Here is a 66,782-nt window from a genome sequence, read left to right as displayed (position 1 = left end):
AGTTGATTGTTACTATAGAGCAGGGAGTTCCGCATATGATCTGGACGAGATGCATCACCAAATTAGTATGGGGGACTTTAACTGTGGATATATAGACTGGAAGAAAGAAAGATCACATGGCCGAAAGAAATAGAATTTATACACCTGCTGACGGATAATTACTTAGAGCAACGTGATGGATGGGACTAGGGGTGTGAGAGTATTGGATCTGGTCATAGGATCAGAAGAGCTATCCATAACCGAGGTGACAGCATTGCCACCAATTGGTGAAAGTGATCATGCGGTCGTCTTGACTTGGGAGAATGTGAAACATGAAGAATATTCTATCAAGAAAGGGTATTTGTGAAACTACAAAGCAGGTGATTATGACATGCTTAGGAAAAAGCTTAAATCTGTATCATGGTATAAAACGCTGCAGGTTTAGGATGTTAGTAGTGCATGGGATATAGTTAAGAGTCATCTAGAGAAAGCAATATTAAATTGTATACCTAGGGTAAGAAGGGTTAATCAGACAGAAGTCAGGTGGATAATATCATTAAGCACGAGTTGCAGATGAAGAAAACGCTGTGGAGGATACATAAAGAGAAAGGTGACCAGCAAAATCATGAACAGTACTAGGCTCAGGTAAGAAAGGTGACCAGCATTTCGTTATATGGCAAGTAAGAAGATTAACCGTGATGAGGAAAGATGGTCACGAAGAGACAGAAGCGGGAAAAATAGTTGAGTTACTGAGTTACCGCTTTGCAAGCATATATCTTCCTAGTGAGATTACTGCTTTAACCTATGAGACAGACACTAATGCAGGAACAGAGGTGGATGAATTGGAAGTTCTAAGGATATAGCAGAATCTCAATTTAAATACAACTGTGAGATTAGGTGGAATTTGCGAGAATGCGCAATGTAACTGGCAATTCCTTTGACTAAGCCGTTTAATTTAAGTCAGTGCTGGTAAAGTTCCATGGGAGTGGAAAGAGGACAAAATATTTCCTTGCATAAGGGAGGATCTAAGACTGCAGTAGCAAATTATAGACCAATCAGTATTCTGAGGTGTGGTGGTAAAAGTACTGGAAAAATTGGTCAAAAACAGAATTCAAAACTGGGTAGGTAAGAATATGACATTGTATGAGAGACACCATTGCTTAGTGAATGGTCGGTCATGCTTTAGTAATTTACCAACATTTTATAATAGAGAAACAGCTGAGTTGGATAAAGGAATATGATATATCCGCGCGGTTAGCCGAGTGGCTATGCGCTTCTCAACCATATGCCTAGGAAAGGAGTATCCTGGGTTCGATTCCCATCGTCAACGTGTGGAGCTTAAGGATCTTTCTGAGACATAGCCAAGTTAGCCGATCTTGGGCGTGGACTGCAGGGTTTTTCTCCCCAGTTTATCTGGGGTTTTTCCTCTCGTAAGCAGACAAACCGGCCTCGTGAACACACGCACCTACAGACATAGGACACACCAGGAGGCATAGAGCTAGCTACCTTATCCTCGAGACAGGTACGGTTTAGAAGGCCTAAAGATAGCTCCGTAACAGGCCACTTGGCTTAATACCTGAAGGGAAGAAGAGGAAGTAGAAGAAGATATATAAGATAATTCTACTGGATTTTGCAAAGGCATTTGACAGAATACCGCATGGAAACTGTTATTCAAATTAGAACAAATTGGAATGGATATGACACTGGTTAAGTGGATAAGCGGGTGGTTGCTGGACGTATATCAAAAAGTGAGAAGCAGAATCGAGGCAAGGACAGATGACTTATGATGTGCCGGGGCCATTGCTGTTTAATTTGTACATAAATGATACAAAAAATAACCTGAAAGGAAATGTTTAGTTGTTAGCTGATGATGCGAAATACGCAGCGTAATAGTTAAATAAGACAATATAGACAGTTTGCAAGATTCAAATAGGCTGTCAATATGGGCAAAAGTTAATGGGTGTCAGTTCAAAGCAGAGAAAAGTAAAGTTATACATTTTGGGATAAATAGATTACAAGCATTGTATCACATTGACGGCACTATGCTCCAGGAAATAGGTGAAACTAGAGATTTAGGGGTTGTGGTAGACAGAGAGTTAAAGTTTAGAGGACAAGTTGCTAACGTAGCCTCTAAGATTACTTGGCTATTGAAGAACACATTAACAAGTAGAGATAAGGAAGCTCTTATTCCTCTTTATAAGGCCTTGATTGTCCATATCTGGATTACTGTGCTCAAGTCTGGTCCTCCCCTGGGTTTCTTGGGGATGAGGAAGCGGTGGAGATGATTCAGAGGCGAGCGACCAAGTTGGCAAGTGGCCTGCGGAATGTTTCTTATGAGAATAGATCGAAGGCATGTGGATTGCAGTTTGTTGTTATTAGAAAAAGAAGGGATATGATATAGACGTTTAAATTGGTTAAAGGGTTTTATAGGATAGATGCAGTGGAAATATTTCATTACTTGTCAAGAGGGACGAGAACAATGGGTAATCCCAAAAGTTGAGATGTTTTAAGTAGGGGTGTGAGAACTAGATATTTTGCTTGGAGAGTGGTGAATGAGTGAAATGGGTTGTCAGAATCAGTTGTGAGTACTTTTTCTTTTAATGGGTTCAAGGAGAGGTATGATAGATTGTGTGAACAGGTTGGGTCTCATGCGATGAGTCGGACTCCATGGAGGTGCCCGTAATAATAATAATAATAATAATAATAATAATAATAATAATAATAATAATAATAATAATAATAATAATAATAATAATAATAATAATAAAGAGTATGGTAACACGTCTTGCTCTGCAAAATAAAGCTAAATGTACTAACTGTCAGGGAGTCATCCGGCTTTCTCTTGCTTGTTAGAAGTGAAAGATGAAAAAGCAACACAAAAAATTAAAATAGAACAAAATATATCACATCAGGATGCAAAAAGGAAAATAATGACCGCTACACCTGTTTTGAGATCCTCTATTTCTGAGAAGATGACAGCTAAGAAAATGCCAACAGCATCTCAAACATGTATGTCTATTCCACTATCTGATAATTTCATGATACCTGAACTTCACTCGCGAATGCTTCTTTGTTCATCGCATCAATTTCCAGTCCATGGAAAAGAATAGAAATTTTGGTGATCATTCCATTTTTTCCCTTTTTAGTGCTAAAGGACATGAGGTTGAGATTGGTTGGAGGAAGGGCATACTTTGAGAGAGTTGGCTTGCATAAGACTGATCTGATTAACGGATTGGAGAAGTAACCTCTTCGTAGTGTATCTGGAAGCAGGAGTTAAAAAGTCATTAGGAATATTGGGAGAGGAAAAAGAGTTATCAGGAAATCTGGGAAGTAGATGTACGATTTGCGTAACGACATTGCTTATAGCATAAACTTTCACAGTCAGTCAACCTGGTCGGCAGTGTTGAATAAGATTACCTGAAGGCCACCTAGAAAAATGACCTCACTATTTGGATATCTGGATGACAGATGATTGAATTTCATGGAGAGAATAGGATAAAGAAGTAAAATTACAACAAAACCTCGCTTAACGGGATTAATTAATTCATCAATTAATGCACGCTATGCGAAATCGCGTTAAGCAAATGCAACAAACAATAGGAATAATTATAATTCATCCAGCAGTTAGTGTAAATTTGAAAAACAAATTACAGTAGAAGCTATATTAGAGGTTAAATTCATCAAAGTTAGTAAAAGTCAGTTGCTTAAATTTTTAAAAAGAAAAAAAATCATTTAATGTTTAAGCATTTGATTGAGCTACTTTTTTGAATTTGCTCGACTTTTTCATCTTGTCATGAAATTTGGAACAGCTGCCGATCGCTTTATCAAGATTTCGACGGACTTCGAAGCTTCGTTCCATATCAGGATCAGCATCAAACAAAATTTCCTTAGCATACTCAGTGTGATTGAAAACTAGCTCAAGTTCTTTTGTAGTTAGCTTCTTAGTCGTAACATTCTCTTCTTGTTCGCACTCCTTATCTTCTTCATATGCACGCTGTTCTTCTAGTTGAAGGAGATCATTCTCGCTTAAATGTTCTGAATGGGAATTGAACAAGTTTCCCACATCTTCATTATCTTGTTCATTAAATTCAAGTTCTTTTCAATTGTGCTGATTTCTTCAATAATATGAGATCTTGGATTTTGAACACGATAAACTAACATAGGCTTGAGTTTCAAGTCACCTTTTGCATTGCCTCCTAATAAAAGCGTAAGACGATCTTTAGATACTTTGTATCCTGGTTGAGATGCTTCAGTGTTAACTAGAAAAGTTTTTGTTCGCATACGCTTCCAAAAGAGATAAAATTCGTCGACGTTGAAAATTTGCTGATCATCAGATTCCAAAGTTATTCTTACGTCATGCAGTCCAGTTCGATTTTCGAACTGTCAAACTATCATATAAACTCGCATTAAAGCTTTCACATTCCTCGTGAAATTTGGTCTCGCTGTTTTTTTTTTTTTATATTATTTTTTTTTTTAATGAGGTAAAAATATTGCGAGTTTTTGCTTGAATATTCCCTGTGTTGAGAGATATTCTTTTCTTTTTTTTTTTGGTTATAATCCTCATTCCAGAGTGATATGAAGACGCTCCATCTCAATTATAAATGGTTTCTATTTCTGGTGATCTGCATGCTTAAAGCAGTAGCAACTTTTCCTCGTTATTTGTATTATTTGTTTTTATTTAATATATTTCAAACTGTAGATTCGCTGTATCCCAGGTCATGCACAATCACTGTATTACTAGCTCCATTTTCATGTCTCTTAATGACTTCCAACTTTTCCGCTCGCTGCGGATTGGCAACAAAAAAATTTCGTATAAGAATGGCGAATGAAATGAAATTTAATCAAATCCATGATTAATTTCCACTTTGAGTTTAAGTACCTTATTATTACTTTATGAAATATTTTAAAGTTCGATTTTGATGCTCTAGGTTTTCAGTTTTTCATGTGTGATTACTATGGTGAACCCATGCCATTTAGTATCTCTCCAATAATGTAATCGCAGGGTTTCTAGTACTTCCAATATCACACCTTTCTCCTTCTCAAAGTTTTGGTCAATTTTTTTAAAATTTTTATTTTATTTTATTTTTATTTATTTATTTTTTTTTTTTTTTCATTATCATCGCGTACTTCTATCACGTTGATGGTCATCTGGACATCCTGGTGAAATATCCAGGACAGTGCACAGTATTAATCCTGTACTTTGGAATGTTAAATTGTCTATATATATCCTTCTTATTTTTTTAAAATTTATTTTTGTGCTCAAGTTTGATAATCTCTGCATTTTTGACGCTTTGTTGAATCTATATATACAATCTCGCATTGAGTTATTCCGATACAGTATTCGTATAGTTTACACTTGAAGTCTCATATCTGTACGTTATGAATGGGAAAGGCTGCTGTTGAAATTTCTTCTTATTGATAAGTTTAGCATGTTATCTATAATTGCAGATATTATGCAATGTAGAAAGGCCAACCTGCGTCATCTTTCTCATCAGTTCTTTCATATCCTTTTTCATATTATTAGTCTTCTGCCATTTCTAAGTTACTGTCGTCAGTAGCGCACTCAGGAATTAATCTTGGGGGGGGGGGGAGAGTCGAGTAAACGAATTTGAGAATACACACTACGCATCTTATACAACCTAGACTGAGCATCTGCAATGATCGCTAATTCAGGACACAACATAAATTTAAAAAAATGAATTTTAATTAGGGAAAGAGTTTTGAAAAATTTTCTAGTGTTTTTTTTTCTTTTTTTTGGGGGGGGGCCCTTGGACCTCTGGGTGCTCTACTGACTTGTTCAATGAGAATGTTTTTGAATTTAAGTATGGAGTAAAAAAAAACAAAGAAAACAATCCTCTAATGCCTTTTATTTTCCAAAGGGAGTAGGCGGAGCACCTTTAGTTCTATCTTTTTGAAGACAGTTGGGTAGCCTGTCTCGTTTCTTTAACACTTTCATTGCCAAGCTGAAAATTGGAATTTCGTGTGGTGGCCAAATTTTTTAAAATTTTTTTATTTAGTTAGCGACGTCAACGCGATAACGCGTGATCGGCCGCTTGGTGAGAACTCGCATCGCGCGATATCGCGTGATTGGCAATGAACGTGTTAAACCATCAATGATTGTGAGCCGAAGTTATCAATGAATCAAATTCGGAGAGAGGGGGAAAATTCTTTTTTTTTTCTCTCTCTCCCTCTAGCGACGATTTTTTTTGCCTTGTCCATAAAAATCCCTTTCTAATTATTACTTCAGTTTCGACAAAATTCCTTATTTTGTTTTTATTGTTTTATTATTATTATTATTTTTATCTCACCTACTATTATTTTACAACCAAACGCAGTGCGAAATCACTAAAAAATGAATGAAAATATTATGACATTATTTTCAACATATGCTTTTATTACATGAAATTGAGAAAGAAGCATTCTAAAATGAAATACGTGAACATACATAAATAGAAAACATCGTGGAATTTATTATCGTAATTTGGTTTGTGCACAGTTCCATAAGTAACAATCATAATTGATAGGTGTTTTAGGAACACGCCTTCTTTCATGTACGAAGACTTTACGCAGGTATCTATTTGATATATAAATCTCTGTCTTTGGTTTTTGCACGGAACATTTTTTTAGATCAACAATTATCCAGTTGGGATGACAAATACGGAGCAAACTGATTTTGAAGCTTTAAATTTATTATTGAAAGTAAGCAAACAATTTTATCTTCTAAATAAAATATGTACTTTTAGACCCAAAGTCTATTTACTGTCCAGTTGGATTAAAAGGTAGTAATTATTCACTTGAAATGAGTAAGAAAAAAGGTCAAATCATGTGGTAAAAAAAAAACAAATTTTGCAGTGTTGACAATGATGTCGCACGTCCATTGTCAACACTGCACAATCTACCACCCACTACACACTATACACACTATTTATGTAAGTTAATTATTATTATTATTCGTGACACCTCAGGAGTCCGAAGACTTATTGCCGGAGGATACCTACTGTCAGTATTTTCTGATTGATTTTCAGTTTCTCTGGATGAAAACCCCAGTTTCTTGGAGAAAAAAACCTACTACCTGTTTATGAGATTGGCTAGCTCACCTTCAAGTTGACAGACTCTTAATACCAAAAAAATTAAATATTTATGCCAAGTGTACCTCCCTCCTTCCTTTGGTGGTTGTGATCTTTATCATACTTTTGATACATGACACTTTTTCATGCAAAAGTTTATATATATATATAAAAATCATGAAATTATTTCTATATTTTAATGTTATAGTGGATGACAGTTTGGATGAGTTAACTTAGAACTTAGAAGTGGGAAGAGGGTAAGATAGTATCATTGCATAAAGGTGGCTCCAAGGCAGAGGTAGCCAAACAAATTAATATATTGGGAGTGGTTGTTAATGTATTGGAAAAGTTGGTGAAAGGTAAAATACAACAGTGGGCAGATAGGGATGTGGTACTCAATAGTGGGCTTTGTAAAAGGTAGGTCCTGTCTTAGTAATTTATTCACATTTTATAATAAAGTGACAGCAGAATTGGATAAGAAGAAATGCATTACACAAGAAACACTGAAGTTAGTACAGGAGAAAAGAATGTTGAAGATAAGAAGGGATACATCAGAACAAATAGAAGAGCAATATAGAAGAAAGTGTAATGAGGTGAAAAAAGCAGTCAGAATGGATAAGATGAAATGGTTAGAAGCCCAATGCAACAATATAGAACAGTACTATGGAGAGCATAAAACAAGGGAGGTATACAAAATTATCAGAACCATTAATAGAAAGTGGCAACCAAAACAGACCACAATTAAAGATGAAAAGGGCAAAGTATTGATGAATAAAGAAAAAATTGTACAGCGGTGGACAAGATACTGTAGTGAGTTATATGAAGACAAACTAGATTCAGATAGCATTGGGGAAACTGACTGAAGAATTAAAGCAGATATCACCACCAGGTAATGAGCATGATATGGACATTTTAAGAGGAGAGGTAGAAAATGCAGTAGGACGGCTAAAACACAACAAGAGTCCTGGTAACGATAACATTACTGGAGAAATGATTAAATATGGTGGTGAAAGTATGGTTACAGAAATGCACCAACTATGTAATATGGTATGGAAAGAAGGGAAAATGCCAGAGGAGTGGGTGAAATCAATATTAGTAACATTATACAAGAAAGGAAATAAGCTAGAATGTAAAAATTATAGAACAATTGCCTTGATAAGTCACCTTGGTAAAGTGATGATGATCATATTGACAGAAAGATTGAGAACACAATTGGAAGCATACCTTGCAGACGAGCAAGCAGGATTTAGGAAGGACAACTACAATTCAACAGATTTTGACAATGAGGTTAATAGCAGAGAAAGCTAGGAGAAAAAACAAAAACATATATACTTGCTTTGTTGATTTTCAGAAAGCATTTGATAGTATTGACCAGAAAGTGACATTAGCAGTTCTGGAATCCTATGGAATTGATAAAAAAACTAATAGCTATATTAAAAGATGTGTATAAGAATGCAGTTGCAGCATTTAGAATAGGTGATGATTTGGGGAAATGGTTTAAAAGCAGAGTTGCTAGACAGGGAGACCCAATATCACCAATCATTTTCATTGCACATTTAGAAAGAGCAATGGACAAATTGAAGGAAGATGCCAAAGGAATATCTGTACATGGAATGAGAATTAACAATCTGAGATATGCAGATGACATTGTTATTAATGAAGAAGACGAAAGAGAACTACAAAAAACATTGAAACTGTTAAATGAGGAAGGGAAGAGATTTGGACTTGTTATGAACTTGGAAAAATCAAAGACAATAGTATTTGGTGAGAAGAACATGAAACAAAAGATACAACTGGATGGAACTGATATAGAAAATGTAGAACAATTCACATATTTGGGATGTAAACTGACATATGACTTGGACTGTAAAAAAGAAATGAAGATCAGGATTGCAAAGGGAAGAACAAATCTGAAGGCCATGGATAACATCTGGAAAAGTAAAGTGATCAGTCTGCAAACAAAACTAAGAGTATTGGAAACATGCATCTTCAGCGGTATACTGTACGGATCTGAAATGTGGGTAATAAATAAGGAATCAAGAAAAAGAATTTTGGCATTTGAAAGAACTTGTTACAGGAAGATTCTAAGAATAGGATGGGTACAGAAAATCACCAATGAAGAGCTCTATCAGAAGATACAACCAAAATAGAATCTAATGCAGAAGATTATAAAACGGAAGCTGCAATTATTTGGACACATTTGTAGAATGAGTGAGGACCGGAAGATAAAGACATTTATGTTTGGTATTTTGGATGGTTTAAACAGAAGAGGTAGACGATACAGAGAATGGATAGATGATATAAAAGACTGGTGTGGAATGGGTATACAAAAACTGCGACACTATGCACTGGACAAAGAAAGGTGGAAGAAGATAGTGAAACAGGCAGACATCAACGGGCAGTGAGCCCATGGTTCGTGATGATGAGAATTGGATAAAGGTAATGGCTACACCATGATGCTGCTCGACTTTGCCAAGGCATTTGATAGAATGTTACTTTAATTTAATTTGTTATTTAATTTGATAGTTTACCACATGGAAAACTATTACAAAAACTGGAGAGGATGGGAATGGATATGAGGCTAGTAGCATGTATAGGGAGATGGCTGAGGGACAGACACCAGAGAGTAGTATAGGGTGGAGTGAAGTCTAGGAGAATGATGGTGACTAGTGGAGCACCTCAGGGTTCAGTACTAGGGCCACTACTCTTTAATTTGTAAATCAATGACATAAGGAAAGATTTTAAGAGGCAAAATTCAGCATCAACAAACAATGCAAAACTGGGGAGAGCAATAGTAAGAGACAACGATTTGATCAACGGTTATTCTACTGGCATGAGCTCTAGTGAAATTATAATAGGAAAAAAATATAAAATTAATTCATTTTATCCTTTTTTTTATATTATATTTTCACTAGAGGTCATGCCAGTAGAATAACTGTTGATCAAATCATTATCTCATTAGCATACTATGTGAAATGCAACTCAGCTTTTTTTGTCCTTATATATTTGCATATACTCCAGATGATGACCTTAATATGAAGAGTGAAAAGTTGGGAAATTAAAATAGTTATTTATAACATGTTGTAAAGTCCATAATTTTTAAAATGAAAGTTATTATCCCTCTTTATAAGGCTATGATTCGGCCACATCTTGACTACCAATGCACAGATTTGGTCACCTGGGTTTCTTTGGGATCTGGAGGTGGGCGAAAAGATTCAGACGAATGACCAAGTTGGTGACAGGGCTGTGGAATACTCCCTACAAGGAGTTGAAGGTTTTTGGTTACAAAGTTTAGTTGATAGGCAGAAAAGAGGGGACATGATAGAAACTAATTTATAAATTAAAAATAAATTTTTAATATATAATAAATAGTCGGAGAACTAGGGGCCCATATGTAGAAGCTGTGTAAGAGTGTGGCAGTAGGGATGTGTGGACCAGATTTTTTGTGTGAAGAGTGAGTGGAATGGATTGCCAGAATTGGTTGTGTATTCCCTGATGGTGATTGGATTCAAGGAGAGGTATGATAGGATTTGTGTGTATGATGGTTGATTTGGGTCTCCCACAATGAGTCTCCGGACTCCATTGAGATGCTGTAAATAATAATAACTTCCAGTGATGTTGGTTATGTGCCTAATGTGAAGATTGCTACTTTACTGAGTAAAGTAGCAATCTTCATCTCTAAATGGCATTGATATCATAATTATTTATAATTGTCATATTAATGCATATTATAAATGCATCACCAAATAGAAAAGATGAGCACGAAAAGAGTAATCATAATGGGAGACTTTAATTATCCAAATATTGATTGGGTAGCAGAATCTCATGCGATGAATGAAAATGCATTTATTGAGCTGTCGTGGGACAACTTCCTCAAGCAGCATGTGATAGAAGGAACTCGAGGGCAAAGAGTTTTAGATTTGATTATAGTGTCAGAGGGTGTTTCAGTTAAAGATGTAACTATTCTGCCTTTGGTTGGTGATAGTGATCATGCGGTACTCACTTGGGAAGTGACTAAGTTTATGAATGTTTCATTCAGAAAAGGTTACATGCTGAACAACAAAGCAGGAAATTATGACCAACTGAGGAGTATACTGAGTTCAGTGGAATGGGATTGGTTGCTGGATGGAAAGAATATCGACAGTGCATGGGAAGCATTTAAACAATACTTAAATGATGCGATATCAGAATGTGTCCCGAGAGCTTGAAGAATAAATAGAATAAAAGTCAAATGGATGTGTAATCTTATTAAGCATGAGATTCGTGAGAAAAGGATGATGTGGAAGGAATACTGTTTACATAAGGATGACGTCCGTTATGAACATTATAAAAAGCAGGCTAGAATAGTCGCAACTTTTGTACGTAAAGCAAAGTCCGAGTATGAAAAGAAACTGGCTCTGTGTGCTAAAAACAATCCTCAAAAATTCTATCGATATGCTGCAAGTGAAAGAATGAATATGAAAGAATAATTCTTATAAATCCACGTGAAGGTTACAGATGCAGAAGAGGTTGTTCAGTTAATGAGTGCCCATTTTGTTAAAAGCTATCAACCTGGTGAACGCAACATTAAGCTCACTGTTACCTCTTCACTAGATGAGGACATGCAGGTGTGTGAGGCCGAGGTTTTAGAGCTGTTGCACAAATTGAATAAGAATTCAGCAATAGGGACTGATGGAATATCAGTATGGGTGCTAAAAGAGTTTTCAGATGAACTGGCCATTCCTTTGACCAGGCTGTTTAATAAGAGTCTCAGAACAGGGAAGATTCCGCAGGAATGTATTGTAATTCCATTGCACAAGGGTCGTGCAAAGACCGATGTATCCAACTATTGACCAATTAGTATCTCAGGAGTGGTGGTGAAGATTTTGGAAAAATTGGTTAGGGCTCGCATCCAGAAATGGGTTGACAGTGAATCTCTACTTTGCAATGAACAACATGGGTTTACTAAGGGAAGGTCATGTCTTAGCAACTTGCTCACATTCTATAACAAAGTTACCATTGAACTAGACAAGAGGAATGGATACACCATGATACTTTTGGATTTTGCTAAGGCTTTTGACAGAATACAGCATGGTAGACTGTTCCATAAATTTGAGAAAAATGGATTTGTGTTATACAATATTAGCATGGATAAGAGGATGGCTGACTGACAGATATCAAAAAGTGGTATATGGGGGATCTGAGTGTGCAAGGTTTAAGGTAACTAGTGGTCAAGGATCAGTGCTTGGCACACTGTTATTCAATCTGTACGTTAATGATATTGGGAAGGATTTGACAAGCGACATACAGCTATTTGCTGATGATGCAAAGATAGGTAGGTAATCAGGAATGCTGCTGATATGCAATACTTCCAGAATGATTTGAATAGGCTGGAATTGTGGGCATGGGAAAATGGGTGTCAGTTCAATGTGAGTAAATGTAAAGTCATTCACTTCAGCATGATTAGATATCCAATGTCGTATTATATTGGTGGGATTAGGCTAGAAGAAACCAATGATCCTAGGGATCTTGGAGTGTTAATAGGAAGTTGAAGTTTAGGGGCCATGTGGCAAAAATTGCAAATACAACTCGAAAGATAATTGCAATGCTTACGTTCATATGTAAAGATATGGATGTTATTTTGCCTCTTTACAAGGCCTTGATAAGACCTCACTTGGACTATTGTGTGCAGGTCTGGGTCTCCTGGTTTCTGTTGTGATTCTGATATATTGGAGAGGGTACAAAGGAGAGTGTTAATGATATCAAGATTGTGGAATACTGATTAAGAAGACAGATTGAGAATTTGTAGACTGCAAATGGGAGAAAGAGGGGTGATATGATTAAGACTTACAAACTTCTGAAAGGATCATACAAGATTTCAATTGATGGAATTTTTCAATTTATGGAGGGTGGGGGAAGAACGAGAGGGCATCCTTGGAAGCTGAGAAAGAAGTCTGCTAAGAAGGGTGTGAGGGCTAGATTTTTCTCTCAGAGGGTGGTGCATGATTAGAATGGATTGCTTTGGATGTTTTGGGTGCAATCAGTGTGAATGAATTCAAGAATAAGTATGATAGCTGATGTGTGTAGTATATGGCCTCCCTCGATGAGTCTCTGACTCCCTGGAGGTCTCTCTCAATAATAATAATAATATTAATTCAATAGGTTTCTTTTGATGATTGTACAGACTTGAATGAATGGATAAATGAATGACTTTGGGGAAGGCCTTCATCCAGCAGTGGACATAAAATGGCTGATGATGGTAATGATGGTACAGACTTGCTTCTAATGATTGCAGCAATCCTTTACTTTTGTAATCAGAGGATATTTGCTACAATTCATGCAAGAGGCATTAACAGAGCATTCAGAAGACTAATGAGCCATCTCATATAGAGATGGAATGGTTTTTCCCTTCCAGAAATTCTGGTTATTCATCCCATAAAATAGTCAAACTGGCTGGAGGGATATACACAATTAACAGACATAACACACTGGCCTCATAGTCTTAGTTGCTTCAGCTGTAATTCCAAACAGCCAACTAACCAATCTGCTTGAATCTTTAGCTGAGCCCCTTAGAAGTTTTTTTTTTGGCATCTGAAGAAGACCTGAGGGGAGACTAATAAGCATACTCAGGACCTGAGTTACTAATATGATTAACAGAACATAGTTCACATTATGACATTTAATTAAAACCATAATTGTGGAATAGTGACTGAGAAGATAGATTGAAGTAATCTAAAGTTAGTTTAGAAACTAGGTGAAAAAGGGGAATAGGATATAAATGGATTACTGATTTCAGTGAAAGTACAGTTTAAGGTCATTGCCTGAAAAATATATTATTCTTGCCTCTTTCTTTTACTTATTTTTTTGCGTAAATTATCTAAATCTTTAAACTTAGAAGTGAAATTTTAAATTATATGTTTATGCGTCATGAAGAAAGTAATGCAGGCCACAAGTTGTTAAAAATACACAGATGATCTATTGCTATAGTATGTTTTCATTGATTGGTAGAGTGATGATGAATCAAAAATTGTTTTACTCATGTTGTTAACATTCATGATGCATAGCTGCTTGTGCTAGAATTACATTAATTTGAACAGAGTTGTTAAGTAACTGTTTAATTATCCTTCCCTTACTTGAAAGGGATTAATTTTTGAGTAGAATCTGCACTTCCATTAAATTATTAATTGGAAACTTTTATTATTATATAGGTATCTTCATGGAGTTGGAAGCCTTATAATAGGAGATTATTCACATAGTATCTATCATACCTCATTCAGTGTCACTGATGTCATGTTGGAGGTTTAATGGAATGTATACAGCACTTGGAAAGGATTAAAACTGATTTTAATGCTTCCAATATTTAGTCATTGAGACATCTTCAGGGATTACAAATAACTTTTGCAACAACACAGTTACAATACAATACTAAGTGAAATACGTGGGCGACTCTAAAGTCCTATCTAGGTGGTGGGCATTTGTAGGTGGCCTAGGATATAAGGTGGTATTTCTGATAATTAATGTTTCCCAATTTTTGGGAAGTATTCCTGACTTGTATACTCAGGGCTGGCCATCTCGGGCGGTGCGATGGGTGCAATGCACCTGGGCCCCACGATCGAGTGGGCACAATTGGTACACATTTGTGGAAACGTATTTTTTATTTTATTTTATTTTTTTCTTCTAATTTTGCTTATAACTAAAGGGATTTCATCGACAGGATTTTAGGGCCCCCGGTAATAATAATATCGCTGTGTTTCTCTATTATATTAGGGTTTTTGCTTAACCCTTTTGATGTGTTTATACAGTGTATAAAAATTAACAAACATGATTTCGTTTCTACCCTAAAATGCCTGATTCATCATTAGTTTTTTTCTAACCTGTTACACATTTATACCATTTGGCTCGGTATCGAAACCGTTGAAAAAATATTTATTATATTCTTTATATATGGTTAGTCTAGAGCAGGGGTAGACAACCCTTAACATGCCTGCTAAACGTGGCATGCCAATGACTTTTTTTCCCGCACGCAACCCAAGGCTCATCTTAAAAAATAATTAAATAAAAAAATCCATTTCAAACATCTTCGCTGACACATATTTTAACTTAATATAATATAATGCAATTTTATTAAGTACAGCTATACCAAATAAAAATGCAATAATTAATTAAACTCTACCAACTGTTTTATAATAATAAGTAATAAGAAAATTGGAAACAAACATCCTATTTCCAAGCCATCGATATATCTCCGCGATATACTGATGTACAAGTTTTGTCCAGTTCAGTTGTTGCATTATTCGTCAGACATCCAGACATGGCGTGACTCTTTTACCATCATTTGATATATATTTTCATGTTTCGTAAAGAGCGTATCCATTTTCTAAAGTGTATTTGGATTTTATTAAATCGTAAGCCATTAAAATATGGATTGGAAGTATTTATTGTCAATTAATATGTTTAACTTATTAGATATAAAAGCAAATTTCCTTTACATTGATTTTCGGAAACTAAAGTTTTCAGTTTTTTCGTAAAATCCCGCATATATTACAATTGCTATTTCCTGCACAGAGAACAGTTTCCTTGTGTGCATCCTACCCAAATAGCACATCTGCTTTCCCATTATTTCAAGCAAAAATTAGCAGTAATTTACAAGACTTGAGATACTTAATGAACAATCCTTCACGAATGACTAATGAACAGACAGCCATTGCACTAGGCCAGTAAATATATGTGCATATGATTGGTGCGGTATTAACAAAAGATCGTGCGAGTCATAGATAAAAGTCAGTAGACAAATTTTGAATTGAAATGCTAATTCTCTTCAACCAAATTCAATACCTGAAAGTGCCATAACAATATTCATTACATATTTCCTAGCTTTAACGCGTTTACGAATTTTAACACTTTCTGTTGATTTTTATTGTTGCTCTGCATTTGAACTGGGGGGGAACAGACTCCCACACATCTAGTTTTTAGTGTTTGCCAGTGCAGCATATGATTTTGCTTGTGGCTAAATAGCATAGTTTTTGGTGGAAGGGACATGAGATTCATTAGTTAGTGCCATTTTTATCCCAGCTGTTTCTAATTGCACTATTTGTTGAGAAATATATTACACAGACTGCAAATGTTTGTACCTTATTCAGTGATACAATAAAACGACCTGCTTTTACTTGCATCTGCAGACATATTGGTTAGTATGGAGGGCGCATGGTTTGCCATGGGAAGCGAGTAACTATTGCCATGAGGTGAACGTGATTAAACTTTTTTTTCTGTGCGAGGTTACGCAAAACTTTTCAATTTCTTTTTTTTGCAAAGTAAAATCAGGGGTGAGAGTTATACGCGAGGACCAATTATATTCCAATAAATACGGTAAGTTATTTTTAAAGCTATGTGAAATGTATTATCAATATTCAGGATTATGAAGTGTTGTCTGCACGTAATTAGGTCTCAACTACATTAATTTCAACTCAGTTAATAGTGATAGATAAGGGTGAAACTGATTTACTGAAGTAAACCAATGAAAAAAATAAACACATGCCTTTAGTGTTTCTAAAATTTTGTAATATTGTAAAAACTCTGTACATATTTAACTTTTTGTTAATCATGGGATAAAAATATTTAATATTATGACCTTTTTTCTTGAATCACTAGTATTAATAAATTAAAAACTTAATTCGGTATGTTAGTCAAGTAAATAATTGTTTAATATCCGACATGTTTCACTGACTAATATCTGTCAGCATTTACTTACAAACTATCAAAATATCTAGCCAAAATGTTACAGGAACATTCACAACATGGATTCTTCTATCAAGGACTCCCAACATTTCTTAGAGAAATTAAAAAACACCCATATCTCTGAAGATAATATTATGGCTAGCCTGGATGTCACATCTCTATTCACAAATATATTCCAGTTTCAGAAATCATCGACATCTTAGAAAACTTGTTCCCACCAAACATCACCAAGTTGTTCAAGCATTGTTTAACTTCTAATTATTTTACATGGCAAAAAACCTACTACAAACAACTCACTGGATTAGCCATGGGTAGCCCTCTCTTTCTCTCTCCTTCTTGTGCTGACCTATTCTTAGAAAATTTGGAAACTCAAATTTTATCCCAAATTACCCCTGAACCAACTACATGGTTTAGGTAGGTTGACAACATCTTCATCATTTGGAATCACAAAAAAGAAGAATTAATGGATTATCTAAACAAAATTAATTGCTTCCATAACACTATCAAGTTCACATTGGAACTAGAAAAATATAATAACCTTCCATTCCTAGACGTCCTTATTAAGAAACAAACTGACAATAGCATCAACCTGTTGGTATGTAGAAAACCTATCAACACTGGACACTACCTCCATTTCGACTCGTCTCACCATATATCCCAGAAACTCAGCATTATCCATATGCTTAAAAAAAGAGCTATACAGTGTACCACAGACCCTGGCGACTTACAAGAAGAATTAATGAAAATATCCAGAGATCTATCCCTAAATGGCCCTACAAGACTCATCAACACGATTCTCTTCAATGACATACCACAAAAACAACGAGATGAAACCCAATACATCAGCTCTATAACAATTCCATTTGTTAGTACCATATCGAAAAAATTAGCTCTTCTAAAACCATATAATATCAGAGTAACCTTCAAACATATGGAGACCATTCAAAAGTTTATAAGATCCCCGAAAGATAGCCATCCTTTCTACAATTACTCTTGAGTTTTCATGTGGCATCAATTACATCGGACAGACATCTAGAAGTTTTGAAACAAGAAAGAAAGAACACATAGCCTATGTAAGGAATAACAGACAAGATATATCAGGACTTTCTTCCCACTTCGCCTCTACCACCATAATATTGAATGGGATGTGAGTTATATGCCCTACATAGAAGAGAACTACCATTCCAGAACATTCAAAGAAGCTGCTACAGTCACCCGTTCAACAGGTAACTTAAATAAGAATCAAGGCCTAATCCTACCAGATATATGGAAAACTCTAATTAGATAATTTAACTAAAAAGAAATGAACTTGCATGAAAATTACAACAAATATCTCAACAAATAAACATTGTACTTGCGACACGCGTATTGTATCACATACAGTGATAACTTTATATAATTTTTAGAAATGTCGGTTAGTTTCCTAGTTTTTGTTACTTTCCATTGCTTACCAGTGTATCCCTGAAAATGCTGACAGATAGTCAGTGAAACATGTCAGATATTAAACAATTATTTACTTGACTAACATACCGAATTAAGTCTTTAATTTATTAATATTTAATATTATTTACTTATTCGACAGGCAAAGCCTAACCCATAATGTCCATTCCAAGAAAGTATCCCTCTGGGTGTCAAAGAAAAGAAAAAAGAAGAAAAGCAAAATCTCAAAGTCACAAGTAGATTTGTTTTCATGGCTACAAAATAAATCTGCCAACAAAATTGCTATGACTTCAGCAGTTGTGATTCAAATTTCAACTGAAGAAGAAAACTCCAAACAAGCTACACAACTTTTCAACGAAAATGTAGAAACTGTGGGATTCGTCGAAAAACACGCGTGTGATTATACAAACGTTTTGGATACAGCAAATAACGATGAAAACAATAATAACGATGGTGATCAAGTGAATATAAATGATCCAGGTTTGTGGCCAAATATTATAACTAATAAATTTAGATTATTTTGTGTTAAAACCGGACCTAAACAACATCATCAAGACGCATTCATTAAGAATGTGGAAGGTCGATCATTTTCTACATCGTACTATTTAAAAAAAATGCCAAATGGTGAAACTCAGCTTCGCAGCTGGTTAGTTTACTCAAAAGCTCAAGACTCAGTATTTTGCTTTTGTTGTGTATTATTTTCCAAAAGAATAAGAGGAAAAGATCAATCAACACGATTTATATATGGTTTTAATAAATGGAGACAACTGTCATCTGTAATTCGAGATCATGAGCTTTCTATTGGTCACTTTAATTATTTTATTGCTTGGCAAGAATTATTAAAAAGGCTTAATTTATGTTTGACTGTTGACAGAACAAATCAAATTAATATAAATAAAGAAATGGAACGTCTAAAATTACTGTTCCAAAGAATTGTAGATGTAATTCTATTTTTTGCAAGTAATAATCTGTCATTTCGAGGATCCCATAAAACAATAGGAACGCCGAATAATGGAAATGTTTTAAGTTTAATAGAATTATTAAGTAAATATGATCCTGTGCTAATGGATCATGTAAACAGAATTAAAAATGCGAAAAAAAGAATTGTGCATCATTTGGCACATAGATTTCAAGAGGAAATTATTGCCGCATTAGGTAATGAAGTCCTTAATAAAATTAAAGACGATATAAAAGCAGCCATATATTACAGTATCCAAATAGATTGTACTCCTGATATTTCTCACAAGGAACAAACTTCAATAATTATTAGATATGTAAATTTTGTAGACAAAAAATTAATTATAAATGAGTCACTTATTGGATTTATTGAAGTAACTGGTGAAGGACTAGCAAATTCGCTTTTAAAAAGAATAGGTGAGCTTGATTTAGATATTATGAATTGTAGAGGGCAAGCATACGATAACGGTAGCAATATGAAGGGAACAGATAAAGGCGTACAATCTAGAATAATTAGTTTAAACCCTCATGCAATTTATGTACCTTGCTTATCAGTTCTTTTAATTTGATAATTTGTGATGTTGCTTCCAGTAGTATATATCAGAATTTTCTGCATCTACAAAAAGATGGGAAATTACACAAAAGCATTTAAATATTATGCTTAAACCATTATGTGATACTCGATCAGAAGCCAAAATAGATGCAGTCAAAGCAGTGTATACACAGTTTGAACAAACTTATAATGCAATGGAAGAATTTATTAGTGCAGTTAACGATAACACAGGCAGTATCCAAAGCTAAAAGTCTACTAGATTCATTACAAGAAATGCCATTTATTTTAAGCTTATCGGTGTGGTTTACAATATTGTCAAAAATTAATAGCATCAACAAACTATTTCAAGCAAAAACAATTGTTCTTGACTCTGCTTTTAATTTAATGAATAAAATTAAAAATGAAATCCAAAATTTAAGATCAAAATTTAACACATTTTTAGACGATGCAAAAATGATAGCACAAAACTTGAATATTTCCGAAGACTTCCCTGAAAAAAGAATTCGAAAAAGAAAAAGATTATTTTCCGAACTAGCAGAAGATGAAGTTTTACTAAACCCGGTAGAGGAATTTAGATGTCACTTTTTCAATGTTGTGATTGATACTGTTATTGTACAAATAGATGAGAGATTTAAAAATATACCCAATGTTATTTCTTATTTTAAATTAATCACTGATATAAAAACAGTAGAAAAAAATGAACTAGAAAACCGTCCAAGGGATTTTGTAAAATATTATAGTAAAGATGTAAATGAAGACAATCCAGGAAATTGATTTGTTACGGGAATTGATCTTGGACCAAAAAAATGTAAATAACGCGCAAGACATTGCAATATATATTAAATAATTATTATAATGAACTATTTCCAAATGTGCTAACTGTATTGAAAGTTTTCTTTACGTTACCAGTTACTATAGCAAGTGCAGAGTGTTCTTTTAGCAAATTAAAATTGATAAAGAATTATCTTCGGTCAATGCTTAAATGCACTTGCTCTTGCTATATTAAGCATCGAAAAGGAAATTGGCAAAAATTGTAACTTTTTGGAAATGATTAATGACATAGCAAAAAAAAAAATCACATATATAAATAAATACATATTAAGCAATATATGTGTTAGTAAAACTAAGCTCCTAAATAAACCTATTTATTTTTTTATGTGCTTAAATTAATTTTTTATTATTACTTTAAACAATAATTAATTGTAAATAGTTTTTGTGTGCTAGTTGGTAAGCCAGGTTACTTTTGTTTGTGTTAAATATTTATTTATTTTAATAATTTAGTACTTTTGTTTAGTGTTCAGTAAATGTTATGTTAACCTGTTATATTTCGAATGTGTTTTTATTTGTTTTCCTATGCCAAAATCATTTGCAGGTAAGAGGTTTTACAATATGTTTATTTCTAATTGTTTAATTTTTACCTTTGAAAACTATTTTAGGGCCCCAAAAGGTTTCTTGCACTCTGGCCCCTTTATAGAGAAGGCCGGCCCTACGTATACTATTACTCTGTCCTGCTATAGTCACTAATGCTTATATCCACCTTCCACAACCTACTTCTCACGTACCTCAGTTTTTCTCTACACTACACTTCTCTCCACCTGCCTGCGCTCTGAGTATTCTCATTTTCTTCTTCCGTCTACTGCATCCTATTTTATCCTGCCATAATCATTTGTTCATCCTTGAATCCACCTTCCACAGCTTGCTTGTCATGCTTCCCAGTTTCTGTGATTGCTATCTACACTCACTTTATCCAATTTCTGTGTATTCTGTCTCTCTCTCTTCCTCTTGCCAAACAGCAATCATTCAAATGTCCCATTTGAATGATTGCTGTCCTATTTGAATGATCATTCAAATGGGACATTTGAATGATCTCTCTCTCTGTCAAGTTTGCTCTGTAAGTTCACAAATTGCACAATTCTATCTCATCAAGTTCTGCCATCATACCATTGATCATCTCTGCTCTCATTTTCAACTTGCTGTTTTCATACCTGGCTGATACACTAACCACTTTCCAACTAAATGTAATATAGATTAACAATTAGTTGAATCATAGTGTATTCTTTAAATAATTTGTAATTTTTTGATTTTAGGCTTCTGCTAAGCAACAGGTTGTTGATCTTTGTAAAGATGCCTTTGTACACAGGAATAACTCTCCTCCTGGCCCTCTGGTTAAACAGACTGCAGAGTCTTTGGGAATAGAACAGCAGGATGCAGTCAAGGTAAGTTATACCATTCATCTTTAACAAAACTGGTAGAAATAAAATATCGCTATGATAGAGACTTTGTGGTATGTTTAAAATAAGTTTATTATAATACAGATGACTGGCTTCATCAGAATCAAAATGTTTAAAACAAAATATTTTATATGGTACAAATAAGCAGTTAACACATATATGCATACACAGTATATGAAACTTATGTAATAATGGATCATTAGAGAATATTTTATTTAATAACAAAGTTGCTTAGCATAATATGGCTGATTAGTAAAATTGTAACTTCTTTTATAACTGTTACTTCTAAGTTAAACACATGAGTGTTAAACATGTGTGTCGTATGTCTTAAAATGTTTGGAGGTGACTGTTCAAAAAATGAAATTCAAGTATGTCAAGTGATCTGATGAGATTTCCAGGCATCGTTTAAGATGATTAAGCCTTGATTTCAGTTGAGAGAGAGTCATGCGAGTGAATGACAGCAGTAATTTCTTTGATTCAACATAAAAGGAAGTTTAAGATATGATTTGTGGTAGAGGAGTGAAGTACAAGTATGACTTTTTTCTCTTTTGTATGCTGCATTGCTGAGATATTGTAAAATCTCACATATTTAAATTGTCATGTGATGTGGAAGCTGTAATATGTGTGTAATGTATTCTTGATAAAAATCTCGGAAAAACAAACATGCACATAAGCTTTAAAACTTGTAATGTAAGAGGGCATTTGCTTGTTGTCAAAAAAAGGAGGAAGAAAAGGGAGAAAAGAGTCGACATTCTGGAGGAACTGTGTTTAGTCGTCGTCCTCAAAAAAGACAGAAGTTGATATGTCGAAAGGACAGAAGTTTGTCGGCACTGTTGTTCATAAATGGAATAGTTTGTCGATAAGATGAAGAAACGGGGGAAAGGAAGGTCATCATTGAAAAGATGAAGAAACAGAAGGGAAAGGAAGGTCGTCATTGAAAAGACAAAGAAACTGAGGGAAAGGAAGTAAAGGAGTTGGCAATTTGTTACTCTATGGCATTAAGTTAAATAAACTTTCTTTAATTACCGTCTAAGAATAAGGAACTGTGTGATAAATGTATGCTGAAGTGATAAATGGCATTCATCGTGAAAGCTCAGGCAAGTAGAACTACACTTGGACCAGTGGCGCACCCAGAGGGGGGCGCCAAGGGGCCCGGGCACCCCCAAAGAAAAGGAAAAAACACTAGAAAAATTTCCAAAAATCTTTTCCTAATTAAAATTCATTTTTTTTTATTTGTTTTGTGCTACTTATGAATTAGCGATCACTGCAGATGCTCAGTTATAGGTCGCATGTGATGTGTAGTGTGTATTCGCAAAACGTCTACTCAAACCCCCCCTCCCCCCAAAGGTTAAATCCTGAGCGCTTGGCCCCCTCCAAGATTAAATCCTGAGTGCGCCAATGACTTGGACTACTCAAAGTAATATGCACCTGATTTTTTTTTTTTTTTTTCTAATATATTCTTATTGATTATGATAAAGGTTATACTTGTTGAGGTGAATGTTAACCACCTTACCGGCCATTATGGGTCAAATATGCATCCTCATGCGCTTTGTATCCATCATTTATTTCAATGTAATATCAATGGTATTGCAATTTTAATATGCACTTCGCATCCATGATAACCTTGATGTCTATAGATGTCTTGGCCAGTAGCATGGTCAAACTTTATTGGTAAGATTAATATGTATTTTTTGTTGAATAGGATATGAGAATGAACTGTTTGAATCCATTATTGTTCATTTAAAAAGGTTTCCTTGTGATTAATAATCTCTTGTACATAAATTAATGGTTAAAGTAAATATCATAAAATTTTATTTTAGCTTCATTAATTTGTGTAACAACATAGCGATATATGTTTAAAGGGGAATAACATAATAATAAAATGTATACATAAATGACACAGTCGACATGATAAGATCTGATAGGATTGGATTAGTCTGAGATAAAGTACAAAAAAAAACTGTAATAATATTTTTACAATGTTCCTTCTTTCTGATTTCAAACTGCTTGTCTGATCTATATAATATTGATAACAAGAACATGGCATTCTGTAAACCAATACCAATGTTTTGGAGATCTGAGGATGCTACAGACAGTTTGGATAGGTTTATTATTACTTTTATTATTACAATGTGACACCTCCCAGCAGTCCAAGGACTTATCACAGGAGGACACTCTACTTCACTACATATATCTTGCCATATCTCCTGCTACTTAATTATCCTATTATAACACAATAACACTACTATCATCTACACTACCTACCACCAACAACAGTATTTTTTGTCTGTAGTTCTTATGACTGATTTGCCTGTATTTGGAATGATAAACTTGAGTTTTTGGAAGAAAAATCCCTTTTACCTCCATATGAGATCGGCTAACTCACCTTCAGTTAAAAAAGCCCATATATATATACAAAGGTCCCTCTTGTCATGACAAGAATTGAACACAGGTCTTTTCCAACTGAAGGGCACAATGTTCTGCTTGCTATACTGTCTTTCCACTTACTTGTGCTACAGAGCCTCTGTAATACAATTAGAGGTTTGTAAGTTACTCTGATATTATGGCTCTCTACTAAGACTAATCTTGATAGAAAGATTTCCAGTATATGGGATGAAAATGGTCTGTATATTATTATTGTATGGGCACCTCCATGGAGTCCTAAAACTCATTGTGGGAGGCTCGAACCATCAACACATTATCTATTGTACCTCTCCTTGAAACCATTAAAGTCCAGGAAACCATTCTATTCATTCATCACTTCCAATAAAAAAATCTAGTCCTCACACTCTTGCTAACCACAATCTTACCTAACTTCCAGGAATGACCTCTTGTCCTGTCCTCTCTATCCAAGTACTGAAATTTTTTCCTTTTGTATTAATCTGTAGAATCCTTTAAGCAACTTAAATGTTTCTATCATATCCTCCCCCTACCCTTTTTGCCTATTACCCAATTTTTGCAACTCACAAACCTTCATTCTGTCCTCATATGGAGCATCCCATAGACCACACTCACAATCTTTGTTACTTGCTTCTGGATTCCCACCACTTCTTCATCCATAAGAAACCCAGGTGACCAAACTTGAGCATAGTTATCTGGATGTGGTCATATGAAGGCTTTATAAAGAGGAATGATAACTTCCTTATCTCTGCTTGTTAGAGTATTCTTCTATAACCAAGTTATCCTGTGAGCTATCCTGGCATACTTTAGCAGTATGCAGTCTAAACTTCTACTCTCTATCTACTGCTGCCATGCAGAGCTGAGGATTGGTGCAGAATGAGTTTTTGCATATGGCTGTGTAGTGCCGAGGTTCAGCACAGTGTTTTAGGTGGAGTCAAGAGATATTTAAGAGATTTATTGAGCTACATGAGAAAGTAACCTCTTTTAGGTCACTAAGGAGTTTTTGGAACCCTAAGGATATTGAACTGATGAAATTCTCAATAAAGGGCAAAACCAGTGTAAATAGTGACTCCTATAATGCACATCTGACAGAACAAGAGGTCATTGATGGAAGTTGGGTAAGAATGTGGTTAGCAAGGATGTGAGGACTAGATTTTTAACTTGGAGAGTGGTGAATGAATAGAGTGGGTTGTCTTAGTTGCGAGTTTTTTTACTGTTAATGGTTTCAAGGAGAGGTATGATAGATATTGTGTTGATAGTTTGTGCCTCCGACAATGAGTTTTAGAACTCCATGGATGTGCCCATATAATAATAATAATAAAAGACAAATATCCTTCTCTTTCTTATCCTCAAGTTTACAGACTCCCTTTCTCTTGCAGCTTATGTTATTATGGGCAGACTGGCTGATTTGCACAAATTAATCTTGAAGAACATCAAGAATATATTTCACTTAAAGAACCCAATAAATCTGATTTAGCAAACCACACTTTATCTACAAAACACAGGATTCAATGGAATAAAACCAAAGTGTTACTTATGTTTTTCATAAAAGTTTTCTTCCATAAAAAGAAAGTATAAAGCACACATTCACATTCAAAAACCTTAACAAAAAATGATTGTCTTAAACTTTCTCAAATATGGAAGTTATACTGACTAATGCTCACCATTCATGTGTTTATTTAGAAGATTTATTTAGAAGTATAACATTGTAAACATAAAGCAAAGAGCTGACATTAACATCTCCAATTTTGATATCACGTTTAATACAGCTTTCCTTCATAATATGATCCATATAGATAATGAATAACAGAGAGGATAATGTACATCCTTGTCTGACACCAGATTTAACATTAAACCATCTTCCTATACTTCCTTCAATTCTAACTGCTGACTTACAACTCAAATAAAGACTAAGTATTGCTTGATATAATGCCTCATTGACACCGTATAACTGTAGCGTATTGAATAGCTTCTCTCTCTTGGCACCTTGTCATATGCCTTTTCCAGATCGACAACACTTAAATACAGATCTTTGTTATATTCCCATGATTTCTCAACTATTTGTCGTAAAGTGAAGATCTGATCCTGACAGCCTCTGTTTGGCCTGAATCTCCAGCTTGTTCTTCACCAAGCTTTTCTTCCACAATTCTTCTCAACTGTTTCTCAAGTATACTTGCATAAATCTTGCCAGGAACACTCAGTAGGGAGGAAATACCTCTATAATTCTCACATTCAGTTTTATTTCCCTTTTTATATAGGGGTACTATGAGAGCTCTACTCCAATCATCGGGAATTCGTCCCTCTGTCCAGGCTTTCTGAATATGTAGTGCAGCCACTGTAAGACTTTTATACCACCATACTTCAGCATTTCTTGTCGAATATCATCTACTCCTACTGCCTTTCCACATTTCAAGTCTTTAATGGCTTTTTATAATTTAAGTATGGATATGTATTCCTGACTGTATACCTGTTGAGTGTTTATTACCACTGTGCTATCACTGCTTGGTTCATTTAGCAATTTTTCAAAGTAATTACTCCATACTCAAGGATATCTTTTTCTCCCGTTTTCATGTCACTTTTATCATCTCTAACTCTTTTTACAGTACTGTTTCCTCTATTTCTAAGCTTCTTCAACAACCTCCAGAATATCTTACTACCTTTTTGATATTTATTTTCTATGTTCTTGCCAAAGTCCTCCCATGACTTTTGTTTAGCTAGTTTTACACAGTGTTTAGCTATCTTACATTTGTCTCTGTATTCTCTAAGAGCACAAGCTGACTTATTTGCCAAGAACTTTTGATATGCTTTCTTCTTTAACTTCCTGTGTCCACCATGGAGTTCTGATTTTTCTATCCTTGCAGACAACCTCACCACATGCCTCTCTGGCTGAATCAATCAGTGTTTTCTTCAAGGCTTGCCACTGAATTGCCAAGGTTTGGTTGCTGTTCTCAAACTCTTTCATTTTTTCTTCAATATTCTTTGTGTATTTTAGTCTACACTTCACATCTGAGGGCTGCTCAACTTTTATTCACTTTAAAACTTTCTTACATGTTATTCTTTTCAATATGAAATTCAATTTTATCCTGCTCAAGACTAAATAGCGATCACTTCCAATTTCAAATCCTCAGTACACTCTGGTGTCCTGCACCAAGAAGAAAACATCACTATCAACAATAACATAGTCAATGAGACTTTTCTTATTCCTAGCCTCTTCTCTGCATGTGAATTTGTGCACATTTTTATGTTGGTACATGGTGTTAGTAATAACCAGTCCATGTCCTGAGCAGAAATAAAACAGATATTTGCCATTATTATTAGCTTTGCTCTTTTCTCCAAATTTTCCCAAAATATTTTTGTATGTCTCACAATCATTTCCTACTCTGTTATTTAGATCCCCAACAAGGACCAACTTTTCCTTTTTCATTGTGTCAGTTGATTTTTCTAAAGGCTCAAAAAATTCCTTCGTAGAAGCTTCTGTGGGACCATAGGCACAAATAAGTCTCATTTTCCAGTTCCCCATTCTCGTATTTGCCCACATCACTCTACTTGAGACTGCCTGCCATTCAAGAAGATTAGCCTCGTATTTAGTTGAATACTATGGCTGCTCCTTCTTTTCCTTGATTTCATTGCCTGAATATAACATTTTGTATTTATTGCTCAGAGAGATCTCACCAGTTTTTGTCTTTTTTTTTCTTTCAGTCATCCCTATTATGTCGATCTGGTACTTATCTAATTCCTCAGGTAGCTCCATTTCTTTGCCATTCAGGCTTCTTATGTTGATAGTACTGATCTTTAATTCTGGTGAAGTTGAGTTGGGGTGTGTTTTCAGATTTGTTCCAGTAGCTGACTTTTCTCTGTTCACCCAGGTTCCCTGGCGAAAACAACTGGGGGCCTCGTCTAACCACGATGCCCCACTCAGCATGAAATTTTGTCATGTTGTACCATCATTTTATATTTTGGTTTAAGCCAATAAGAATTACAATTTGGTCGGCTAAATCCCAAATTGCCAGCCCATCCTCGTTCGTTCAGTATCCAGGTAGATACCCAACAGGGTGCACCATGAGAAGGTGAGGATTGGACATTAGGTCAGAAGCCCTGGTCAGTTCTCTGCATTCCTTTAAAGGCTATGTGGAGGTCTCCTCTCAGTTATATAGCTTTGACCCTTAAGCACCCCCTTTCTATTTTCCTATAATCATATTGAAAAATGGCTGAAAATTCTACAAAATAAAGATATTTAAATGAATGTGATTCCATTATTAATTATAATAAATTCTTCCACTTGTGTATTGATTTTGAAATCACTCTAGTATGTGATCTTTGATGATATATCTCAGCTGAAAAATGAATTTCATTGCCTCTATGGAATGAAATTCATTTTTCACTTAGACATTCTCAAATAACTTATGTGATAATTTTTATTTATTATAAAATTTTTGCTCTAGTAATAAAAATTCTTGTTATGAATTTTAAATTAAACAGGCAGAAGAGACAACTGGAGAACTTTACAATGAAAATGTCTGAGCCACGCTCCAGATGACATAGTGGCACAGTCTAAAATATAATTAAGGTCCTAACTGCATAATTTTAAAATAAATATTATATCTTTAGAAAAACTGTTGAACATGGTTGAACATATGAACTATTTCCTGTAAGAAGGATAACTTCTTTTCAGATTTTGTCAGTGGAGAAAGGCTTGACAACTTTCTTTGTATAAATATTCTAAGCAGTACCGGCCCGAGCAAATTTTTGAGTGTGTGCAAGATTTTTTTTTCCACCGTTCGGTCGAAAAGAGATTTTTTTCTGCCTTTCGGTTTCATATTTATATTATTTATTAATATATCAAATTTTTATATTAAAATATTAAATTACTAAATAAAAATTTCCGATTCATTTTGTTTCTTAAATAAAAATATTATATTTAGAAGAGAATAAAATTTTCTCAATGAAATTGAGAAAATTTTATTCTCAATTTCATTGAGAATAAATGTTTCTGTCCCAGGGATTATCAAAATAAAAATAATTATTTGGAGCTTTTTATAATTAGAATAAAATATAATTATCTTTATAAATATGTATATATAAATTTAATATTTTTGAAATATATGATATGTCCAATTTAATTTTTTTTTTTTAAATTTTTTTTTTGCCTCCAGTATAATTGTAAGATAAACTCTTCGTAAGTTTTCCACCCTTTTACTTTTCTACCTGCGGCATTCACCCATTTCACCCCTGCCTCGAGCCAGGCCTGATTCTAAAAAAGAACTCCTTTTGTGAAGAGCCTTTAGTATTTTTTCCAAAGACTCGATGTTTGGTGGAGATGGAAAGTCCAGACTGTTCTTTCTCATCATAAGATAACTGCAATGTGTATCACAATAAATGGACATCTCAGTTATGGTAGATCTGCAGCATCTACCATTTTTGCCAAAGTATAAAAACCCACAATGGCAGGGAACTTGATAAACACTAGGGTAGGCCAAAGGTTGTATCCTTTGTAATTTATGATAAAAATTATCACATAAGTTATTCTGTTATTACTTAGTTATGCTGTCTTACGTTCCTATTCATCATATTATCTCAGCAGTAGGTTAGTGTATATGATAGCATCTTATAAAGGATGCATTATAAAAAATTTTCAAATACTATAATATAACCCTTCTTATATATCTTTTTTATATTTCAGCTAGTTACATCATTAAGTTCTCTTATTAAGTCAGTTCTTTTCCATGGCTGTTCTACTCACGAGATGGTTATTGCACTTTTTCCAGAAAGTTTTCACAAAAATCTCAAAGAACTCCTGGCAAAAATTTTAGTGGAGTGTTTTCCAGAATGGAGGACAGACACAATAAACAATTCAGGTATTGATTATTATTATTGTTGTTATTTATTTATTTAATTTTTTTTTTTTTTGTGACTCCCATCCTTGAAACGTGAACCCTATAGTACATTAGTGCCATGGGTAGGCTAAGGATTTTTTACTCTTTTTATTAATTATATATACATGCTTGCATTATTGTTTATCTAAAACATAATCTAGAAACTCTATTCTAGAAACCAAGCATGGACCTCTTTCAAGCTACTTCTAGTCTCAAAATAAGCAGCACAGGGTCTGATACAGAGCAATGAAATTTATCTCCCACTTAGACATTCACAAACATCTATGCAGAGGGTGGAATTCAAACCTACATTGTATCTGCTTTCCACTTGGCCAACTATCCTGCCTATAAATACATTTAGAGTTGGTTTAGTAACTGTTGTTATAGGATTGTATATCATTTGATGCAGTTCTTTTTTTTTTTTTAATGAATTGTTGTGCAGTGTTATGCTGTATAGTTCAATGTATTATTGTTTTAATACTAGATTTTGAGAAATAAAACAGTAAAATCGAGGTACCATACATTATAATGGACTTTTGATTGTGAAACATGTTTTAATTCAGCAATTTTTAAACAAGCATTTTATTTTTATATGTTATTTATTTTTGTGCATACCCCACTCACAAAAGTTGCAAATCTGTACAATGGATGATTGCTATAGCAAACAAAGGAAACCATGGGAAACAGAACAAAGAAAATTGGGAGAAATAAAAGAAATCACAGGATATAATATTGTAACTATAACAATGTAAGAATGAAAATTGCAAAAAAAAAAAAAAAGAAAAAGAAAAAAAGAGAGAAAACAGAACAAACAAAGTTGCCACGAATAACACAAAAGAAATCACCAGAAATAGAAGAAAAAAATTTGTGAGAATAAATTACAAGAGACAGAACAAATGAAATGCTAGAAAATTATGCATTGACAACAGAATACAAGAGATTGGCAGAAACATAAAATATACGAAATGACAACATAAAAAAGTACATAAACAATAATGGGCAATGAAAGAAAGAATTAGAAGAGTATGAAATTATAAATTATGAAAATCCAGAATTAATGTTTAAATTTTGAAATGTAGCATTAGCTTAAACTAAAGTTACTTAAGTTCGTAATAAACTAAATACGTGGGTGGTCTGAAAAGTTCTCATCTTTGAACATAAATGGCAACATATCAGCAAGATTTTTCTAAGTTTGTACATCTGTCATAAGCTTCCATGCGAAATTGCAAGTCATTCTATCAAGTAGTTTTTTTTATACAGCTGTTGGAAGCCAAACTGTTGTCTGTATCCCTTGAAATGGATAAAATTGAGTATCTGCAGTTATAAAATTCTTTGTAAAAGAAGGTTAGTGCCAACAGAAGTTCATTTGAAGTTCATAGAAGTTTATGGGCGCTCTTCTTCTTTGTTTTCGACAATTAAGAAATGGGCTGCCGAGTTTGAACGTGCCCATACCAGTCTTGAAGATGATCCACGTGAAGGAGGTCCAAAAAGCGTAACAACACAGAAATCATTGATCAAGTGCATGATATGGTATTGGATGACCGGCGAGTCAGAGTGCGTGAAATTGCTGAGACTATAGGCATTTCAAAAGAATGTGTAGGATATATTTTGCATGAAAAATTGCAAATGAAAAAAATTTGTGCAAGATGGGTGCTGCTTGCTCACAGCAAATCAAAAACACTGCATGAAAATCTCTGAACAGTGCTTGGAGCATTTTAACAAGAATAAAACTAATTTTGTGATTTGGCTCCCTCTGATTTCTATCTCTTCCCAAAACTAAAACTCTTCCTTGCTGGTCAGCGTTTTTCTTCGAATCAAGAGGTGATTGCAGCTGTAGAGGAGTATTTTGCAGATATTACTGAGAACTACTACAGGGATGGGATAATGGTGCTGGAGCATCACTGGAATAAATGTATTAGTCTTAAAGGAGATTATGTTGAAAAATAAAAATAATTTTTGAAATTATAAATTCGTTTTTTCATTGTTAGGCCAAGAACTTTTCAGACCGTGCCATTAAAATTCAAAATAACCTGAAAACTTCAGTGGGCTGTTAACATGGCCACCTCCAATTACAAAGAGGAAGGGAATGGAAGTGATGAACATTAGTCAGCCTGAAGGGAAAAGAAATTTGATAGAAACAGCTAGCAACAATGTCAGCTTCCTGATTGGACAGAAATCCAATGATGTACAGCTGACAAAAAAATTTGATACTATTCTGTTAGAAACTGTAAATTAAAGAAATATTGCACAATATGCAGAGAGTGCTATGGTGAAAGTTGGCTATGTTTGCTGGCTGTCGATAATAACCTAACACAAACAGACTATATACCCACTAGAATACCAAATAATCCTTACTATCCAGCTTGACCACCATTACCGTCATTCAGCTTTCCTTTCAGATATGCTGTAGATGACATTTGCTGTTGGGTAACTTAGACCATAACCTCATCCAAACATATCCTATAATATGGAATACTCTTCATCTAGACTTTATTGAAAGCTATTCTTTCTTTCTCATCACACAAGTTTCCAAAATTTCAAGTCAGACTGTGAATGAATTAAATTTTTATATTCTGTATAATATTAACTGCACAAATTTTAAATTCTCACTGCACAATTTTTATCTCGCAGCACAATTTGTGTCCAACTACACTAATTCAAATAATGGCTGACTTCACTTCCAGCTATTTTCACTTGTATTTTGGTATTACAATGGCATCAAATTGACATCCCATGTGACCTCTACTCCTTTTTTCACAGTTTCACAGATAAATGGTAAGCTACTATGGTATAGTTAGCTACTATAGTAGCTTACCATTATCTTGCCACTTCAGGAGGGCAATTTGCTATTTTGATAATTGAAGGGTTCAGATAACTGAAGTACAATTATATGGTGCTGTATCAGAAGTTAATAGATGTGCAGAGGGTTGGTTCATGGAAGGATTGTTATTTTGAAGGTCTGTTTCCATTTTTCTGATCTAAACACCTGCTCTGACCAAATAATACAAATAATTCATGCTGGAACAAAAACATTCATCCCCATTTCAACCAAAATTCGTAATAGCCACCATGCTTTGGTTTTTTAAGTGTACCAAGGCAGACCCCCCCCCCCCCCCCAAATCAGCATATCGCAATCAGAAACTAAAACTCCAGCTTCCCAATTCTACAACATAGCTCACAAGCTGGATGTGAGCTTTTCAACCTTTACAAGGGCTTTTCAATTGAAGTTGTGTTACTTAGCTGTTCTGGTACAGAGGTTGGCAGATTTTTTTTCCTCCTAGAAACATGGATTTCTTTATTTTACAAAACAGATAAATCAGTCAGAAGAACATATGCAATTAACAGACAATACACTGACTGAGCTTATCATTATCTCTGTTGCTCTGGTTGTAATTTCAACTAGCCAACGAATCATAACTGGTTAATTGATTGTGCAAAGGAAATTTTGTCTTAGACATTAAGGTTTATATTTTTTGTGCCTTCCTATAAATTTTTTTTGCATGCATGAAAAAAAATCTTCATTCCTTTTTGATTGGATTAATAAGGGATCCCTGATATTTTATATACATCGCAGGCAGTTTTCTGCCATTGTTTTTTTGCAAAGCATGAAGTGATCGATTTGATGTTGCCTGTGTGACATTTGAAAGTTTAACTAAAATCAGGTAGCCAGCATATTTGTGAAGCTTTTACAAAGATAATATTCTGGCAGAAATTTATGGAAGTTATTGTTTATAGTGTTTATCTCATTGCACTTCAAAAGCATAAGTGATTCAAAGTCATATGATATATTGCAAGTGTGAAGTGTAATTTAGTAAAATACAGGGTGTCCCAAAATTCACGCGAGATTTAAATTTAGTGCCATTTGTGCGGTAAAGTGTTGCCAATGAGAAAAAAAAGACAGCGTGACAGCTGACAGTTCAGGGTTATTAAAAATGGAGCGCTACACGAAAGAACAATGCATTTTCATTGTTGAGCAATATTTTAAAAATAATGAAGGTTTGGCAGCTACAGTTTGCAATTTTTTTACAAAATATGGCCGGAATAGTGATATAACTTCATCAACTGTGAAAAGATTAATTAAAAAATTCAAGGAAACTGGATCAGTTAGTGATCTTATACACTGGCCATCCTTCAACAAGTCGTTCAACAGAAAAGATCGAAGCAGTTTGTGAGAGTGTTGCTGAGAGTCCAGGAACATCAATTTGGCACTGTGGTCTTGAATTGGGCATTTCGAGAAGTTCTCTACAGCGTATTCTCATGAAAGATTTGCATCTTTATGCTTACAAAGTTCAATTGACTCAAGAACTGAAGCCTATTGACCACACACACAGCGAAGAGAATTCGTTGAATGGATTATGGAACAACAACAAGTGGATGCTTATTTTTCGAACAAAATCATCTTCAGCGATGAGGCTCATTTTCATCTTGATGGCTTCGTTAATCGACAAAATTGTCGCATTTGGGGTTCAGAAAATCCACGAGTGATTGTTGAGAAACAAATGCATCCACAACGTGTCACTGTCTAGTGCGGATTTTGGGCTGGAGGCATCATCGGTCCATTCTTTTTCGAAAATGCGGCTGGTAAGGCAATAACAGTTAATGGTGCTCGCTATTGCAACATGATAATCCAGTTTTTTGTGCCTAAATTGCAAGATATGGATGTGGACGACATGTGTTTTCAACAAGACGGTGCCACATGCCATACAGCCCGAGAAACAATTCGATTACTGCATGAGTCATTTCCTGGTTGTGTAATTTCCCGTTTTGGTGATCAGAATTGGCCGCCCAGATCATGTGATTTAACAGCGTCGGACTTTTTCTTTGGGGTTTTTTGAAGTCTAAGGTTTATGCCAACAAGCCCACGACCACCCACGCCTTGAAGGAGGAAATCGAGTGCTGTATCAATGAAATTCAGCCACATTTATGCAAAACGGTCATGGAAAATTTCGACAAAAGAGTGCGTATGTGCCAGCAAAGCCGTGGAGGCCATTTACCTGATATGCTATTTCATGCATAACCCTATACTGTATACTTTATGAATCAATAAGAAATTACAATTTTTAATTAAAAACCTGTGTTTTCTATCAAAATTACTTCTTGCGTGAATTTTGGGACACCCTGTATAAAAAAAGTGATGATAAAATGCATGTTCCAGTTGGTTATTTGAGCATGAAAATATAAACCAAACACACTACATACTGCAATGTATCATGTGGTGCAAGTAATAAGCTCTGCAGCCATTGTTGGGGATTTCTGTCCCATCCCATATATTCCCCAAGTATCTTGCCATATAATTATTACTTTTATTTTAAATGCTGGACAATTATGTGTGCAACTAATACTTTCACAATTGAAAGGTATTGAAAATATAGTTGAAAAATTTTTGTGTGCTTCTAAAAATCAGGAGTTTTACAGTAGTGGTATTCATATCTTGTTTCATATATTTTTTTCTTTTTTATATATTCTTTCATATATTTATTTATAAACTTTTGTTAATTGCTACAATTCTGTCATACATTTGAAGCAAAAACTTTTTCAAGGAGTCTTAAATACAGTCAGTCTTTAACTTACAAGAAGCTGATGACAAGTTAGTGCTACTGGCTAAAGAACTGAAATTGGAGATTGATAATGAACATGTAGAGCATTAGTGGATGCTATTGGAAGAAAAGCTCCAAATGAAGATCTTATGGAGTTAGAAGCACAGAAAGTTGCAGAAGGAGAGAGAGAAAATAACAACAAAAAGCAGAACATGATAAAGTAGCCAATTCCCACAAAAAAAAGTTAATGAAAAAATTGGCAGAATCATTTCTATTAATAAGACAATTTGGCTATTTGAGGAAATGGATCCCAACATGGAGAGATGTAGCAAAATAGACAGAAAAATGCAAGCTGCAGTTGTTTGCTACAGAGAAATTTATGCAGAAAAGAAAAGGCAAACCATGCGGACTAAGTTGGAAGTAATGTACAAATTTTTAAAAATGCCTATCCCTGTTGTCATCTCACCCCTGAAGAGATGCCCAGACCTTCCACAAGATATGAATCTAGTGACCATCCTCAGAATGTATTGTTGCCATTTTGAATTTTAAGAAAATGCTATTGATGAACTAACCCAAATCATCTAATTAATGAAGCAGCAGCTTTGAAGAATTATTCTTGCCATATGTGCAAGAATAATTCTTCTAACTGATTTATTATACTGTAAGTACACTCATGTTTCATTATTTATTACAGTCCAGTAATTTTGTTATAATGTGTACAGTGTGTTATTTCACTATAAACAAAGAATTAAATCATATTATTGTTAATATCTTTATGATGAGATCATAGGAATGGAACTCTGTTGCAAGTCAAGGACGGACTGTAAGTACATTTATGGTGTATTCTTAATTCTTTATAACATTTATTATTAATACTTATACTCTTTAAGATAAAGTTAAAATAAGCAAAACTCAAGTGCTGGCTATATTACAATTTGAGTTTCATTAGTGAATACACTATTGATATAGATACTTATGTCCCCCCCCCTCCACACACACAAACTACCATTTATAGTAGTATAGTTGGCTCTTATTATAGTAGCAAAATTTGTAGGGACTACAATAGTAGTTAATTGTCTTTATGATTAGTATTGTGCCTGTGGGACAACATCTATTGGGACTTTTCAGTAGTTTTGCTATAGCGAGGAAGTTTTAAGGCAGCTATATCATTTTTAGAATAGAATAGAATGAACACAGCAGCGACCCAGATGCTGTTCACAAGGGATGCTAACAGAGTATATGCTATCCAAAATGAAATTACTATACACATATATTTGAATCCTTCTTGATATAGTGACTATAGCTGAGTGCAGTTTCAGAAAACTAGAATTAATGTTAAACTTCTAAGATTGGCAATATGTCAACAGTGCTTAACTAGTTTGGTTGTTTTATCCATTGAATATAGATTAAAATTTATGTTTGTTAAATTTTATTAATTGTTAGCAAGATTATTTAATTTCATTTTATTTTAACTTTCAGTATCATTGCCAAGGTTAGTAGATTTTGATTGGAGAGTTGATCTAAAGATGGCTTCAAGTAAAGTATCCAAAATGAGTACTCCTACATGTATTCTTCAGTTAAAGGTAACTTATATTTTGTAAATATCTTGTTTACATTACTAAAATAAGCAAAGAACTTAAACTGTTTCCAGAAATACTTATGTTTTTAAAGAAGAAATAGTATCTTTTATTGTTTCTGCTGAAGTATTCAAAAGATTGCAGTTTAAATATTGGAAAGATTACTAAAGCTGTTAATATGTTTAGTAGGACAAATTACCAGGGTGGTACAGTTTTAATCCTTCATATATATAAATTAGGTACAAGATCTAATTAATTTTATGACTTATGAATCATTTTTATGACTTAATGCATTTTATGTATTAGTCAGGAGTTCTTGTAATTTTCAAAGTTGATCATGGATTGTTGCAGTGTGTGTGTGCCATACTCACGAAAGATCTCCCATTCCAATATAGGCCATGTTTTAGAGGCACGATCTAAAAGCTATGAAATCGTTACCAGTCCAATAAAGGTATATCCATTGTGACTACTCAAATATTTATGAAAGATTAGAGTAATTCAAGATAGCAATCACCATTTTTCAGTGCTAATCCAGGAAAGAGTATTTCATGTATTTTTTTAAAAAACTCAAGTATGTGCTTCTAAAGCTGAGTAAAGTAATCAACAAGTTATCACATGCAGTGGTAATACACCATGTTGTGTGTATCCACAAAGATATTTCTTGGGGTAAAGATTAGTTTACTTTAATCGTGCCATATGGTGTGTTGTTTCTTGTTTTAAATTCAGTTATGAGCTGATCAAATATTTTTATAATATATAAAAATAAGAAGACAGCCAGCAACATCTACAAGTATGTTCGAATTTTCCCTCGTACTCTTCATATATCTATCTATGTAAAACTTCAGTAATGCCTTAAAACTGAGTAAAAAGCCAATGACGTTATAAAAAAAGCACTCCTAAACAAAAAAATAGACTAAATAGCCATAAAATTAACAAATTTTTTAATTTATAAATATATAAATTAAACAAGTGTTGCATTTTCTAGCTAATTTTTTGATATTTTACTTATCGCTAGATTAATTTGGAGAGCATATTATTTTGTAAGATTTCTTAAAAATTTCTTAAGAGAGCATATTTCCAAGAAATATGTTCTATTAAGAAATAATTTTGGTAAATGTACATATATTGCATACAGGGTATTTCAAAGTTAAATGTAAAAACTTCAGATGCATATTCTGAGTCCTCTCAAATGAAAACATGCTAATGTGTTCATACCAAACTTTGAGATGCAGCTGTGGGAATTTAAAACAAAGTTTTTATAAATTTGAATAGCTGTGGTTGTTCAGTAAATATACGGTTGTTCAGTAAGTACAATACGAATTTTTTAAATTCGTATAGTATTTGATTTTTTAAAATAAATTTTATTAATTGAAAATAAACATTATTAAATTTGCAGATGACCAAGTAATAATAGCAGGTTGCTCTAATGGACTGGAGAAAATGCTGAAAGGAATAAATAACAAGACATCCAAATATGGCATGAGAATAAACTTCACAAAAACAAAGGCAATAATAATAATAGGAAAGAAACCCCATACTGTTGAACATCAGAATAGAAAATAAACCCATTAAACAAGTAACTTCTTTTCAATACTTGGGACAATTGATCACAGAAGATGCACATTTCATAAAAGAGGTGAAATCAAGAATTGCACTGGCAAAAAAAAAAAAAAAAAAAAAAAAAAAAAAACATTTTATGATTAGTATCACATACTAATCATAAAATCAAAGCAAATGACATCAAACTAAGAAAAAGACTAGTAAAGACCTTTGTCTGGCCAGTCGCATTATTGCATTAGAAACCTGGACACTCCTTAAACAAGATCTGAAATACCCAGAATCCTTCGAGATATGGTGCTGGAGACAATTAATGAAAGTGAGTTGGAAAGAAAAGAAAAGCAACGACAAAGTTATCAAAGAAGTTTTCGAAGAAAGAAGTATATTGGAGACTGTAAAGAAGAGGAACTCAAATGGATAGGACACCTACTAAGGCATAACAGTTTCCTCAAAACAGTAACAGAAGAGAAAATCCTGGATAAAAGAATGAGAGAAAGACCAAGAATTGGCTTATCAAACAACTATGTGAAGATTCAGGAACAAGAAGGTATGGAGAAATGAAGAGAATTGCCGAAGAGAGGAACAAATTGCAGGAACAGTGTGCTACAGCCGACCAGTCTATGGACTGAAGGGCCACACGATGATGACGAATTGAAAATACCTCCAGACAAGAATATATTCTAATATATTTTTGAATTTTTTTACAAATAATTTTGAATCATTCTTTATAGTGTTAATTAGATTTTATTACAGTTGCTTAGAAAATAACAGATTCAATCCTTATACCTTCTAAGCACTGAATCAACATTGATTAAGCACTGATTTAGGTGATGATGGGGGAGAGGAAAAAGACATCTCCAGACTACAATTGAAAGTAAGTTAGCTAATGTTGTGTGGAGGCAGCATGATTTTTCTCAGAGACTTTTCTTTTTTTCTTGCAAGTCAGCTAGATAATCACAGAACACAAGCACTTGAAGACAAGGCAAACTAACAAGGATTAACAACCATACCATTATAAAATATTAGATTTATATAAGCAAAGTTACTTGACTGTAATGGGTCATATAGTATTTCATATCACCTTTATCAAAAATGATAAAGATGATATGAAAAGCGAAAATAAGGATATCCTAAGATGTTTGGAGTAATTACTTTGAAAGATTTAAATGAATAAAAAATCATAGTAGAAAATTTTCAAGAGGAATGCAAATAGGAATACTTGAGGCAGAAAAAGCTATCATCATCATCAAATTTCTGAAATGTACCCTTGGGGGGGTGGGGGGAAGCTCAGGATGTTACGATAGTACTACATGACAGAGTTCCACCATTACCAACTTCCTAGAAAAAATTTTCCTCCAAATTAATCTGTTATCTGTCGAATTTCCAATATAGATTCTATATTTCTGTCTTCTAAGGCACTTTTTAATCTATCAACCCACCTACATCATGGTCTTCCTCTGGGTCTTTTTCCTGCCAACTTGGCAAAGAACACTTATTTTGTTAATTTTTCCTCTCTTATTCTGTTTAAGTGACCATATTACCTGAGATTAATTCTGCTAACACATTCCTGAATGAAAGTAACATCAAGTTCTTTAATAATATCCTTATTTTTAATACAGTACTGCCATTGATGCCATCTATACACTCTCCTAATCTTTCTCAGAACTCTCATATCTGTGGTCTCCAGTCTTTGAGCTAGTATGCTATGTCTAACCCAGCTCTCAGATCCATAAGTTAAAACTGGTTTGAACACTGTCTTGTATACAGCTAATTTAGTGTTTTGACTAATTTCTTTCTTATTCTATATAAATTTATTCAGCTGACTTCCTATCATACAAGCTTTACTAATTTTGTTGTCTATTTCCATATTTAATTTGTCATCTTCACTAAATATTGTGCCTAAATAGCTGAAATGTTTTACTTGTTCTCCATTCAGGATACAGTTTGTTTTCAGAATGGAGAACCTATAGAACAAGTAAAACATTTTGGTTATTTAAGTACAATTTTTAGCACCTAAAAGCTGTCAAAAACTTGAAATGTGGAAAGGTAGCAGTTGTAGATGATATTCAACCAGAAATGCTTAAATATGGAAAAAAGGTTAGTGGCTACACTGCATAATCTGAAGAATTCTGGAGGGCATGGTCAGAATGTCAAATTCCAGATGATTGGAGTAGGGTTCATAGTTCCCACTTATAAAAAAAAAAAAGAAAAAAAAAAAAGGAAATAAAGTTGAATGTGAGAATTATGGAGGAATTTTTCTATTAAGTTTCTACATACATATTTGAAAAGAGGCTGAGAATAATAAGCTGGATTTAAGTCAAATAGATGTTGTCAAGATCAGATTTTCACTCTACAAATAGTTGAGAAATCATGGGAATACAACAAGGATTTTTACTTAAGTTTTATAGATCTGGAAAAGGCACACAACAAGGTGCCCAGAGAAAAGCTTTTCAAAACATTCAATTATATGGGGTAAACAGAGCATTATACAGAGCAATACATAGTCTATGTTTAAGTTGTAAGTCTGCAGTTAGAATTGAAGGAAATACAGGAAGATGGTTTGATGTAAAATCAGTTGCAAGGCAAGGATGCACATTATCCCCACTCTTATTCATCGTCTGTATGGATCAAAATCATGAAAGAAAATTTCATTAAATTTGATAGTAGAGTTAGAGATGTCAAATTTAGCTTTGGCTTTATGCAGATGATGATGACACATCCAGTGTAAGTCTACAGGATTCTCTAACTAAATTGAATAGCAGCTGTAATAAATTTGCATAAAAAGACAAAAACTATGAAAGCAGGCAGGAATATAGAAAATTTCAGCTATTTAGGCACAGTTTTTAGTGAAAGTCAAATTAACTAGCAGTACACAAGACAGTGTTTTAACCAATTTTAACTTATGGATCTGAGAGTTCGGTTAGAAATGAAGCACTTGATCAAAGATTAGAGACCACAGATAGAAAGTTCTGAGAAAAATTAGGAGAGTGAAGAGATGGCATCAATAGCAGAATCATATTAAAAATGAAACCATTAGGAAAGAACTTAAAATTGTTAGTATTTAAGAAAGTGTGAGCAGGTTAGTCTAAGGTGGTATGATCACTTAAGCAGAATGGGAGAGAAAAGGTTAGCAAAACAGGTGCTTGATGCCAAGATGATAGGAAAAAGATTTATTCAGTCAGAAACCCAGAGATTCAATCAGAAGTACCTCAGAAGAATTAAATGTTAAATGCGACAATATTGGATACAAGTAATAGACTAATTTGGAGGAAAATTGTTGAATGGAGATTATTAAAATAAACTTATCCATGTAGTGCTGTCAGTAGCTTGAACATTCCTTGAGGATACATATCAGGAAATTGATGATGATCTTTTTTATTTCATAGTATCAACAACAACAAAAAAAAATGTATTTTCTACCTTAATGCTTAGAAAATTGTTGGTTGCCACTTGACATTGAAATTTCTATATGTATGATGCCCTATAATTCATCTCCAGTCATTAAAAGTATACATTTCAGGTGTGGAATATTCACAGATAAAAAAAAAATAATTAAAAAAAAAATCACATACGACATTTCGTGGAACTTAAGATGAAACATGGAACTTGAAAAAAAAAAGTTCCATGTTTCATCTTTAGAGCATAGTTTCAAATTATTTAACTCTTAGTTCATTCATAGTTACTAATACAATTAGGTTTACAACTTTTCATTGGTAGGATTAATTTAAAATAAAATTTTTATTTTGCTGTTCACAGCAGAAAAATGTGTCAGAATGTTATCAAGATTCTGAACATAAGCCCTCCATATATACCTTTTTATTCCACAAAGGGAGTAAATGACTCTTTAGCTCTAACATTTTGACAAGAGATTGCACTAATATTCATTGATAATAATGAAGACTGGCTGCCACTGATTGTGTATTTTCATGTTTTTAATGCTAACTGCGGAAAAGTTTATTATTATGTGCAGTGTCATGATTCTGTGGTCAATTTTTATGAGTTTCTTCTGGGAGGCAAAAATCACCTCACTTGGCAACTGAATAATAAAATGCCTGGGAGAAAAAAATTCCCCCTTTTGGTGACTAGAAATGAACCTATATGTATTATTTTTGCAAGTTATGTAGATACTCAACATATAAGTGCTTTTGGCAAACAAAAAAAAAAAAAAATATAGTCCTTTCCACATATTTTACTAGTCACATTTATATAGACAGTTTGATGTCTATATTAAATTCATTGTCTAGTATCTTAAAAGTTGCATATTTAGATACAAGTAATAGGTATTTTTGTTCACTATCTTTTTTCTGCTATAATGGTCATTTGTTTTGCAGGTTCAAGAGCCAAGGCGGTCTACTTCTGATGTTGATAGTATCAAAACAATAAATGTTGAATTAAGTAAAGAATCATTAGATACAATGTTACAAGGATTAGGAAGGATTAGAGATCAGTTATCTGCTGTAGCTCGAAAATAGTTTTCTTTTCTGTATATATGACCTTGCTTACAATTCTGTAAATATGACCTTATTTACTTACATTGCATACATTTATGTAAATAAATTTTAACATTTATTTTTATTTCAAAAGATAAAAGCACTCCTTTTTGAAAGCTCATGGTATTTTTATTATTTAGAAAAATAAATAAATTAGTTCTTGGAATTTCAAAGTGTATAAAAGCATCTGTAACCTGATTTGAAATAAATATCGAATAAATACATTTCAAATAAAATGAGTGAACAGTAGTTGAGGTATATATTATTTCATAATAAGCAAATGAGTTATAAAACTGTGTGTGTGAGTATCTGGATTGCACTTTTACATACATTTTACATATATCCAGATATATATGTAAAAAATTTATATTTTCTTTGAATGAAAAAACAAATATACTCTGTTCTCTTCATTTACATTTGTTTACTGAATGAAAATGATGCTTATATTGCTAAAGGAAAATGAATCTTTTCACTTCTAGTTAATGTTCATGCTAATGACATTTCAGGTAGATTTATAGAAAAATAGTATAGGGATGTTTCCCTATTTCATCTAAAAGAGCAAGTGGGCTACCTGTATCCTCATCTGGCCTGTTTATATATTTGCACTGATGAGTGCAGATGATCTTATTTATATGTAACTATCATTAAATAAAAGTTCTAAAATTTACTTATTCCTAGATTTGTCTTCTTCACTCATTAGATGTAATACTTGTTGCGACCAAGACTTCATCTTCTTTAATAGTATCTTTTAATCTTTTTCTAAGTCTCTTCCTGTTCTTCTCTTCTTTCTTTCCAACTATAGCCTTGTTTTATTATTCTATCTTCATTTCTCCTCTCCACATGTTCAATCCATTTTATTCTTTGGGTTACTACCCAATTGTTTATTGCTTGTGTTTCACATTGTTTTCTTATATCTGTATTTTTTATTTTATCTAGTCTAATTTTATTTACTATTTTTTTCTTAATATATTCATTTTACCTGTGTTTAGCATTTGTCTTGTTTTTCTAGTGTCTCGTCTTGTTTCTGCATTATATGTCATAATAGGTCTGATTACTGCTTTATAAGTTCTGGCTTTTGTCTCTATTCTAAGATGTTTATTTTTCTATATTGTTTTGCAGCTTTTGCAACTTGTTCTCTGACTTCTAGATGTGGCCTTCCTTCTCAGTTCAGTTGTATACCTAAATAGTTGTAATTTGTTATTTGTTCAATAATAGTACCCTCCAGTTCTAATTTGCATCTTTGTGGTTCTTGTGATATTGTCATACATTTTGCTTTTGATATTTTCATATTATATAATTTTGCTGTTTTATTAAATGTATGTAATAATATTTGTAGCTGAGTTCCATTTTCTGCAATTAATAGTACATCATCTGCATAACATATAGTTCTTATTATTCTATTATTTATTTTCACTCCTGTATTTTGTATTTCATTAACTTTTTGTATTATTTCATCCATTATTATGTTGAATATTGTTGGGCTTAAAGAGTCTCTTTACTTATTTTTCCTTGTATTTTTATTATACAGCTATTGTTATCATATATTTCTTTAATTATTTGTATTATGTTTTCTGATACTTTTCTTCTCTGCAATATTTCTCTTTCTTCTCTGTAATGTGAAGGTAACACAGAGGATTACTGCAATAATGAGAAGGACTCTGACCTGCAGAGATAAAACAGTTATCATTCCGTTGTATAAAACCCTGATCAGACCACACTTGGATGATTGTTCTCAGATTTGGTCCCCAGGATTTGAAGGGGATAAATTAACTGTGGAAAGGTACAAAGGCAGATAACAAAGATGGTTTCAGGACTGTACAATGATAGTTATGAGGATCGGCTGAGGGAATATGGACTGCAGAGTTTGGTGGAGAGAAGAAGGAGAGGTGATATGATTGAGACTTTTAAACTGTTGAGAGGTGGTTACAGGGTTGACACTGGGGAGTTTTTTCACTTGGTTGAACAGCGAGAAGGAATGATGACAAGAGGCCATCCCTGGAAGTTACGAAAGGAAACTGTGAGTAAGAGGGTGAGGAGTGGTTTCTTTGCATGGAGGGTGGTTGAACCATGGAATGCATTGCCTGATGGAGTGGTGAGAGCGAGAACGGTCAATGAGTTTAAGGAGTGGTATGATAGACTTTGTGTTTCTTAGGAAGGACCTCCCACAATGAGTCTTTTGACTCCATGGAGGCCTGAATAATAATATTTCTATTACATCTTGAATTAATATTCTGTCAAATGCTTTTTCCAGATCTATGAAGCATATAAATAATTTCTTATTATATTCTATTGTTAGTTTCTTATTATATTTTGTTTTCTCCATCAATTGTCTGATTATGATTATTGCATCTGTACTTGATCTATCTTCTCTGAAACCTTGTTGTTCATCTAATAGATTAATTTCCTTTGTTATTTTATTATTTAGGATTTTTGTCAGTACTTTTAATGAGGTATTTAATAAATGTATCCCTCTATAATTTTCTGTTTTTTTTTTATCTCCTTTTTTAAATATTGGTATTCTTATACTTTTCTTCTATTCTACCAGCATCTTTTTTTTTTTGTATTTATTATTTGGTTGCATAATATATTTAAACTCTGAATTATAATTTCTTTGCCATTTTTTAATAATTCATTATTGATATTATCTAGACCTGGTGACTTTATATTTTTCAATTTTTTTAATTGCAATTTCAATTTCTGTTATTTCAATTTTCGTTTCTGTTGTATTTATTTCTTCTTCTTGATTTTTTGTTTACCTAGTTCTACTTTTATTTCAACTGTTTGGTTATAAAGGTTTTTAAAATAATTTTCTAATTCCTGTATTTCTACTTTTAATATTGGGATATATTGTGCTTCTTCCTTCTCTTGTATATTAATAAATCTCTACATTTAAGATGAAAAACCAAACTGTCTCTCCTCATAATGTAAAGCATTATTACATCTATTTGGAGCTGTGTGTCTTTACATTATGAGAAAATATCAAGAATAGTGAGGGATCTTGCTCCACCTTTGCATCGAGTTGCCTTGGTGTGGTACTACCAAGTAGTCACTTATGCTTGGATTCACTGATAGTTCGTCGGCATGAAACGCTTAGATCGTAGTTTTCGATCTTAGAGTTTCGCATACTGGCGGAAAACCAATAAGGGATTTTTATCCCCTTAATTTAATCTCTACATTTGTTTCTGTATACCATAGAAATCATGTTCAAGTTCTTTTGTGTATGATTCCCAAAATTGATTTTTGCTTTCTATTTTTTTTGGATTAACTTTATTTCTTTATATTCGTTCCAATTATCTGTTGTTTTCATTTGTTGATATTTTTCTTTATTTTCATCATCATCATCATCATCAAATTCCTGCCATGTACCCTCAAGGGGTGTACAGGATATGATAGTACTACATGAAAAAAATTACATCATTACTAACTTCCTATCTACAATTTTCCTCCAAATCAGTCTGTTACTTGTCAAAACTCCAACATTATCAGATCTTATATTTCTATCGTCTAAGGCACTTTGTACCGTATCAATCCACCTATATCTTGGTCTTCCACTGGGTCGTTTTGCTGCCAACCTGGCAGAGAACACTTGTTTTACTAATCTTTCTTCGCCCATTCATTAAGTGACCATACCACCTGATATTAGCTCTGCTAACACATTCCTAGATGCTGACAATGTCAAGTTCTTCCCTAATATTCTCGTTTTTAATATGATATTGCCATTGATGCCATCTGTTCATGCCTCTAATCTTTCTCAGGACTCTCATATCTGCAGTCTCTAGTCTTTGGCCAAGTGTTTTACTTCTGACCCAGCTCTCAGATCCATAAGTTAAAACTGGTTTGAACACTGTCTTGTATACAGCTAATTTAGTGTTCTGACTAATTTCTCTCTTATTCCATATGAATTTATTCAATTCACTTCCTGCCATACCAGCTTTGTTGATTCTGTTGTCTATTTCCATATTTAATTTACCATCTTCACTAAAATTCATGCCTAAGTAGCTGAAATGTTTTACTTGTTCCACAGGTTCTCCATTCACAACACAGTTGACATTTTTAATGATTCTGCCTATTGTCTTTGTCTTTTTATTGCTGACCTTCATACCATATCTATTACAACAGTTATTCAATTTAGTCAGAGAATCTTGCAGACTTGTAGCAGATTTATTTAGAAGTATAACATTATCCGCATAAAGCAAAGAGCTGACATTAACATCTCCAATTTTGATATCATGTTTAATACCACTTTCCTTCATAATGTGATCCATATAGATAATGAATAACAGAGGGGATAATGTACATCCTTGTCTCACACCAGATTTAACATTAAACCATCTTCCTGTACTTCAATTCTAACTGCTGACTTACAACTCAAATAAAGACTAAGTATTGCTTGATATAATGCCCCATTGACACCATATAACTGCAGCGTATTGAATAGCTTCTCTCTTGGCACCTTATCATATGCCTTTTCCATATCACCAAAACTTAAATGCAGATCTTTGTTATATTCCCATGCTTTCTCAACTATTTGTCGTAAAGTGAAGATCTGATCCTGACAGCCTCTATTTGGCCTGAATCCAGCTTGTTCTTCACCAAGCTTTTCTTCCACAATTCTTCTCAACTGTTTCTCAAGTATACTTGCATAAATCTTGCCAGGAACACTCAGTAGGGAGGAAATACCTCTATAATTCTCACATTCAGTTTTATTTCCCTTTTTATATAGGGGTACTATGAGAGCTCTACTCCAATCATCGGGAATTCATCCCTCTGTCCAGGCTTTCTGAACTATGCAGTGCAGCCACTGTAAGACTCTTATACCACCATACTTCAGCATTTCTGGTCGAGTATCATCTACTTCTGCTGCCTTTCCACATTTCAAGCCTTTGATGGCTTTTTCTACTTCAAGTATGGATATGTATTCCTGACTGCATGCCTGGTCAGTGTTTTTTACCACTGTGCTGTCATCACTGCTTGTTTCATTTAGCAGTTTTTCAAAGTAATTACTCCATACTTCAGGGATATCTTTTTCTCCTGTTTTCATGTCACCTTTATCATCTCTAACTAAGGGTCAAAGCTGTATAACTGAGAGGAGACCTCCACATGGCCTTTAAAGGAATGCGGAGAACCGACCAGGGTTTCTGACCTAATGTCCAATCCTCACCTTCTCGTGGTGCACCCTGTTGGGTATCTACTTGGATATTGAACGGACGAGGATGGGCTGGCAATTTGGGATTTAGCCGACCAAATTGTATTCTTATTGGTTAAACCAAAATATAGAATGATGGTACAACACGACAAAATTTCATGCCGGCTGAGGCGTCGCCCGGTTAAACAAGGCCCCCGTTGTTTCGCCACGGAACCAGGGCGAACAGCGAAAAGTCAGCTACTGGAACAAATCTGAAAATAAACCCCAATTCAACATCACCAGAGTTAAAGATCGGTACTATCAACGTAAGAAGCCTGAATGGCAAAGAAATAGAACTAGCTGAGGAATTAGATAAGTACAAGATCGACATAATAGGGGTGCCTGAAACAAAAAAGACCAAAACTGGTGAGATCGTTCTGAGCAATAAATACAAAATGTTATATTCAGGCAATGACAATCAAGGAAAAGAAGGAGTAGCCATAGTATTCAACACAAAATACGAGGCTAATCTTCTTGAATGGCAGTCAGTCTCAAGTAGAGTAATGTGGGCAAATACGAGAATGGGGAACTGGACAATGAGACTTATTTGTGCCTATGGTCCCACAGAAGGTTCTACTAAGGTAGAAGTGGAGGAATTTTTTGAGGTTTTAGAAAAAGCAACTGACACAAAAAAAAAATGAAAAGTTGGTCCTTGTTGGGGATCTAAATAGCAGAGTAGGAAATGATTGTGAGACATACAAAAATATTTTGGGAAAATTTGGAGAAAAGAGCAAAGCTAATAATAATGGCAAATACCTGTTGGATTTCTGCTCAGGACATGGACTGGTTATTACTAACACCATGTACCAACATAAAAATGTGCACAAATTCACATGGAGAGAAGAGGCTAGGAATAAGAAAAGTCTCAGTGACTATGTTATTGTTGATAGTGATGTTTTCTCCCTAGTGCAGGACACCAGAGTGTACAGAGGATTTGAAATTGGAAGTGATCACTATTTAGTCTTGAGCAGGATAAAATTGAATTTCACATTGAAAAGAATAACATGTAAGAAAGTTTTAAAGCGAATAAAAGTTGAGCAGCTCTCAGATCTGAACTGTAGACTAAAATACACAAAGATTATTGAAGAAAAATGAAAGAGTTTGAGAACAGGAATCAAACCTTGGAAATTCAGTGGCAAACTCTGAAGAAAACATTGATTGATTCTGCCAGAGAGGCATGTGGTGAGGTTGTCTGTAAGGATAAAAAAATCAGAACTCCCAGGTGGACACAGGAAGTTAAAGAGGCAGTGAAGGAAAAGAAGAAAGCATACCAAAAGTTCCTATCAAATAAGTCAGCTTGTGCTCTTAGAGAATATAGAGACAAATGCAAGAATGCTACACACTGTAAAACTAGCTAAACAAAAGTCATGGGAGGACTCTGGCAAGAATATAGAAAATAAATATCAAGAAGGTGGTAAGATATGCTGGAGGTTGTTGAAGAAGCTTAAGAATGGAGGAAAGAGTGCTGTAAAAGGAATTAGAGATGATAAAGGTGACATGAAAACGGGTGAAAAAGATATCCTTGAAGTATGGAGTAATTACTTTGAAAAACTCTTAAATGAAACAAGCAGCGATGACAGCACAGTGGTAAAAAACACTGACCAGGCATGCAATCAGGAATACATATCCATACTTGAAGTAGAAAAGCCATCAAAGGCTTGAAATGTGGAAAGGCAGCAGGAGTAGATGATATTCGACCAGAAATGCTGAAGTATGGTGGTATAAGAGTCTTACAGTGGCTGCACTGCATAGGTCAGAAAGCCTGGACAGAGGGACGAATTCCCGATGATTGGAGTAGAGCTCTCATAGTACCCATATATAAAAAGGGAAATAAAACTGCATGTGAGAATTACAGAGGTATTTCCCTACTGAGTGTTCCTGGCAAGATCTATGCAAGTATACTTGAGAAACGGTTGAGAAGAATTGTGGAAGAAAAGCTTGGTGAAGAACAAGCTGGATTCAGGCCAAATAGAGGCTGTCAGGATCATATCTTCACTTTACGACAAATAGTTGAGAAAGCATGGGAATATAACAAAGATCTGTATTTAAGTTTTGGCGATCTGGAAAAGGCATATGACAAGGTGCCAAGAGAGAAGCTATTCAATACACTGCAGTTATATGGTGTCAATGGGGCATTATATCAAGCAATACTTAGTCTTTATTTGAGTTGTGAGTCAGCAGTTAGAATTGAAGGAAGTACAGGAAGATGGTTTAATGTTAAATCTGGTGTGAGACAAGGATGTACATTATCCCCTCTGTTATTCATTATCTATATGGATCACATTATGAAGGAAAGTGGTATTAAACATGATATCAAAATTGGAGATGTTAATGTCAGCTCTTTGCTTTATGCGGATAATGTTATACTTCTAAATAAATCTGCTACAAGTCTGCAAGATTCTCTGACTAAATTGAATAGCTGTTGTAATAGATATGGTATGAAGGTCAGCAATAAAAAGACAAAGACGATGAAAATAGGCAGAATCATTGAAAATGTCAACTGTGTTGTGAATGGAGAACCTGTGGAACAAGTAAAACATTTCAGCTATTTAGGCACAATTTTTACTGAAGATGGTAAATTAAATATAGAAATAGACCACAGAATCAGCAAAGCTGGTATGGTGGGAAGTCAATTGAATAAATTCATATGGAATAAGAGAGAAATTAGTCGGAACACTAAATTAGCTGTATATATACAAGACAGTGTTCAAACCAGTTTTAACTTATGGATCTGAGAGCTGGGTCAGAAGTAAAACACTTGACCAAAGACTAGAGACCACAGATATGAGAGTCCTGAGAAAGATTATAGGCGTGACCAGATGGCATCAATGGCAATATCATATTAAAAACGAGGATTTTAGGAAAGAACTTGACATTGTCAGCATCCAGGAATGCGTTAGCAGAGCTAATCTCAGGTGGTATGGTCACTTAAACAGAATGGGCGAGGAAAGATTAGCAAAACAAGTGTTCTCTGACAGGTTGGCAGCAAAACGACCCAGAGGAAGACCAAGATATAGGTGGATTGATACGGTACAAAGTGCCTTAGACGATAGAAATATAAGATCTGATAATGTTGGAGTCTTGACAAGTAACAGACTGATTTGGAGGAAAATTGTAGATAGATAGGAAATTAATGATGTAATTTTTTTCATGTAGTACTATCCTATCCTGTACACCCCTTGAGGGTACATAGCAGGAATTTGATGATGATAATGATGATGATGAACTCCTTTTAGAGCACTCTTTCCTCCATTCGTAAGCTTCTTCAACATCCTCCAGAATATTTTGCCGCCTTCTTGATATTTATTTTCTATTTTCTTGCCAAAGTCTTCCTATGACTTTTGTTTAGCTAGTTTTAAACAGTGATTAGCATTCTTGCATTTGTCTCTGTATTCTCTAAGAGCACAAGCTGACTTATTTGCCAGAAACGTTTGATATACTTTCTTCTTTTCCTTCACTGCCTCTTTAACTTCCTGTGTCCACCAGAGAGTTCTGATTTTTTTATCCTTGCAGAAAAACTCGCCACATGCCTCTGGCAGAATCAATCAATGTTTTCTTCAGAGTTTGCCACAGAATCTCCAAGGTTTGATTCCTGTTCTCAAACTCTTTCATTTTTTCTTCAATTATCTTTGTGTATTTTAGTCTGCAGTTCACATCTGAGAGCTGCTCAACTTTTATTCGCTTTAAAACTTTCTTACATGTTATTCTTTTCAATATTGAATTCAATTTTATCCTGCTCAAGACTAAAAAGTGATCACTTCTAATTTCAAATCCTCTGTACACTCTGGTGTCCTGCACCAGGGAGAAAACATCACTATCAACAATAACATAGTCAATGAGACTTTTCTGATTCCTTGCCTCTTCTCTCCATGTGAATTTGTGCACATTTTTATGTTGGAACATGGTGTTAGTAATAACCAGTCCGTGTCCTGCAGAAATCCAACAGATATTTGCCATTATTATTAGCTTTGCTCTTTTCTCCAAATTTTCCCAAAATATTTTTGTATGTCTCAGAATCATTTCCTACTCTGCTATTTAGATCCCCAACAAGGACCAACTTTTCCTTTTTCATTGTGTCAGTTGATTTTTCTAAAGGCTCAAAAAATTCCTTCGTAGAACCTTCTGTGGGACCATAGGAACAAATAAGTCTCATTGTCCAGTTTCCCATTCTCATATTTGCCCACATTACTCTACTTGAGACTGACTGCCATTCAAGAAGATTAGCCTCGTATTTTGTTGAATACTATGGCTACTCCTTCTTTTCCTTGATTGTCATTGCCTGAATATAACATTTTGTATTTATTGCTCAGAAAGATCTCACCAGTTTTTGTCTTTTTTTCTTTCAGTCACCGTATTATGTCGATCTGGTACTTATCTAATTCCTCAGGTAGCTCCATTTCTTTGCTATTCAGGCTTCTTATGTTGATAGTACTGATCTTTTAACTCTGGTGATGTTGAGTTGGGGTTTATTTTCAGATTTGTTCCACTAGCTGACTTTTTGCTGTTCGCCCTGGTGAAAACAACGGCGGCCTTGTTTAACCGGGCAACGCCCCAGCTGGCATGAAATTTTGTCATGTTGTACCATCATTTTTTTTTATTAGGGTCAAAGCTGTATAACTGAGAGGAGACTTCCACATAGCCTTTAAAGGAATGCAGAGAACCGACCAGGGCTTGTGACCTAATGTCCAATCCTCACCTTCTCGTGGTGCACCCTGTTGGGTATCTACTTGGATACTGAATGAACGAGGATGGGCTGGCAATTTGGGATTTAGCCGACCAAATTGTATTCGTATTGGTTAAACTAAAAAAAAAAAATTCTTTATTTTCTTTTGTTAATATTTTTATTTCTTCATGAAACCATGGAGTCCATCTTCTTGATTTTGTTATTTTTTTTTTTTTACTCCCTAATACTTCTGTTGCTATTTCAGTTAAATTTGTTTTAAAAATCTTATGGTTGTCTTCTACATGTTGTTTGCTGCTTAATGGGTTATCTTGAAACTTTTGTTTTAATCCATTTTAGTATAATGTTAATTTACTCTCTACTTTTAATAATTCCATTTTAAATTTTATTTTGGCAATATGTTGCTTTTCTTTAGATTTTATTTTCACCCATTTCTTGTAAATTCTTAGTTTACATATTAACAGATTATCATCACTTCCAATTTCTGCTGATGCTAACACTCAAACATCTATTTCTGATGGGTGTATTACTTTGTTACATATAATCTATTATTGATTCCTGTTCTCTTGTAATAAATTTAGTTTAATCCTTTATCCAAGTGTGAGCAAACAAAGTTTGTGCCTGAAATATCTTCAGGACTGAGGAAAAGTAGTGCAATACCAGGCAACTCAGAGCAAAGGTGGTCCAAGCTATCACCACTCCTATCTCAGGATCTCCCATAATGCCAAACACATCTCCTTGCAGATATGTATAATGTTATGCATTAAGGGAAGGGCCACTACCCAGACCGGTTTTGACCTTTATTGAGGTCTCGTCAGTGGGAAATAAACTTTCAACATCTTTCTCTAAATCCAGAGTAATTATAAGGTGGCACACCTTTTGGCAACTCCTATAGGTAAAGATGACCTCTCCATTGCTTCTGCCTTGGTATCTCCACCTCTGGGCGTGGCTCCCACTGAGGAGACCTCAATAAAGGTCGAAACCGGTCTAGGTAGTGGCCCTTCCCTTAATGCATACCATTATACATATCTGCAAGGAGATGTGTTTTGCATTATGGGAGATACTGAGACAGGAGTGATGATAGCTTGGTCCACCTTTGTTCTGAGTTGCCTGGTGTTGCGCTACCTTTCCTCAGTCCTGAAGATATTTTCAGGCGTAAACTTTGTTTGCTCACACTTGGATAAAGGATTAAACTAAATTTATTATAGTCTAACCAAGTGCAAAATAAACGTTCAACATCCTGCTCTCTTGTGTTTCCAAAAGTTATTTTATGCTGTTTTTCATGCTTATAAAATGTATTCATTATTTTTAACTTATTATTTGCACAGAATTGTATCAATTGTTTGTTTCTTCATTAAATCTTTGCATAATTCCATCTATTGGTATATTTCCCCATTCTTACATTTAAATTTCCCATTATCATTAATTTTTCATTTAGTTTTATTTCTTGTATTATTTGTTATAAATCCTCATAAAAAGCTGTTTTTTCTTTTCTTCCTTCTGGAGAATATACTGTAATTATATTTATTTTACCTCTATCTGTTTTTATCCTAACTGTCAATATTCTTACTTTTTTTTTTGTTTCTGTTATGCTGCATATTTTAAAGTTTCTTTTGGCTATTTCCTGTATAAGTTCTTCCTCTTTGCTGTTAATCGCTCTTACATTCCATGTTACTAGTTTTATTATTCCGTATTGTTTTCTTTTCCATTTCCAATTTTTACATCTGATTCATGTTTGTCTTGGTTTCTCGAGCAATATTGTATTCAGTGCATCTGTAATTTGCCCTATATATAGGTGAAAGAGGATGCCTATCCGAAAAAAGGAACATAAATGGCACATTACATTTGATAACTGTGGTAAATCTGGTCTTTCTGATCATGGTCTGAATACTCTACATAGAATCAATGGAAAGGCACGTGCTGTTAACATCAATCCAAAACATAAATTTTATAGGAGGCCTGTGAAATTCTTATCAACCACCCTAATCTTAACAATTATGATGGTCTAAAAATCCCAAGAATATGGAAGGCACATATTCTACCCAGACAATCTTTCTGTCTAAGAGTTAATTATAAATTGGAATGTATGTAATCCAGGATCTTAGCTCGAATATAATAACTCAGATGTTAAATTAGGACACCACTTTTGCTGTAATAAAACTATCTACATGAAATTGTTCCCTGATGATGTTAAAATAACTACATCAAAGCTATATTCTATTTATATTTTATTTTTTTCTTGCCAGAGGTCAGGTCAGTAGAATAACCGTTGATGAAATCATTGTCTCTTTGGCATACTGTTTGAAATGTCATATAGCTTGTCTCTGTAGGTATATGTGTATAACTCCATATGATGACCTGAATGTGATGGTTGAAATGTCAGAAAATTAAAGTAATTATTTGTAATATAGTAAGCATTTTGTCCAGACATTTTGAGTATGTATAGGAATGGGAACAAGAAAGTTACCTAAGGAGACTGCCAATGTACGAGGGTGGTCTGAAAAGTTCTTGGCCTCAACCATAGATGGTAACACTATCAGGAAGATTTTTTTTTTTTAAAGTTGTTACATCCGTCATAAGCATCCATGTGAAATTGCAAGTCATTCTACCAAGTAGTTTTTTTTATACAGCTGTTGGAAGCCCAAGTGTTGTCTGTATCCCTTGAAATGGATAAAATTGAGTATCATGCGGTTATAAAATTCTTTGTAAAAGAAGGTTTAATGCCAACAGAAATTCATTCAAAGTTCATAAACGTTTATGGGCACTCTTCTTTTTCGACAATTAAGAAATGAGCTGCCGAGTTTAAACATGGCTGTACCAGTCTTGAAGATTATCCTCTTGAAGAACATCCAAAAAGTGTAACAACACTAGAAATCATTGATCAAGTGCACGGCATGGTATCGGAATGACCGGCAAGTCAAAGTGCGTGAAATTGCTGAGACTATAGGCATTTCAAAAGAACGTGTAGGATATATTTTGCATGAAGAATTGCAAATGAAAAAAATTTGTGCAAGATGGGTGCCATGCTCGCTCACAGCAAATCAAAAACACTTGCATGAAAATCTCTGAACAGTGCTTGGAGCATTTTAACAAGAATAAAATTGATTTTGTGCATTGATTTATTACTATGGATGAGACTTGGAGTCACCATTACACAACAGAATCCAAACAGCCTTCAAAACAGTGGACAGAAGCCATTCTTCAGTGCCGAAGAAGACAAAGTCGGTTCCATCAGTAGGAAAGGTCATGGCATCGGTGTTTTGGAATGCTAAAGGCATTTTGTTTATATTTTAATTATTTTGAAAAGGGTAAAGCAATAACCGGGGAATATTATTCCGATCTTTTAACCAGACTAGACGAAAAAATTTGTGAGAAAAGACCTGGTTTGCAGAAGAGAAAAATCATCTTTCATCAGGACAATGCACCTGCACACAAAGGTTTTTTGGCAATGGGAAAATTAAGGAATATGCACTACGAATTGTTGGAACATCCACCCTATTCCCCAGATTTGGCTTCCTCTGACTTTTATCTCTTACCAAAACTAAAACTCTTCCTCGCTGGTCAGCGTTTTTCTTTGAATCAAGAGGTGATTGCAGCTGTAGAGGGGTATTTTGCAGATCTTACTAAGAACGACTACAGGGATGGGATGATGGTGCTTGAGCATCGCTGGAATAAATGTATTAGTCTAAAGGGAGATTATGTTGAAAAATAAAAATAATTTTGAAATTATAAATTCATTTTTTCATTGTTAGGCCAAGAACTTTTCAGACCACCCTCGTAAATATATGAAAAAAGCTACTTTATTCTCTATCTATACACAAATGCCAGGAATATCAGGAACAAAGAGGATTAAGTTTTTTTCTCTTTTTAATTAATGTATAGTGACCTAAGATTGTTGACATTAGTGAAAGTCACTTTTAGGAAGTACAGAAGAGATAAGAGAGAGGGGGGGAAGTACCAGTAATGATATCAAATGATTTGAATCCATTTAGGGTGGAAACTTAAAGCAAAAACATTTAAATAGTTTTATATGATGTTCCATGTAGCAGTGAGATTGGGGCATCTTATGTGAAGTGGAGGTTGACAGGATGAAATATATGGTGCAGTGCTGCTATATATGTAGCAGTTCAGTTGCTGGGGGGGGTATAAACAAGTAATCATTATGGGTGACTTAAATTATCCAAACATTGATTGATAGCAGAGAAAATTCATAAGAATAAAGAATTTATTGGGCTTTTGCAAGACAACTTTCTGAAGCAGCATGTAAAAGAAGGAACTTTGAGAGATCAAAGAGGGCTAGTTTGATATCAGCAACAAAAGAGATCTCAGTTAAGTATATGACTGTTTTGCTACCATTTGAGGACAGTGATCATGCCATACTGACCTGGGAAGTACATGGATATTTCCATTAGGAAAGGATAATACTGAATTATAAAGCTGGAATTATAACAAACTTAGGGAAATACTTGGATAGAGGTGTATGAGAAGGAGGTTGTGAAGTTCTTACTTAAAGCCTGGATAAGAATTTGGCAATAGGGACACATATGCTAAAGGAATATTTAGCTGAACATTAAGTCGTTGACTCAAAAAAGCTCCTACAGGAATGGAAAGAATGTGTGTTGGTCCTGTTATACAAGATGGTGAAAAACTGGCATGCCTATCTACTGACCTATCAGTATTTCTGGAGTGGTTGTCAAGATTTTAGAGAAGTTGGTAAAGAAATGAGCTAATAGGTAAACTATATTTTACAAGGAATAGCATTTACTGAAGGGAGGTCATATGTGTAATAGTTTGTTTTATAGTAATTACTAGCTACTGTTGGATTGGATGAAAACATTAAGTTGAGGGAACTTTTTTTTGTCCTTTTCAAAAGTAATTACTATAAAACAGACTATTACACATATGACCTCCCTTCAGTAAATGCTATTCCTTGTAAAATATAGTTTACCTATTAGCTCATTTCTTTACTAACTTATCTAAAATCTTGACAACCATTCCAGAAATACTGATAGGTCAGTAGATAGGCATACAAATTTTTTATTGACTAAAAATATCAAGTCATCCTAAAAGTAATGTCGTTTTTTATATTGTACTTGTTCAGACATCTCAGCTTGTCTAAACGTGAATTTTTAAAGCTTTATAAGTACCATGAGGTGGCCTCATTCTAAGGAAATGGCAAGAACATCATACATAAGTTAGTTTAAATAACCCTTTATTACTATGGAGGTCACTGAAGAGCACATCATGCCTTATGCATTAAAAAAGGTAACAATGCTGCTAACACTGTAAAAAATGTGCAAGAGGTGTATCAAAGAGAGTGCATCAACATCTGCACTGTTCTTCATTCTTGAGAGGTTCAAACAGAGATGTAGGCACCAGTGATGAAAATTGGATACTTTACAAGAATGTTAAATGCTGAAGACAGTGAGTTTATTCAAGGGAACAGGCTAAACCTCAGCCAAACAAGACCTTCACCCGCAGATGGTTTTGGTAAGTGTTTGGTGGGGTATGGCTGATATTATACACTTTGAACTCTTACCAAAAACCAAACAATCACAGCTGAAGTATACTGTGAACAACTTGATCGATTGAATTAAAAGCTGAAAAAGAGGTGTTCTCTGGTCAAATGAAAGGGTGTTGTTTTACACCATGATAATGCATACCCTCATGGTGCAAGAATTACCTGTAAGATTGAGGAACTTGGCTGGAAAAAGCTTCCACATCCTACGTATTCTCCTGATCTTGCACCTTCAGATTACGACACATTTCGAATTTTGCAACGTTTCATTAACGAAATGTTACAAACACTTTGTTAGAGGCACTTAAATCGAGCCTATGCAAATTCCTTGCCTCCAAACCTCTGAATTCTATAGAAATGGCATTAGGAAGCTTTCACAATGTTGGAAGAGCATTATTGATTCAAATGGAGATATATACTTGATTAATTAGCAAATGATTTATCTTTTATATCCTTTCAAAACTTAATGCTAAAAATGACATTACTTTTGGGATGACCTGATAATATCACTGCTAATTCTAAAAAAAATCCATCCTTTTAATCTTTATATGCAATATAAAGCAATTTAATATTGACTTTTAAAAATAATTTTAATTACTGTTTATTTTAAATTTATATTGTAGATATGCTTTTTTTTTATTATATTTTTCCTTTTAAACATTATAAGAGTAGTTTTAAATGAATCCCAGGAAAATGCAATATATTATGTGCACAATCCTTAAATTGCTTTAAAATGGTTTTTTTATTTTATCATTTTTCCAAGAGTAAATACTTGTTCAGGCTTACAAACTAGCTGGCTGATACCATAAAGCAAGATATAATACAAATTAATATCAAAAATTCTATGATTAAAGAACAAAGGGTAGGCTTAACTTAGTTACAGATCATTGTTCTGTTCCTGCAGTTCAGTCTGGATTAATGAAATATCCTCAATCTTCATCCTTTGAGTTGCATTCCTTTGGGAACATTCCATTTGTCTTGGGGAACAGGGAAAAAAGTCATAGGAAGCTAAGTCTGAAGTGTACTGTGTTGGATGACTGCTACTTTATTATTCTTGCTGGAGCATTGTCATAGTGATAGAAAAACAGTTCTGTGTGTCAATTTCTAATTGTGAATATCTTCCTTTGGATTCATAAGGACACTTAAGTAATATTACTTGTTGAGGGTTTGGCCTTCAAGATTTTATTTTCAGTGCACAACTTTATCATACTCCTCATCTTCTCAAACTGACTTTCACCCACTCTTGAAACATAGAAAAGCACATGAAAGTCTCATCTCAATTCCAAGCGATGTTTGCAATATTTGAGATGTTAGGTAGTTGTACACTACTGGCTTTGAAACAATGTGCAACTTAATGAAAAATCTTTGCTCTATCATATTACTCATTTTGAAAATTGTCCTTTCTTTCTTCAGCTTGTTGCGTCTGCTACAACATTTTGATGGACAGGCTGTCCATTGCTTTCTTGATCTACCAATGGGTTGTTTTGTATTTGGTTTCAAGTCTGTTGCTAGTTTAACTATTCTTATATAGTTCATCCTGTTAACATGTTGATTCCATTCTGATCTCTTTTTAATCCATGCATTTATGGCTTGTAGTTGACACTCTTCATAAATCTTTTCATTTTTTTACTCTGTCAAATTTCATTTTATTAACTATTTTTCTTAATGTTTTCATTTCACATGTTGTATTTTTGATGTTTCTGTTCTTGTTTCACATGCATGTGTTAATATTGGTTGGACTACTGATTTATATATTCTTACTTTTGTTAAATCTTTATTTTTCCATATAGTTGAATTTAGACAACTTGATGTTTATTAGCCTTCAGAGATTGTTCTTTTACTTCCTCGTGTTATATTTTCACAGTTCAGTTATTCCTGGGTATTTAAATCTTATTACTTATTCCAGTATTTTTCCATTTAGTTCTAATTTACATCTTATCAGTTCTTTTGCAGCTACCATTGTTTTTGATTTTTATGTTGATATTTGCATGTTAAAACTGCTGCATATCTGAAGTTTGAACAATTGCTTTTGGAGATCTTTTTCTGCAACCAATGCAACATCATCTGCATATCCAACCAAATTTAAGTTTTCTTTTTTAATTTTGATTCTATTTAATTTCTGTTTCTTAAATTGTTTAAGATATATATATCTTATATATTCTGATATTTTGTCCATGATTCTGTTAAATAGACACGGACTTAAAGAATCACCTTGTCTGATCTCTCCTTCCTTATAGGGATTTTTTGTGTTCTGATATCTTATTACATATTCATGTTTTGTGTATGTATATATATACATCTTTGATCATTTCAATGATTTGCAGTGGTATCTTTCTTAATGCTAATACTTTCAGGACATCCTGTAATCTGATATCAAAAACTTTCTCTAAGTCAATGAAACAGATAAATAATGATTTGCTAAATTCTATTATTTTTTTCTGTTATTTACTTTATAACAAACATAGCATCTGTAATCCTTGTTGTTCATCATTATAATTTAGTCTAAATTCTAATTCTTCTTTGATAATTCTTGTACATATTTTAGTGGTGCATAGTAAGTTTATTCCTCGATAGTTTTGGGGTTCAGATTTTGTTCTCTTTTTAAATATTTATATTGTAATGTTTCATTCTCCATTTGTTGGGAATCAAATCTTTTCTTGAAGATATTTTTTTTATTAAATTTCCCATGTTTTCAGTCATTTCTTTACCCCCATAAAATATGGAGGTTTGAAAATTGTAGAACACAAATTGTGAGTAGTGCCTTGAAGCAGAAAATGATACCAAATTGAAGAAGTTATATTTGTGGCATGAAACAACAGAAGTGCCAGTCAGCTCAAGAAGAGAAATCTGATATTGTAGATCTTGGGTATTATGAAACATGAACTGTGGCCTTGAATGCTTCAATGCTACCAAAGCAGAGTCTCGAAACAGAGACCTGTATTTTTATTTAAAAGACAGGTCTCTGTTTTTGTAGCATTGAAGAATGAATGATGAATCATGGATGTTGGTGAATGTCTTTAGGTGGAAGATGAATTTAATTTTTATTGAGGGCCCAAAGTAGTTTGGAAAAAAAAAAAAAAAGATTCACCAGAGAGGAGTTCCTGGATTATGAAAAAAAAAAAAATTTTTTTTTAATGTAATCTGCACCATGTGATAAATGCTGCAACCACAATAATGTGAGATGACATACAGTAAGTAAATCTATAATACACAGTACTAAAATGTACTATAGATTGATCACCCAACTGCTCTGTATGGGGTAAAAAAAAATTTACACAGAGATGAAATGTGGAAAACAGCATGCAGTCAACAAATTCCAGAACGAATCAAACCAGAAATGAAAACCAGCATGCTGTAATTAATATTTTAGATGAACATGTCACATTTTAAATTCTGAAATGCAAGTAAATATTGAATGTTATTGTGTTAGTGAGTGCAAGTATCGTTTTGTGTTAAAAGAATATATCGAATTAAGAGCAGTTATGTTTTTTAAGTTCATAGTGACTATCAAATAGTTGATACATCTTGCCAAGTATATAATTACATGGACATTCTATGGAGTATACAGGCTCATCACGGGGAAACCCACCTATCCTATCCTAATTTACGCTCGCGTGTAGGCCTACTCATTTTACTGTGTAGGTATTCGGAACCGAAATCCTACAGAATAGGTTGGTTACTCTTTATTTCTGGATGTGTCCTATGTCTGTAGAAGCATGTGTTCACGGGGCCGGCATGCCTGTTCTAGGGGGGACGAAAAACCCACGTTTCCGAGACTGGCTAGTGGAAACCCACACTTATTGTTATTCACATAGTACTATAATATTTTTCCTTAAAATCATTTGTGATTTTAAGATTTCATGTTTTTCCCTGGCAACCTATTTACCACTCTGGTCTTCACCCTTGCTAACCACACATAACTCCAATTTTCTCCTCTAACTTGCTGTGTACTAAAAAAATTTCTTCTTTGTGTACATGCTATGACCCTTATGGGGATCACCACAGTAGTGAGCAAAGTGGTAGGAACTCAAAGTCTGTATTCTGATTTATTTATTATTATCTGATCTCCATGGAGTCAAAGGACTCATCACAGGAGGTCTACTCTCTCATGCCAAAAGACCATCGAGCCTTGAACCCATTCACAGTTTCCACACTTTCAGGCAATATATTCCAGTCACTCTCCATGCAAACAACTTACTTCACTCCCCTTGCCTCCGTTTACTCTGTGAAATATCTTCTTGACATTAATCTGCTAACAACTCTTCACAACGTATATGTCTCAATAATATACCCTCTTCTTCTATTCACAAGGCTCTGTAAATTGCATTCCCTCAGTCTCTCCTTGTATCTGACATTCCATAAACCTTCTTCAACACATCCTCATCTAGCCAAATCTGGGCACATTAGTCCATATGTGGCCTGATAAGCCTTATATAGGGAACCATAACCTCTTTGCCTCTATATGTCAATGTCCGTATTTATTTATAAGATTTACTCCATTCTGAAATTTGGCATTGGGGTGTGACTAGATACAGAAAAGACTTAGTTATTAACATTGTACAATTCAGTGAACAACTATATATATATATATATATATATATATATATATAACATTTGACTAGGTTTCTTAATATATATATATATATATATATATCATTTGACTAGGTTTCTTAATATAAGATATTTACATATATATATTACATTTGACTAGGTTTCTTAATATAATATAATATATTTACAGATCTTCAATATAACACATTTTAACTCAATGCTTAATGTGTTTTCAGAGCAATCTGCTTTTTTTTTTTTTTTTGGACAGTATAAATTATCTAAATTCACTTACATTGACTAACAATAAAATTTGCTGCTAAAGGTGCATAGAGTTCTACTGCACAAAGTTATAATTAGTTGCACATATGTAAATAGACAGTGGTGGGGGGGGTTCTCCTTGCACGAGTACAAATTCAGGAAACAATCTGTTGAATTATACTCTAGAGGTTTAACAGGTAGGTTCTTCCAAACAGTTCAACAAATAGGCCTGAAGTATTTAAGTAGAAGAACAGCAGCTTCCTGTTCTTTCTCCTTTTTTTCTTCCTTTGCATGCTGCATACCACTCTACTGTGTCTCTCGGTGTATGTCATGTATTGCTTCTTCCCTGTCATGGCATCTCGTTTTTCCATACCACTCTTCTTCTTCTATCCTTCTTTTTTAAATAAGTACTTCTTTTTCTACCTTTCTTTTTTCTTCTTTGTTACATGCTCCTTCTCTTTTATACAGGCTCTGACAGAGAATTCTACATGCTAGATTTATATGGCAAATTTGCATCTTGTAAGAAATCAGTCATAGGGATATAACTCTGTGACTCAGTTCTAATAGTATGCAATAAAATCTCTTTAATAACTTATATGTTTCTATGATATCTCTTCTTTTCTGCCTATCAGCCAAACTTAGTAACCCACAAACATTCAGTCTGTCCTCCCACAAGCCAGTTGCCAGTCACTTGGTTCTAGATTCTCCCCATCACTTTCTCACCAAAGAAACTCAGGTGACCAAATTTATGCAGAGTAGTCCAGATATTGTATCAAAGCTTTCAGATCATTACATTTTTTTAAATTTTGTAATTTTAATTTTTATACAGTTTTGCACATAATATTTATATTTATTTATTTCTAAATTTTTTTGCAAAAGCAAGCCAAAAAAGTCATTCACAAGTAAGGCATTCCTTTCCAAACTTTTTTTTTCCCCTCCTTCCAGAAACTTTTTAATGCAATAAAAACTGGCTGGAGAATATAGAATTAAGATATATAATATGCTGGCCTCATAGTTTTAGTTGCTTTGGCTATCTGTACTAACCAACCTAATCAAAATTTGAGCCAGATAATTTTTTATTATTAAAAGTAATGGCATCTTATTTATTTTACTTGTAATAAGCAAACTTTTAACTTTTTTATTGTTAAAATAAAACAGTTAAAAGATAACTCTGCATAATTTTTATGGACTTAGAGGCAGATGCGTAGCTAGGGAGGGGCGGTCCGCTCCGGGTGGCACTTCGAACCCTTTTGAACTTTTGCAGTTAATTCTAAAATACAGCCTCGGGAACTCATTTCCAATTATTGTAATACTACTGCAAATTTTCCTCACAATTGCTGTAGGTGTTGCTAGTTGTGAGGAGTTTTTCTAAATAAAATTGATTAAGAATTACCTACATCACTATGAAATAGACTTTGCCAATGTCATCAACGATTTTGCTAACAGAAAAGCAAGAAAAATAACATTTTAGAATGTTGAAATTAAAGTTTTACTTAAAAAATAAACAGTGTTTTAATTTATTTCCCTATACGTTGTTTTGACTTTTTGTAGTATTTTTGGTGTGTATTGAGAGGGGTGGCAAACTCAGGGACCACCTGAGTTTTCCACCCTCAAAAGCCCTAGCTACACCACTGCTTAGTGGAAAGCAGAATGATGAAAGCTACTTTGGTTAGAACAATACTTATAAGGATACCTGTAGAAAAGACATAGATTATCTTTGAGAAAATTATTGAAATATGAGTGCCAGAATGAGGTCATCATTTAACCAGATTATATTTTTTGAACATTTATCAAGAATATTTAAGAAGGCATTTGGTATACCATCCAAATGTGAGAACAGTATTCTAAGAATGGGCAGATTTGTATACAGTTAGCAGTAATGCTAGTGAGGAATAATATTGTAGCAGAAGAAATATAGTAAATTGTTTAAAGAAAGACAAAGCTTTGGATACAATGTGTTTGTGTCAGGAAATACATGTCAGCCCAAGAAGAGAAATCTGACCTTGTCGGGAGAACTGGGTATTATCATTGGTAAAGGGAAGTTGGCTGAGATCTTTCTTATGAAAGAGGAGAACTGTGTTGTGGTAGTATTAAAGTTGACAATGTTATCCTCACTCTACTTAAGGATGGCAAGGAAATTATTATTTAAAGAAATAATAATAGTAAGAATGTGATCACTCTAAAGATTTGTCAAATGAAAATAAAAAATGGAGTATTATTACAGAAATAGAGCATCAACAATACTATAGACACAATTTGAAATAAGAGAAGGTCATTTATACACTAGAAGAAAAGGGTGAACAAATGTGTGGAGCCTTGAACCTCCCCCTCCCTGATATTAATAGGGAGATCTGAACTGAGGAAGCCATCTCTCATTGACAAGGTGAACAAAGATGAAACAGGTTACCCAGTCACAAAAGTTTGACAGTAAACTATTATGGAGTAGTTTGCTAAGTAGCTTCTGTGTCGGATCTGAGTGAATGTTTGAAACTGAACTTAGATGAACTTAACCGTAAGTTACTTCAAATATTTCCATGAGCTGTATCCAGAGGTGGATGATGTGGACTAGAGGTCCCTGTTAAATGACAATACAGGAATATAAATACATGCTGGTGGTCACTAATTATTTGGTGAGTTTTCAAATCATTAAGAAATTTATAGATGATGAGTGTCATTATTTTTGAAAGAAATAAGATGAGAATTATGAATAAATAACTGATGTTAGACTTCTGACTCCCCCACACCCAATGCCAGATGAGTAAGCAACACCAGAGAGACAATTTAGGTGTTAATTCTGCACACCACAAAGGATGCCATCGAGCAGAAGACTTGTTGATATCTAAGCTGTTCAACATTCTTCTGATGTCATTCTAGTGTCCGACCACAAGGGTCACATTGTGAAATATTCTTTGAATGGTAAGAGATGAGTTGCTTCAGTTTTGTGATAGTTCGTGGAGAAATGATGTCAGGACAGCTTTATTTTTAAGTAATGTTATGATCATCTGGATGTGGGAGGTCTCAGATAATAATAATAATCATTATTATCTAAGATATCCAAAGTCAAGGCCTCATCAAGGAAGGCCATACATCACTCACATCATATGTCATACCTTCTCTTAAACTCATTCACACTAGTTACACCCACCACTTGAGGAGCCAAAGCATTCCACTCACCGTTCTGTGAAAGAAAAATCTAACACTTACTATTTCTTAA

The 66,782-nt window shown here is 34.0% G+C and overlaps 1 protein-coding gene across 2 annotated transcripts; it reads left to right on the top strand.

Annotated features, from left to right (window-relative positions):
• The first annotated feature begins 6,442 nt into the window (after positions 1-6,442).
• On the top strand, positions 6,443-43,624 carry LOC150105944 (COMM domain-containing protein 9-like). Of its 2 annotated transcripts, none has more exons than XM_090394426.1 (5): positions 6,443-6,549; positions 21,798-21,926; positions 30,022-30,196; positions 37,231-37,334; positions 43,217-43,624. In XM_090394426.1, exons 1-5 carry the CDS (start codon positions 6,529-6,531, stop codon positions 43,355-43,357), a joined length of 570 nt encoding a protein of 189 aa, XP_090250552.1. In that variant the 5' UTR covers positions 6,443-6,528; the 3' UTR covers positions 43,358-43,624. The 2 variants fall into 2 exon arrangements, with proteins under 2 accessions (XP_090250552.1, XP_090250551.1); XM_090394425.1 differs by having other exon boundaries at positions 6,517-6,678.
• The last annotated feature ends 23,158 nt before the right edge of the window (positions 43,625-66,782 follow it).

Source organism: Typopeltis vanoorti, chromosome 6 (assembly GCF_054136105.1).
Source record: "Typopeltis vanoorti isolate ZY-2024b chromosome 6, IOZ_Tvanoo_1.0, whole genome shotgun sequence".
Classification (NCBI taxonomy): domain Eukaryota; kingdom Metazoa; phylum Arthropoda; class Arachnida; order Uropygi; family Thelyphonidae; genus Typopeltis; species Typopeltis vanoorti.
This window is presented reverse-complemented; position numbering and strand designations above follow the sequence as displayed.

Excerpts from the sequence above, each read along its gene's own strand:
- LOC150105944 (XM_090394425.1), top strand. The coding sequence starts at position 6,628 with ATGACAAATACGGAGCAAACTGATTTTGAAGCTTTAAATTTATTATTG. Across the intron at positions 6,679-21,797 it reads CTTTAAATTTATTATTGAAA|GCTTCTGCTAAGCAACAGGT; the intron begins GTAAGCAAACAA and ends TTTTGATTTTAG. Across the intron at positions 37,335-43,216 it reads CATGTATTCTTCAGTTAAAG|GTTCAAGAGCCAAGGCGGTC; the intron begins GTAACTTATATT and ends TTTGTTTTGCAG.